The sequence below is a fragment of the Gigantopelta aegis genome, chromosome 10 (assembly GCF_016097555.1).
Source record: "Gigantopelta aegis isolate Gae_Host chromosome 10, Gae_host_genome, whole genome shotgun sequence".
NCBI lineage: Eukaryota > Metazoa > Mollusca > Gastropoda > Neomphalida > Peltospiridae > Gigantopelta > Gigantopelta aegis.
This window is the reverse complement of record NC_054708.1, coordinates 43,728,288-43,800,376: the sequence shown is the minus strand read 5'-3', so window position 1 is coordinate 43,800,376 and position 72,089 is coordinate 43,728,288. Positions and strand designations below refer to the sequence as shown.

Here is a 72,089-nt window from a genome sequence, read left to right as displayed (position 1 = left end):
TTCGTAAATTTCTTACAGAAAATACTATGAGAGTTCATATGGCTTTAAAAATTATTATTATGTCAATAAACGAGTTTTAGCATAATAGTGTATGTAGTTAATAACAAATTCATTGCTTCCCTTTTGCTCCTAACTGACTAAAGCTCTTCTATAACTGGTTTTCGTGTAAACTAATAAAGTCAACAAGAATTTTTATCTAGAGAAAGCTGTATTCTCCAGTTGCGAAGAAGTACGTGAAATGAATCCAAACGCAAATGATGGAGAATACTGGAACTACCCAGCACCGTTTAATGGCAAGAAAGTGAAAATCTACTGTTTCGACATGGCAAACAACGCAAGAGAATATGTGACGCTAAAAGCCTTCAATCGAGGCAGTTATCCAAATTTGAAACTCAAGAACTGTAAGGGTACAGAGAGCAGCGGCCTCAAAAAGAATGAAGGGAGATATGCGTTTGCCAAAGTTCGAGTTAACATCAAGGTATAGTGGTGGATTCACGAACTGGTAACCGTTGGGATTGGCGCAGCATTGTCGTACGCTAATTTTGTTCTGAACGCATGTCATTATTGACAACATTAGACGTTCTTAGCGACATTGGAGGTTGCTTCGACTGCCCTCTAATGACATATCGGTTGTCATTTTAAGTGTATTGTCACTATCACGCCATTAGACGTTTTCGACAATATTGCAAGTTACGCACATTGCTTCCATTATCACTCTGTGTGGGATTGGATGTTGAATGTAGCTTGATCAGCGTATCGTATAGCTAAACCGAAACATACTAGTACATCAGTGCTCAAAACAAATATTGCCGTACATTTATATTGACATATTCCAAAAGTCTATGGCGTTATTGCGAGTGGAATATTATAACTTATATTGAAGATTTAATAAGGTACTTTTTTATTTCAGCGAAAATTAGTTTTAAAGAAATATTTAAAAAAACCCAACAACAAACCAAACAAACAAACACACAGACGCATAAAATCATGCAGTATCTGCTAATTGGGTGATTTTTTAAAATGTTCCAAAATAAACCTATTTTAATTATCACACATTGATTTGAGTAGATTCAGATGTTTAACACAGTAGATTAGATGGCAACAGTAGCAGCCTCTAATGTCGCCCCTAACGTCCAGAGACGACATTAGATGGGTGAGGCCTCATTACAGGTTACTACTCAACATGCTAATGTTCCCTAGTATGATTCTATTCTATCTATAACAGCAAATTCAGTAGAAAAATGTATAATTATATTTTTAATATAAATAAGTATATAATTTTCTTGAGAACATTGATTCCAATTTTCTTAAATTGTCTAAATTTCTATATAATCTAAGAGTATAAACAAAAAGTAGCTTAATTTTATAACGGATGTAACTTGGAGTTTTCAAAATATATTTAAAAATATCCCATAAAGCAACATAACAGGAAATCTGGGAAGTAACATAGTATTTCAAATTTTATTTTATCTTGATAACAAGATGTCATTACATAATTTGCATACCATAAATACTCAATTAAGCAGTTGTGTCCAGATGAACATTAGCTCAGTCTGAAGTTTGTAATAAGGCCTCGAGTTCCTAACCATATATTTCTGTTCTGTACATGTCTCACTAATGTATGATTTGTTTACTAATTGATGCTACATATTATTAACGTACACTTCCAGAATATGGAACTGGTCCAAGATGACTTTACATTTGCAACTACTTATGGCGTTAGAAAGAGCTATGGCACAGCAGCGGACTGCTACACCAATCACAAAAATGGCCGTCGAGCTTCGTGTGGAACAAAAGGCTACTTTATCATCGATACCTCGGGGACAGGCATGATCATCAATGAATCGGTATCTATCTTCTATCTTACCCTATCTATGCATCATATTTCTCTGTATGTCTCTCTCTTTATATATAAACCCGTTCGCTCGAGAAAGTATTCGACCCATATAGGGTAGTTCGACCAAACCATTCAATCAACAATTTGTAAGTGTAATTTGGGACTTTGTTTTTGGTTCCAGCATTGCAGTGTAATCGATTTTTCAAAGTTCGACCCAATGATACGCAATCAAGCGTCCATTACTCAAACTCAACTCTAGAATAGTTTGATATCTTAAAATGAAGCGATGGTTCCTACGGGATTGATATACAAACGACTAATAAAAGACTCAGTCTCTCAAAGTAGTTTTTGATGCCAACATTTAGGTTTTATATATATTGTATTTCCAAAACTCGAAGTGTTTAGATTAATAAAGGTCTTTTCGGATTGCTATATAAACTAGTAATAAAAGACTCGATCTCTCAAAGTAATTTTATTTATGCCAACATGGATGTTTAATATATACTGAACTTCCAAAACTCGAAGTGTGTGGATTGATAAAGCAATCATGGATGGCAGTATTGTAAATAATCAATTGTTCAAGATTTGGTTCTTAATTACAGAATAAAAGATCGCAAACTAGGAGGAATGAACGCCATATATTTGTTGCCATTGTTTGTATACTGTGGCGAGACTCATTACGAAATACATAAGTACCCAATCTGGTTATTGGTGTAGAACAGTAGTAATAATTATTGTTAACGTTTGTTTTTCCTCTCAGATGAGTCAATCGGGTCAAACTATTTTAAACATGAAAAATATATACTTAGTACTAAATCAACATGCAGTGATTTAATTTGTTAGGTACATCCTGCCAAAATTCATTATATGAGTTACATTCGGGTTATTTGTATATGGATGTGCATGTCTTCTGTTTTCATTTGAATTGGCACTTTTCTTTTGTTGTTTACTTACTTTTAAAATATACACAAAAATGATGTACCTTATGCGTCAGACGATGCCAGTAACTAGGGTAGTTTAGGAGAGGTCAGTGTAGCACACGTTTCTTAAAATATCAAACAAAATCATCCATCCACAATTCACCTTTAATTTTGATATCTGCTATGAAATATCGAACTATCTGACACTCAGATTATTTCATTGTCCCACTCAAGTCCCTCAACAAATCGCATTTCCATGAATGGAAAACAGTTCTTCTTACAGCTGTAAACTGAAATAGTGACTCGAGAAGAGTCAAAGACATTGGCTATTAAGTAGTATTCAATACAGGCCAAAACGCTTACCATAGAATATGGATAGACTACCATCTTCCGGAAAAGAACTGTTCTGTATGTATATAATTTTAGTACAGAAGTGTTTGCAGAACGTATTAACATTACTGGTCAATGAAATAACCAGTAATAGCCAGAATATTTATTTGCCAAGGTACATATTTCAAAATTAGGAATTTCTAATTGCCAAATTAGGCATTCAAATTTTATTATACAAACATTTAGTATTTGGCTAACAATATGTTAGTTAAATTTCCCCTTTTTAATACCTTTCAAGCATTTACACTTGATATACAGAAAATTGGTCGAAACTAAATTATTTCCAGTGTGACCCCTGTCAATCCAGGCCTACAAATTGTGGTCACTAGGGATGCTATTAATAGGTATCGAACTTCCAATAAACATTGCTTCTCGACCTTTTATCAAGTAGAGGCAGCCGTTTTTCGCAAAGCAATCATTTTTTTTTTAAATTCTATACTTCCAGAAATGCTATTTATAATTGAATAGTATTCATATCTGTACACGTCATTAGATGATTTATTAAACTTGTGAATTTGATTAATGTCAGTGTTCTCGCTGCTCCGTTTACCTGGGACGGGCTGCCCCACTATTGTGTTTTGCTGACCCCCCCCCCTCCCCCCCCCCATTATTTTTATGGGTCACTCTTTATTTTTCCGCTTCCTACTATATTTTACAGCACCCAGTCCCGCTATTTTAAAATGAATACTTCTTTCCACACTGTTAAAAATCATTTAGCCTGCACACTAGATATAAAGGAAACAAGCATGCGATGTGTACGAAAACGCATATGACGAAAAAACTTCAGTAACTTACGACAGTTGCCATTATGTAATTTAACAGTATTTTAACAGTCTCTATCGTGTGTCATGCACACAAATAGAAGTTATGTATTACTTGAGTAATGAAAACATTTTATTTTTATCGTTTCTGCAAACTCCGACTATAAAAAAATCCTCTAGGGTGGTTTACAGAATTAACAAACTCAGTGGGTACACATATATTCAGGTTTATTCGTAACCATCATATCAAACCTAAAATAAAATACATAACATTTATAAGTATGATTTTCAATGTAACGTTATAGGCTTGTATATATATATATATATATATATATATATATATATATATATATAACAATCATTAACATATTCTAAAACATATGAGTGCAAATGTATAATAAAATCACCAGCAACATCACATATCATTGATTTACTTCAGTTGATGAGGTCGTGTAAGTCTTAGAATTATCACGTAGCACTCAATAAGAAAATGTCTGACCCTCTTAAGATTTCAGAAAAGAGTGAGCAAGGAGGGTTTAGTAAGTGATAAAAAAGTAACAAAAGCATGCATGACCCTGGTCAATCAGGTGTCATTGTCAAGTCAGGTCATGTCACTGTAGTCAATACTTTCCAGTTCAAACCAAACGATAAAATTCAGTTGGAAAGTGAATTAGTTAATTATATATATATATATATATATATATATATATATATACTCTTCAAAAGAAGAAACGCAAAACCACATTGTCGTAACATTTGGAGAATTGATTTAATTATTGAATGGTGAGTCCGATAATTACCAAATGTTGCAGGATTGTTCACAATTCACTCTAGTCCATTGTGAGTAAGTGATAGGACACACCACCAAGGTCAAGGTCATCTGGAGTCAATACCGGGTGTGGCCTCCGCGTGTGTTGACAACTGCCTGGCACCGCCTGCCCATTGAAGCAACCAGAGTACGGATGACGTCCCGGGGGATGGTGGCCCACTCGGCCTGCAAGGCTGCTGCCAGCTCGGGCAGGGTCTGGGGCTGTGGTTGTCGCTGTCGGAGGCGTCGGTCCAACTCGTCCCATAGATGCTCAATTGGGTTCAAATCCGGTGATATCGATGGCCAAGGAAGGACATTAATGTTGTTGTCCTGTAGGAAAGCCGTTGTGAGACGTGCTGTGTGAGGCCTGGCGTTGTCATGTTGGAACACTGCGTTGGCGTTGGCCATAACTGGAACGATGTGTGGCCGGAGGATCTGGTCAATGTAGCCCTGTGCATTCAGGTTGCCCTGCACGTGGACCAGGTCAGTTCTGCCAGTGTGTGAGATGGCTGCCCACACCATGACACTACCCCCGCCGAATCTGTCCACTTCCTGCACGCAGTTTGCCGCATAACGTTCACCACGACGCCTATACACGCGACATCTTCCATCATGACGTCGGAGCAGAAATCGGGACTCGTCACTGAACCACACCTGTCTCCATCGCAGTTGAGGCCATTGTCGATGAATCTGGCACCACTGCAGTCGGAGTCGACGGTGTTGTGGTGTTAAGATGACACCTCGAACTGGACGTCTGGCACGAATTCCTACCTCACGTAGGCGGTTCCGTACGGTCTGGTCGGATATCCTGCGCAAACCTGGTATTGCTGCGGCTGTGGAGGTGGCAGTAGTCAATCGTTCCCGAAGGTGGCGTACCCGGATGTAGCGGTCCTGCCCGGGGGTAGTGACCCGTGATCGACCGGATCTAGGGAGGTCACGTGTTGATCCATGTTGCTGGTAACGGTCCCACAGTCTGGAGATGGTGCTTGGGGACACATGGAATGCCCTGGCAACGGCCGTTCTGGATTCACCTGCGTCTAGTCGGCCGATGGCATTGTTTCTCTGCGGTTCACTGAGACGTGGCATGTCCTGGATTGTCAACTGTCGGCCAGATACAGAGGCCAGGCAAGCGAACACCCTGCACTTTTATACTGTCGGTGTTCATGTTGCACGTGCAGACAACGCACGTGCAGTGGTGACATGGTTTGCACGTGGCTGCGTTTTTGCGAATATTCACATTTTGGAACTTTATTGTACAGTAGCTGCGTTTTATCGAATGTAACCGTGGGAATGTGTTTGGGACATGCAATGACCTTATATTCACAAAGCATGAACCGGTAGGAAACATAAAATCGGAGTTATAACCCATTTGTACCCTTTTGCGTTTCTTTTTTTGAAGAGTATATATATATTCAATATAATAAAAAAATAAGTAATTAATGATTAGTTAGCATATAAATAACACCTGGTTACATATTCCTACCCCCCCCCCCCCCCCCCTTGCTGACATTCCATCAATCAGTATCTATAAAAATATAAATGGGAGTTACATACTGGCATATTTTTGACAAATATTTTATAAACAACATGAGTAGCAATTTCATATCCGTCAATGAAACCACTCCATAACAAAACAATCGATCAATGTTTCTACAAGAAACAATATATAGTCAAAACTAGATATATGTGGTTTTCTGATTTCTGTATTCCACGAGTGTATTTCCTGCCGGAAACCTCGATGCCGCAGGAAGAGGGATTTCCGGCAGGAAATACACTCGTGGAATACAGAAATCAGAAAACCACATATATGTAGTTTTGTATTTACTACATACCCTAAATTGGAATTGTTTGTCCACATAATAATTCAGAAATTGTAACACTGCTAGCTAATGACGGGGATTTCTAAATTTACACAACTAGGTCAGCTGTGTTACTACGCGGACCGAAGAACCACCAATTATTACACATAGGAATATAGTTTTATTTAAACAATAAACAGAAATAAGAAAGAACGAGTGAAAAGTTACCTATAATTTTAATGATATTGTTTGAAATGCCTTTTAAAGACAATGTAATAGCTAACATTCACGAACAATATAATATTTAATTTGCTGGTAATACGTCAGAAAACCTTCAGCGTGCCAGTTTTATCAACGAAGAAAAATGTCAAGAATTGTTCACTCAGTGTCTGAGTCGTCATCGGTGTGTTTTCTTTTATTGATGTTCATGGAATTATTCGTTGCCGAAAAGTTTAAGTTTATATTAAATGTGCCTCCATAAATCATCGCTCCACTGAATAATCCGGTTAACAGTTCATTCAAGTTTTCTACGCCAGGAGACGGCATTGTTGCTAAAGTCGACGACAGTCACTTTTCGCACCCTTGTTTTGGCTTCGTACACAATAAATATAGCATATCTTACCGTAATTTCACTAGATATCCATATTTCGTAAAAGGTGCAATTTTGTAATCACAAGATTTTGTTCAAAGACATCCAGGTGCATTAGTAATGTTAAGAACAAAAAAATCAATAGCATTTTACATTGGAATTTTTCCAAAAAGGAAACGTCATGTACCCAGTTTATGGTTACTGTAAGGAGATGCAAAGTGACGTCATTGGAATACTGACGTCATTTAAATTCAAAATTAACTGTATTATTACAATGCTGCGCCACATTAAAATAAAAACTAGTCTACTAACCTTGACCCCTGTCAAATTCCTATAACAAGCAGACAACGCTGTTTGCAGGTCGGTACTTTTTTGTTTTTCATAATTCTGGACAAAATATTAATTTGAAGTTTTGAAAGATGAAAGAAATAAAGCGTACCTTTTGTCAAATATATCATATCACAAAATTACGGCTGGAGATGTTTTATTTATTGAAAAATAATAAGAATTGTGTACGGTGTTACGAAGCCCAAAAAAAGGATCCAAAAAATTACTGTCGTAGACCTTAACTATCGTGGATTAAAAGCTCGTTGGTTAGTAGTGTTCCCGTCTCAAGTTTTGGTATCGCGCTCATTAAATTGTAAATATTTGTCACCGTTTTCGTCTGTTTTCAGTTCAAATTTTCCACAAAATAACATTTTAAACAAACCGAGCACAAACTTTGTTTACATATCGCGAAGGGCATTCCCAGTGACCATGTACTATAAATAGTAGCGTTGAATACGGTATAGTTCCGGCAGTTGAGTTGAATACGGAAAGTTGTATTCAATTCTTGTATTCAGAGCTGTATTTATATAGTAAGATTTAATGGGTATGTAATAAATTATTATATACATAAATCAGTCAACGTTATTCTCTGTAGAGAATTATATAATCAATATGTGGTTTGCTAGCATACGATCTGTGAAAACCATAAATCATCTAGTAATCATGAGTATATCCAAAGTGAAAATCTAACTGCATCCTGTTTTGCTATAGAAAACTACGATACACTTGTCACCTTATGAAGCAAAACCAAATCGCTATATTTTATACTTCAACAATTTCACCTTAAGTCAAAAACAAAATCATTAGAACACATATGTACACAACTTCAACAACTTCATGTTAAGTCATACAAACACCTCTTCGCTGGAAAGAACCTGTGCACAAATCCACTGGCCAAATCGGTCAGGTGCTTTCCGAGTTCGTTGAGGTCGTCCAACCGGTAGTTCGACAAGTTCCGCAGTCATACCACGAACTTGATCGTTTGAAAGAACAGATCTATCATCAGACACTTATACCCGTGATGCAGAAACAGAACTCGATTCTCCAGATACTGGGTGATCAGTTTCCATCTCAACAGCTGGACTGAGTTCTGCAGGGGTCCTTGAATTGTCTTCACTTGGTCGAAATATAAACGGATCTAATGCCCTCTGTCCTGGGAGTCTGCGCTGTGGAATAACATGCTTTCCACTTGTCTGTGATGAGTCACTTGAATCAGAATATTCCGAGCTGGATGCCGACTCCGCATGAGAACACGACTTGGTTTAACCTTGCGGTTAAGTCCAGTAATAAGTTCCTCACATGGAATAGCATTAAACGGTAGCAGCATGTTGCGATGAAGGGTTCAGATGGGCCCTTTTCCAACTTCCCGCTGCACCCTCTACACTGGAATGTCACTATTTGGTATTTGGATGACCAGATAGGGTTCCTGCTGCCATCTGTCAGCTAATTTATTCTTTCCTGTAAAACCAACCTTCTCACAAGCACTCTATCCCTCACTTCCAGTTTTGTTTCTCTCACTTTTTTGCCATAACGTTCCTTCCGATCAGAGTATTTGTTCGCATGTCCTGCAGCTGCTTTGTAAGCATATTCCATTCTACCCATCAACTTCTGTATATATGACCCATGATCATGTTACCATCATCCTGTGGTTCTGTACCTAAACATATATCAACAGAAAGACGAGGATTCCATACAAACATTAAGTAATGTGGGGAGTAGCCTGTAGCATCATTATCTGTAGACTTGTAAGGCTGTACTAAGGGAGCAACGTGTGATTTCTAGTCCACATTTTTGTCCTCTTCCACTGTGGCAGCATCTTAAGAAGTGTCTGGTTAAATCGTTCAGCTGACCCATTTCCGGAGCTCCTTGATGACCTTGCTTTCAAAGTTTCTTCCTTGGTCGCTGTGCAGCTGCTCAGGAAAACTGTAAAATAAAATGTAACTTTCATACAGCGCCTTGGCTGTGGTATGTGCTGTCTGGTTTTTCAGTGGTATGGCTTGAGCATATTGAGTAAAATGGTCGGTTATCACCAATATATTCTCATTACCACCCTTCGATTTCTCCAAAGTTACAAAATCCATGCACACTCATTCCAAGGGTCTTGTCGTCTCAATTGGAACTAATCCACCTGTTGCTCTCAGTGGAGTTTTCCGTCGAATACGTCCACACTGCTCTATCTTTCTGTCTACATCTTTTGCAAGACCTGGCCAGTAGAATCGCTGCCTGGCCAACCAGAGTGTTTTTGCCTTGCCCCGATGACCAGCATTATCATTAATACCTTTTCAGAGCTGTCGATCTGTGCATTTCTGGCAGCACCAACTGTCGTACTTTCTGACCTTCCTGAACAACACTCCTGTACAAAATAACATATATCAACTCGAGCCGCTTCCGCTCTCTGAGGTATTTCTGGACTGCGGGCATTTCTCTTTGTATATCTTCTCCCCTGAGAAAACGAGAATGATGGACAAGATATATCACCCTGGCTATGGCTTTGCCCTTCCTCTATTCAGCACTCCAATCGATGCAGCTCATTGTATATTTTGGACCTACCAACTCACCGGCCGAATGAGTGATAGTCCGAATTGATACGCTGTCAGCTAACGGAACTGCCGCCACTGCTGCCTGATACACTGCCTTCACTACATCAGCAAATATCTGTCTACTTAAGCCATCTGCGTCCGCATTAAGCTTCCCTGCCCTGTAAGATAGAGTAAAGTTGTAATTCGCCAAAGCTGCTACCCACCGATAACTGGCTGCATTCAACTTTGCTTTTGTCAACACATAAGTTAATGGGTTATTATCAGTGACTACGTGAAAAGTACGTCCATACAGGTGATCATGAAACGTGTCCGTAATTGCCCATTTTAAAGAAAGAAAGTCCAACTTATGTGCTGTGTAGTTTCGCTCACATAGTCCACAACTGGCATATGCAATTACCCGCTCCACACCCTGCTGATTCTGGTACAAGACAGGTCCAAGCCCGGATCCACTAGAATCTGTGTGAAGAACAAATGGCAAAGAGTAATCTGCATACCCTGAAACAGGTGGTTGTGTCAATCTATCTTTGACTGTGTCGAATGCTTCCTGTTGTTCATCATCCCATCTATATACAAAAACTACCTTCTGTTTTAATTGGATTTTTTTCCTTCTTCTTCTTTCTTTCTTCCTTAAACATCTATTCTGATTAGTGTCAATCGAGTTGATGATGCAGAATAATAATTTCATGGGAAGATGTTTCATGCCTTTCTGTTTGATTCTGGATTCTTGCAAACACTCTATGAAGAAACGGGAGGAAATATAAATATTATGGCACGTCAAATATATTTCTTGAATTATAGCACAAGAAAAAACCCCCGATTTTCTTAAAGATCATTTTTATAATACAATTATCAACAATGACCTACATGCAGATACAGTTTAAAGTTGTTTTCCTGTATACTTTATAGTCAGAATAATGCTCTTGAAAGTAAAGAGTTAAATTTCACTGCTCTTGTTACAGAAGCGTTGTAAAGCAATTATCAAATACATGTGCTAAACCATTCAAATTGTTTTTATTATTTACTTATTATTATTATTATTACTATTATAACTATTTGTTTAATTCCAACAAAATAAGATCAAATTTACAACACTCAATTTTTTTTATAATAAATCAAAAAGTAAAAAAATAAAAACATATTTATACGTGATCATAAATTAGTGCTGATTTAGCCATGGAAAATGTTATCATGCTGATTAAGGGCTGTAGGCGTAAATGTAAACATAATTTCTTTGAGATGCTTAGATATTTTTGTTCTTTTCTTCCTTTTTTAAAATTATAAATTCAAACACGATATAAACATATCTATACAATTATTATTTATACCCGATGTTAAAGAGATGTTATCGACTAACAGAGACTTTATAACGATTGTAATTACATATCAAATATGCACAAAATATTAGTGGCTGTATATTAAACGCGTTTCTGATTGTTCTAATATTTGTACTAGGTTAAATTTCATCTCATTTCCTAAAACTTTTTCTTTTCGTACGTACGAAATTATTTGAAGACAAAATCCAGTTTGGGCTTCTTACAAATATTAAGACGACCAGAAACACATTGAATATACAGACACCGATATTCTATACAAGAAAATATATTTATTATGCAAGTTTAATGGTAGAAACAGTTTATTGTTACAATGCAGCAAACTCAGGAATGTCCCTTTAAATTAGTGTGCCGCGGTAGGAAGTGTTTCTTTGTGAGCCATATAAAGCATTGCCTTCGTTCCAACGTTGGGCCAACGTAGAATTTACTTACACAGTTATTATTTGAATGAATGAATGAATGTTTAACGACACCCCAGCACGAAAAATACATCGGCTATTGGGTGTCAAACTATGGTAATGCAAGCAAATAAAGTGATGATCAACATCAATACAAAAAGTCAAGATTTAAATAAAAACACAATGTAAAGAACTGTGCAAAAACACAAATATCACAGACAGATACTGACTTTTATTCAAAATTTCAATGTTGTGCTGTATTGGCCATTCTCAAAGAGAATGTTACACCCCTGCACCACGGTGAGGTTACAGCACACGCAGGGGTGACGTTGAATAATGTCAGTTTTTCGGCTGCGACTGCCTCAAACTTGCATCTGCTCTAGCAACTATAATGATGTCAGCTATGCGTCATAACAGTATTCGATATATTATTAGGAACCATGTCATAAAGATAGCGTGGGAAAATACGTTATGTATGTAACCCTTTATGATATATATACTTCAAAAAAGTAGGGGAACCTGAAAAATTAATGTTAATATCAACACATTACACCGAACATACGTTTTGACCACAGACAGCCTAGTAAAAAACGTTCAGGTCTGTTTATCAACACGCTGAAAAACATTCCATAGTTTGCACGTGCATCACGCAGTTGCCTCGTACACGTGCGTGGGGTGTCATTCTAGATTTTGACAATTTTAAGGAAGGTCGATTAATCACTGTGGAACATTATTTCTGTCAAATCTTTTTCATTCTGTTGATCATACAGTTGTTTTTCTTTTGTGTATAGGGTGTATAGTACCAAATCAAATCCCATAGACGACAATAGTAACATATGTGGCTAAAACTCCTACCTGTAATGTATCAACCGACATAAACGCCTCGGATATAAATACTACCACCCCTCACACTTAAGTGAATCAGAAAAAAGTGGGGTTCAAGCTGCTCGTTTCTGAGATAACGGGTAGCGTCTATGACTACCCTAGTTCCGCACAAAATTAGAGTACTTTTTTTTACAGGTACCCCATACATGTTTCAAGCACAAGGCCACTTGACACATTGGTACTAGATGAAATGAAATTGCATATTTTTTTTACCCAGATGAAACTATTATTTTTTACAACCAACACACTCACATTTATAACCAATCACAGGACTTGTGGTGTTCACTTCTCTATGAAAAGTTGGATGCACCTCGAACTTTGACCCAGCCGGAAGTTATTTGGTTTAGTACTACCTTTAGTCATTTTTATTGTTTGAATTTGCGATGTGACGTACGCAACGCGATGAGCGTCTATGGGATATTGGCATGCTGCAAACGGGCAGAAGTCAGCGTGAAGTGGCCAACACCTTCAACGTTTCGAAGTAAGTGATTAGCAGACTATGGAACAGGTACCAACTAACCCAAAATGTTGACGATCAACCCCGTTCAGGTCGTCCCAGGGCAACGACATGAGAACAGGATCGATTCATCCGTAAACTAAGAAATCGAGCTCAAACGGCAAATCAAATTGTTGGAAACCTTCTTCAGGCTACTGGTGTCCGAGTTACGGGTCAGACGATTAGAAATCGTATTCATGGAGCCCATTCATCGGGTTCTGCCTACCTTGACAAATTATCACATTGTCCAAAGGCGTTCTAGGGAGCGTCAGAACTGGGGTATTCGTCACTGGTCACGTGTCATGTTTTCAGATGAGTCCCTATTCACTTTGGACTTCCTTGACAGGCGTGGTCGGGTCTGGCGACGACGAAATGAACGGCACGCCAGCTTTTCCGGTTGATCTGTTATGGTGTGGGGTGGTATCACTATGACTGGCAGACCAGACCCCCCTCCATATTGTACAACGAAGGGCCACTGGGCAGTACTACCAGGACAACATACTGACACCCTATGTCGTCCTGCTTGCTAGGCGTTTTGTTTTCCAGGACGACAATGCTCGTGTTCACCGTCCACGAATCGTCAATGCTCACCCCCAGCAGCACAACATCGATCGAATGCCATGATCAGCAATGAAGCCAGACCTTTCACCCATTGAACACGTCTGGGACATGATAGGGAGACGTGTGCGTCAACGTCAAAGACCGCCGACCATGTTAGCGGAACTTAGTCAGGCGCTGCAAGAGGAGTGGAACATACTCCCTCAAATGGCTATTGGGAGACTCATACGCGGTACATTTTACCATAGTTTGACACCCAATAGCCGATGTATTTTCCGTGATGGGGTGTCGTTAAACATTCATTCATTCATTCATTCATTCATACGCAGTATGCCTCGTTGACTGAATCAATGCCTGACACATGGTGGCGGTATCACTCGCTACTGATAAAAAACGTCAACTTTAAAATTTCACTTCTGATCCCAATCGTCCTTCTAGATCTTTGGTGGTCATAAAATCTACTGTAATACTGAACTACCGGTTGTAATGTTTCCCCAATTAATTCATTATTATCATATAATCATTCCCCACAGTTAATATACCTTATAATTTTGGCAATTGTAAATTCTTATTAGAGTCCCCCTACGTTTTGTGAAGAGTCAGACTTCGATAAATCGATATTGAATGGGACGAGGAAATAGTTCGAGTTTCAGAGTGTTTCGAGTTGTCGAAATTAATATATACGAGATCAAATTTGAAACAGGAAGTAAATGATATAATGAACGTTGATGTATTTTGCAGATGTTAAATCATGGCGGAATGTACCTAACAAATACAACACTGAATGCCGAATAACACTTAGTGCATTTGTTTTTGATAAAATTATTTTAAATTATTTTAATTATTTTAAATACGAAAAATCATTAAAAAGCACTAACGTAAATCAGGAAGTATCACTTATACAAAAGAAACAGCGTTAACAATAGACAACTATCAGAGACTTTCCGACAGGTTGTGCTCGTGCACTATACACCATTCCGGTTTCTAAATTTGTATTGTCGTACCGCACCGATCGGTATATCCACTCTATTATTCCCGACCTAATTGTGCGCATGTATGTGAGTGAGTATATATATATATATATATATATATATATATATATATATATATATATATATATATATATATATATATATATATATATATATATATATATATATATATATATATATATATATATATATATATATGTATACATGTAATAAAATTATTTAAAAAATCAATAACATATACTAGTATATAATTACAGAAATAAATATTATATTTTCTACATGTAAGTAGAAGTATAACAATGCTTTTTCATGCAAATGTTCATGAAATTAAAAATGATAGTGGTATTGTTTTGCAATATTTATAATTTTTTAATGTAAATAATTTAATTTATGTGTACACAATGACATAATTTAATAGGAATTCTGATTTCACTGAGCCTGTTTTAACATAAATTTATTTGACATACCGGTATCTAAGTATTCTACTTTTCAGTACTTATATTAAGAAAAGTCCACTGTAAATGATCTTAATCATGGTCCATACACTTATTTACCAAGAACATTCATGACTTTCCATGATTTCCACTGATAATTAATTTTAACAGCAATTTTAACAGCAATCTCTTCAGGTCCAGATATCGAAGGGTCGATGGGAATGATCTATAATGGCACACTTTTGGCATTTTGATATAATTGAATTTAAAACTGAACAACCTTGTAGTAAAGCAAACGTGAAATATGATTCCCTAAGCAACCATGCATTTTGCGTTTTGTTTTGTCTAATTATTGAACACATAGAAAATTGTATTGCGTCTTTTCTCTGTTTCCTTTATTCTTTCTTTCTTTCTTTCAATAATGTTTACTTCAGTTCATATTTAAATCGCTGAAGCTCACCAGTTACACTGCTATCTCAACCGTGCCAAATAGCCATGATATCCAAACGTAGTAACCTGATATTCTGTGTATAACAGTGATTCATGGTAACTGTTATGACATTGTAAAAATGTCCCTTTGACTCTCAAGAGATACACATTTTGATTATGATAAAGGTTTTGTATGTGTAACTAATTAAAAATAAAATAGTTTTTTTCAACTACAGACTCAGTGGGAGACGTTCGGTACAAGCGCATTTGCATCTGTGAGCAAATCGGATGATTATTACAAAATACGTTTGAAATGTGGTGGACTCTGTGGTGGATGCCGACCCACAACACCGCTTGTTCTAAAGTACAAAGAACATGTTGAGGAAAAACAATGGGAACGTATGTATTGCATATGGCTTTTCTATAAATTAGCCATTTTAAATATCACCTCTGTGTTTCAAGCTCATATATTAAGAGATTAGCTGACGTTTCACACATATATGCATGCGCACACATACATGCATATTGCAAGTTTAACAACCTAAAAACATATCTATGAAAATTACTTTAGTTTGTAGGCCCGATATAATTCACAATTGAGTGAAATTCTTTGTAATAGTCCTTGATATATTCAGGGATATATCATGCAGTTTACCGTTTTCGAGTAATAACTGCATTGCCTTTATAGTGTCTACAAAACTGTTTCCTTTGATAAATCCATCTTTAATAACTTGCCGGGCATGGTCATGTGCCAAATATGAATGCTCAAGCATAACACACGTACATGCATTCATTTGCTTAACGTGGAAAACAAAACAATTCTTATATAATAATAATAATAATAATAATAATAATAATAATAATAATAATAATATTGTATTGCAGGTGTGAACAAAATAAGGTTGTAGTGAGTCGACTGCTTCACAACTGTAGTCTGCTGTGAACACTGAATCTAGTATACACTCAGCCATAACCGTGATATTACACCTAATGTTCGAATTGAAAAATAAACAATATAAAACATCTGGAACATAGCCCCGTTTACAATGGACATAACTTATGTTTGTCAAGCATAGGTCTCTGAAGATGTCTGTACCTGATAAGATAGCAACGCATCAATTTGCTTTTAAACTGATGGTGCATTATCTTCAAAGTTGTAGGAGCAGAACCTTCTTGTCCCATATCCCGATCCCAATGCCTATTTGTAATCCATTCTTTTGTCTACATGATAGTCAGTTTCTTCAAAATTTTAATCGGGAAAATGAAAAAAAGGTGTGTAAGAGGTCAACATTATATAATCTCCCAAAAAAGAAACGCATACTAGAAATTTTCTTATACTCCTTCTTTAATTTACAACCATTTCATCAACTTAGTAACACCTTTATGAACTATAAATTCCATATGGTGACTGTAATAGGTATGATGCGTAGATTTACCACAAAAAAACGACAACAAAAAATCAACATTACTTAACTATAACGTTACTGGGTATCTGTTATGACTGCCACGGGCATGCATATCGGTATTTGGACCTGTGGTATTATTATCCTTTCATCTTGCAATGCCCACTGAAGCTGCTGAAGCGTTTGAGGTGGTGGTTGACATTGTTGCACTCGTCGATCAAGGAGATCCCAAAGATTGGGTTTAAATGTGGCGATCTGGATAGCCATGGTAGCACATTAATGTTTTGGTTCCGTAGAAAATCCATGGTCACACATGCTGTATGAGGCCCGGTTGGAACATTTCTCTCTGAACATCAATAACGGGAAGAAGGTGACGCTGGAGGATTTTATCTCCGTAGTGTATGGCGGTAAGATTTCCCTGGATGTGCACCAATACTTTTCTACGGGTATAGGATATTGCTGCCCACACCATGACGCTGCCCCCACCAAATCTGTTTCCATCCAGAACGCAACAAGGGGCGAATCGCTCATTTCCACGCCTATAAATACGCATTCATCCGTCTCTTCTGCGCAACAAAAAACGTGACTCATCGCTATACCAGATCATCTGCCAATTTCTCAAATTCCAGGTCTGGCAATTTAAACACGACTGAACACGTAAACGTCGATGTTGACATGTCCATACAGCACCATTATATGGCCTTCTTGTTCGTAGTCCAAATTCACGAAGTCGGTTGCATATTGTTTGCACCAATATCCAGGCACATTGGCAGCAGTTTCTGTTTCTGTGACAGTCCGATGACGTAGATGGAAAATTCGGATTTACCTATCCTGACCTGCAATAGTGATACGTGGTCTACCAGACCGTGGTCGATCTCAGTTCGATCCTAGTTTTTGATATCCTTCCCATAGACGAGAAATTGTACTGTGGTGGAGGGCAAAATGACGCGCAACTGCTTACTGAGACTCGCCAGCCTCCAAATGTCCGATAGCAATGTATCGAGATTCTTGGACTAGTATTGGCATATCGAAATCTGCTCAGATAGCAACACACTGTAAGTGTTTCACCAAACGATTATCACTGTTTTATACCCAACTACATTTCTGCATGCAATTTGCAACCATTTTATGAAACTCAATGTGCTGAACCAAACCAAATAACAGTAACATTTTAGAGATTAAATACTATTTCAACAAGTAACTTCAAAATAATCAATATTCCTAAAAACAATATCACCTATGCGTTTCTTTTTTGGAAGAGTATACATAATATCAAACATAGAAGTCTGTTGGTAATATGTCATATGAAATATTTTGAAATCATTCAAAAGAGCATGGCGTTGTTTGGGTTTAAAATGTTTGTTTTTTATTACTAGTATTATTTTATTTTGTTTACATCAATAAGAGCCGAACACGAAAGAAGTTAAGTTTTACATGAAGCATAGAAAAACACAACTGTAGTTAGGTGTTTACAAGATAAACAAAAGAACACAATTAAACTTAGGATTTTACATGATGATCACAAGAACCCGGCTGAAGTTAGGTTTTTACATGACAGAGTACTATGACCATATACAAGTACTGCCGTTGTTAACATTGCCAAGAGAACTTAGATTTAATTATGATTCTATGATCAGTTACTAGTATACTAATTAGAAACATGATATGTAGGTGCTGATGTGGTGATGTATTGTGAAGCTCCATTTATCCATTCGAAAATGTTAACTATAACTGTTCCTACTGTTTGAATGATGGGACTGGTGTAAATATGCTGCGGCGTCATTTTTTGAATATGTATTTTTAAAAATCAAACATATTGAACAGGTATTAAATGTAACATTAGCGATGTGTACAGGGTTTTGCTTTCGATCAGCACAACAGGTGCATTGTCCTAATAATCCAAATCCTTATATTCATATAATTCTAACTGATTGTGTAATCAACAGTGTATCAATCAACGCAAACTGATTACATGTGACGATCGATGATGATATACTAACCGATTCCCAACACTGCTTTGATTAACCTTCAAGTTTGCAAAAACAATTAGATTCACTTCATATCGTTTTACTTGTATAAATTGGGATCTGAAATCAAAAGTGGTATGACTATTCCTTACCACTTTAGAAAGCGGTCCTTCGTATAATTATAGTATCACCCATTACTATTGTTGTTTAAGAATTGCATTATCCAACTTGTTTTTATCGGTAGGCTTACCATCAACTTGTGCTGATCACCAGAATAATGGAAAGACAACTGTTGGAGAGTATCTGGTTTACCCACCAGTCCTCAATGGTGTTAAAGTCAGGGTTTATTGTCATGGCATGAAAACTGAAACCCCAAAGGAATACATAACTCTGAAACACCCAAATATGGGAGAACACCCGGACAAATCTGACAGAGACTGCACGGGACATACGACTCGTTCGAGATTTGGGAAGAACACAGGGAAAATTGTATATACCAAAGTGAGAATACACATAATGGTAAGTAAAAGTAAGGAAAGGGATATTTGTTTCACGTTTGTTTGGTGTCGAATACTGTAATACTCAATAACACAAGCAGAAGAAAGTATAATTATTATATAAAAGCATTTCTACACAATGTTGTACCGTATCATAATAGAACACCTCTGAGCGCTTAGTCCTCACTTCAGCATATATTACACATCAATGGTGTCGGAATGGTGTTGATGACATCACTGGTTCACGGTTCGGCACGTCGTAGTGGGGCAGCTACCACCCGATATTTCAGTGAATTGTGCACTTCTGTTTAAAAACATGAAACTTGACATGCAGATACCTTGACCCAATACAAACATTCTCAGATATGGTCCCAAGTCATCAGCTGCTCCTGGTGGCTAGCTAAGATCTCAAAATGTCTAGCGCCACCTTTTAGTGGGGGTGGGTAACCATAACTTGTGCAATTGTGGTTAAAACATGGACATTGGCACATGTATACCTTTACCCATTCCACACTATTTCAGATATGGACTCTATTTAGCAGTGTCACCCGTTGTTGAGGTAGAATCTACAAATGCCCTCCACTCCCTTTTCTATGTTGGGATTTCTTAATAACATGCACGTATGTGGATTAAAATACATAGTTCTCACCCTGTGTTAATACAACGTCAATTGTGACTGTAATATTCAATATCTAAGATGCACGCAGGGAGATATTCGGGGATACAAGGGTGAGGAATATTTCAGTGGGACACGAAATATAGATAACATTTTAGGTATTACTATTTGGTACGACAGTAAAATATGTATATATTAAAAAACGCTTGCATGGGACACGTTTTATACTCCTCCCCCTTTCCATAGCGTGAAAGATGTATCTTTATCATGGTTTCAAGCACTGAATCCTGGCGACTATCAAATTCTTACATATGATTCCTTATACTGATTCTAATGATTGTCTTTGTTGCGGAAACGCTGCAACATTTATTTTGTTATGTATGACAGGGTCCGTAATTTATGAAAAGAAGGAAGGAAATGCTTTATTTAACGACGCACTAAACACATTTTAATTACGGCTATATGGCGTCGGACATATTGTTAAGGACCATACAGATATAGAGAGAGAGGAAACCCGCTGTCGTCACTTCATGGGCTACTCTTTTCGATTAGCATCAAGGGATATTTCATATGCACCATCCCACAGACAGGATGACACATACCACGACCTTTGATAGACCAGTCGTGGTGCACTGGCTGGAGAGAGAAATAGCCCAATGGGCCCACTGACGGGGATCGATTCCAAACCGACCACGCATCAAGCGAATGCTTTACCACTGTGCTATGTCCCGCCTCTTATGAAAAGAAGTAAAGTCATGGAAACAGTCCATAAAACAGGATAAAAAATCAATTTCAGCAAATATATAGCTTTACTACCCTTCTGGTGAAGATATAGCGGTGTCGTACAAATTTCGTACGGACCACCAAGTGTGTATTACAAACTGCAGTTTGATTTGTCAACAGGGAAAAGAGTCCATTTTGATTGGTTGAACAACGACCTTATTACGGGAAATGTCAAAGTCAGTAACATCCCACAACTTTTACTACAAATGTCATTCAGTGATTCAGCAATGTCATCCATTAATAGCTGATGTAAACCTGACCGCGCGAGAAACAATTTTAAATAGAAAATAAAAATATAATAATGAACAGAACAATAATTAAACTTCTTTTTTTTCACAAAACGAAAGATTAATATATGCTTTAAAAGAAAATACATACCAAATGCATTTTTTTATTACCGTGACAACATAATATCATCTGCTACAGGTTCGCTATCAACAATATGGCTACATAGATTAATGTCAATAGTTTAGTAAAAAAATGTTGGAAAGATTAAGGGCAGAGTTATTTATATTGTGAAACTACTTTGAACCTATCGCATGTTTAACATAACAACTGACTTTAGTGACGTGAGGCAAGTATCTTATTACTAGTTGAACCTTGTGCTGGAGACTGTTTCGTCTGTCCATCCATTTGAGACAGGACATGATATCCATGACATTGTCTATGAATAACTATTTAAGGATAAAAATGTTTTCGACGAACCAGCTGATAATTCGGCTGATCAGTTCAATGATACATCAGATATCGACAGTTACATCCAAACAAATAAAAACCAAAACGCATGGCATAAAACCCAGTATCATGTTAAAATACTGCAGAAATTTGTGATCGAGAGCGGTGAAAGTAGGCCTATCGAATCGATACCCCCAAGTGAGCTTTGTAATATTCTGTGTCGAGTCTTTATATCCATTAAACAATCAAATGGTGAAGATTATGAACCGTCTTCCCTGACCAAACTGTCTGGCTTTGATAGGTACCTCACTTCCCTTCATTACGAAAAATTATTACTGCGAGATGGAGAATTTTGCAAGCTAAACGAAATGATATGGACGAACCAAAAAGTACTGAAAATGGAAGATTTGGGCAACCTACCTTACCGTTCCGAAAGTCTGTCAGGTGACAACATTCAAACACTGGGATTCCGGTGTCCTGGGGCGGAATAACCCCAAATCAATTTTGAACACTTTGTGGTGGAATAACACCAGGCATTTTTGGACTTCGAAGTGTCACACCACATCATACAATGAAATGGGGCGATGTCATCCTTAAAGTGGATTCAAATGGCAAAGAGTTTATGAAATATAATGAATGCCAAACAAAAACACACACTGGAGTAGACCTACGGAATGTCCGTGACGTGGCACCTCTTGCATGGGCTATCTCCGGTGATTCACAATGTCCAGTTTCTCTTTACAAACTCTATGCTCGTTTACGCCCAGCTGAGTTTTGTTCTTCTAATACCCCGTTTTATTTAGCCGCACATGCAAAAACGGCACCTCTAAACAACCTCCTTGGTTCAAACGAGGTCCGGTCGGAAAAAACAACTTGGCTCCATAATGAGACGAATGGCGAATTCAGTTGGTTTCACAGGCAAACAGCTAACACACCAATCGGCTACATACACGATGATCCAAACACTCAGAAAACAATAATGTCACACCAACTGCAATAATACAAATGTCTGGCCATGGAAACGTGCAAAGTATAAATAACTACAGCAATATATCCACAGTACAAAATCAACAACTGAGTAAGTAATTTCCTCCTCCACTGGCTCCAGTTACAGTGTCCCTCACATGGCCGTCCTTTTCGCTCAGTCGAAACCAGTTGTTAATTTAACAACAACAGAGTCCAAAGAAAACCGCTGTGATTTTGTCGGTTCCATTTTCGCTGCACCTATTTATGGATCCACCATCAACATAAACATATTCAATCAAAGTTCCCCGCCCGCTAAACGTCAAAAAGTTGAAGTTCAAATTTACTAAAGTTGTAACTTTAGTTTTTCCGTGAACTGAGCTGCTTTTGCCAGGTACACGTTTTTAACTGCAAAAACACTTGCTATTCTCTTATTGGTTGGAATTTTTGTCAACAAATTGTTATTGTCAGTTGTGATTTGTGAATTCATCATTATTAGCATAACCAGTGGCGTAACGGGAACATTTGTTTTTTTGGAGGCGTTTTGTTAAAATATGGAATTATGCATTAGTTTTACCCTTTTTTCACCCCATATGAACATAAACATCACTATATATGCATGCACCTTACAGCTTTGTTTAAATTAAAAAAACAGAAACCTGATGAAATTTAAGGGAAGTACGTCTATGCCACTCCCCTGACAACGTCACTGAGAAGTAGGGGAAATATAATGAACTATTTCTCAATGCGGTGGTGGCACGTAGTTGTGCACTGGCTAGTTATGCAAATCGACATCTGGTCTTGAAATGAAAAAAAATCCCCCATAATTTAGGCATTTAACGGGGGGTGGGGGGGGGTGGGGTGGGTGGGGGGGGGTGGGGTGGGTGGGTGGGGGTTAATAAATAAAATACCCACATTCGTTTTCGCTAGATGTAAATTTCATGAAACTCTTGAACTTCCCAAACGTATCTGACATCATTCGTTTCGCAAAAATTATATCTAGCGAAAACTGTATTTAGAAATCAGTTAACTACACATATCAAGTATTATATATTTAGTATGAATATACGGAATCATTTTAAAAATATAAACAGCAAACATACTTAATTATCTTACACAATATCCCCTTATCTTGTTGTTTCTCTTTCTTTTTATCTTCCATACACAAAATGTTTCTTACCTTTACAAGCACTCTATCGTCTTTCCACCATTTTCCCCCTCTTTTCTTTTAATTTTAAGTTAAATTATATCTTATACATTATCTATATATGCGTACAATAATGATAAAGTAGTAGCAATAGTAATGATAATGATGGTAGAGGTAATGATGATACCGTAATGTCACGTGCATAGTCCGCGGGCTATACGTTTTAAAACATTGAAAATTGCCCCCTGCGGCTTGTCTGCTGCTGCGGGTTATACGATCTTGTGTTTACTCAATAGCCATATATTGTCAACAGCGGCTTATCCGGTGTTGAGAAAAAAAAGAAAAAGAAGCATGGTATGTCAACATATAATTGAACTGTTTATATTGACGAACACGTAAACTGCACCGCACACACATTAATCCCACCCACTAAAGTCAGAGCTTTCTGAGGAACTTCGGAATAGATGTAGCTGTTCTTCTTCTAAACGTTCCGCTAGTGTACATAGCGGGACGTCATCATCGCTATCAGTGTTATCACCTACGAGGGACATGAAATTCAATTATGCCCGCCTTCCTAACCGCCTTTACGATGAATGAATGAATGAATGAATGAATGTTTAACGACACCCCAGCACGAAAAATACATCGGCTATTGGGTGTCAAACTATGGTAATGGAAACAAACAAGGTGTTGATCAACAAAAAAATTCAAGATATAAATAAAATCAGTGTTAAGAACTGTGCAAAAATACAAATACAAATATCACAGATAAGATACTGACTTTTACTCTAAACTTCAATTTGTGCTGTATTAGACATTCTCAAAGAGAATGTTACACCCCTGCACCACGGTGAGGTTACAGCACGCGCAGGGGCCTTTACGATGATACGGTAGTCTAACAGTAAAGTCAAGTGGCTGGAGGTTTTTTTTTGTAAGCCCACCAGGGATAATGGCGATGTCAGTGTTCAGAGCTTTTAGATAATTTTTAACGCTATCCTGTTTGTGTACCATCATGCTATCCATAATGAGTAGGGACTGGGCTTTATTGAAACAATTACCCGGGCCGTTTTTTCCATACATACACACTCAATCCAAACAGACATTCCATCTTCATTCATTCAACCTTTTTATTACATTGAACAACATCGCGGGGATATGTATCCATTGGAACTGTCAACCGTTTAAATATAACCATTGGCCAATTTCTTTTTACCATCAGCCATACAAGACAAGACAACAGTAATGTTTTTTCCATGACCCGTTATTATAATATCCACCGTCTGACTACAGACTGTATCTACAGTTCTATTAGGAGGGATATCAAAAGACATTGGTATTTCATCCATATTTCCAATCAAATTTGGAGTCAGCTTGTTATTTGCTTTCAAACGGCAAATAAAATCGTGAAAATGGAAATGTTCTCCTCCAAATTGTCTGGGTAGAGCCTGGCCGACAGTTGTACGATTTCTAACAGAGAGTGTATTACGTTTCATGAATCTGTACACCCAGGATGGCCCACCCTTAAAATTATCAATGTTCATTTGCGCCCATATGGTTTGGGCTTTTAGTCTTATAAGGACAGTTGATACAGACCTCCCATTTTCACGTAGACTTTGAACCCATTTCAATAACACTTCTTCGAATTTAGGCCATTGCGTAGTACCAAACCTCGCTCATTTTGCTCTGGGTTGCTCGGATAATAGGCTACAGGTTTGTTTTATTCGCCACTGTCTTACACACTTTTCATTCATTTCAAAAACACGCCCAGCCTCTTTATTCCCATGGTCCTCAGTATAATTAACAACTTTAAGTTTAAAATCTGCTTTATAACATTTTTGTTTTCGTTTCTTTCCACTCATCAGATTTGATGGAAAGGCTGTATCCATATATAACCTAATCGATCAGAAATGTTACTAATTCAGTCATAGCATTTCAAAAGTGAAAACAACTCACTAATTTGCCAATGTAAACTAGCATTCGGAGCAAAATAACAATGCAAGCTACACGCGCATGTCAGTAATTAAGATCATTGGCTGACAATGGCTGGTGTTTTCATCATCGGGCATTGACCACTCAAGCTAATCCTGTCCCGAAGCGGGCTATCTGATTATTTCTTTTACTCAATAACCATTTATTATCTAATGCGGCTTATCCGATGCAGCGGGCTATACGCTGGTGTGATATGCCCTTAAGCAGTTTAATAAAGATAACACTACAGATAATCATATAAATCTACGAGTGAAGAAGAAAATGTACAAGCTACTGGAGCGTAAACGCCGAAGGAATTATATTCGTACAGAAGGGGATATGCTAGACTTGTTGAGACGCAACAATCCCAAACAATTCTATGCCAAATTTTCAAAACGGAAAAAGTCAAATAGTGTTATACCATTGAACATTTTCTTTGAACATTTTAAATCAATAGCCTGTGCTGAAGAGCGGGAAAATGTTAATAATACTGAAACTTTTAAGACCAATGATGATTGTATTTTTGAAGAATTAGATAAAAATATTTCTATAACAGAAATTGAAACAGCCATAGAGAATCTGAAACGTGATAAAGCTCATGGACCGGATCGAATTCTCAACGGATATTTCATTGAATGTAAAATATATTTTCTACCCATGTTATATAAACATTTTAATTGTATTTTAAGTACTGGGTATTTCCCAGAAGGCTGGTCTAAAGCTATAATTATTCCTATTTTTAAGAAAGGAGATCAATCCGACCCTAATAATTATCGTGGAATCAGCCTTTTGAGTTGCCTAGGGAAATTGTTTACAAATATATTAAATCAAAGACTGCTTGTGTGGTCTCCACTTATAATATTATCAGTGATGCACAGTTTGGTTTTCAGCCAGGACGTAGTACAGTAGACGCCATTTTCGCGCTACATTCCATTATTACACAATCTTTGTCTGCAAGAAAATATTATACTGTGCATTTATTGATTAAAAAGAAAAAAACATTCGATTTTATCGACCGCCAGAAATTATGGTTCAAACTGTCACACGTTGGTATTAAGGGACAACTGCTATCAGTTATCTATTCCCTGTATTTTAATGTTCAGAGTTGTATTCGTATTGATGGCTTCCGTTCAGAATATTTTATTAACAACTTAGGTTTAATGCAAGGCGAAGTATTATCTTCCATCCTGTTTGCATTATATGTTAATGCTTTTGAAATGAATTTTATTGAGAAGGGATGTGTGCCATTTGAATGTAAAAATAGTCTTTTTCTGTTGATGTATGCCGATGATTTGGTGCTTTTGTTGGAGTCAGTGTAAGGTCTGCAGCATGTGTTAGACAGTTTATTTGATTATTCAGATGAATGGGGAATGGAAGTTAATATTACTCAAACTAAGATCATGATTTTCAGGAATGGTGGGATAATTAGTAGCTCAGAGAAATTGATTTATAACGGTAAAATATTAGAATGAATGAATGAATGAATGTTTAACGACACCCCAGCACGAAAAATACATCGGCTATTGGGTGTCAAACTATGGTAATGCAAATAAATAAAGTAATGATCAACATCAATATAAAAATTCAAGACAAACAAAAAGAGTGTAAAGAACTGTGCAAAAAACAAATATCACAGAATTTTACGGATACTGAATTTTACTCAAAACTTCAATTTTGTGCTGTATTGGCCATTCTCAAAGAGAATGTTACACTCCTGCACCACGGTGAGGTTACAGCACACTTAGAGGTAAAATATTAGAATTGTTGATAGTTTTTCGTATTTAGGATTTATTTTGCATAATAATAATAAATTCACAGTTGCAGTGAAACACTTAGCAGACCAAGGCAGAAAAGCTTCATTTGCCAGAAGTCAGAAGTGTGGGGATCTCATAAAGGAGATATTATTGAAAGAGTACATCTTAATCTTTGTAAAAAACTGCTTAGGGTTAAACGATCTACTAATAATATTATGGTGTATGCTGAACTCGGCCGCTTCCCATTACGCACTAAAATAGTATTTAACATAATAAAGTACTGGTCTAAGTTTCTGAACACAGATACCTGCATTCTCAGAAATTGTTATTTATATTTGTACGATTGTGCTGAAAATACAAATAAAAACAACTGGGCATATCAAATAAAACACAAACTAAATATGTTAGGATTTGGACCCACCAACAGCTAGACCCAATACATTTAACACTCATTAAACAGAGAATAATAGACCAATCCCAACAAGCCATTAGAACTCAAATCTCAGATTCCACTAAATGCACACTCTACTTACATTATATAGATATTTATGCTTTGCAATATTACTTGTCTAAATACATCCCAGAGCGATTTAGGAAAGCCATAACAAGATACCGTCTATCATCACACAATCTAGCTATTGAAACTGGCAGATACAATAATACTGACAGAGCAAATAGATTATGTTTAATTTGTGATAAAGATATTGAAGATGAATTTCATTCTGTTCACAAATTTATTCAACTATTTTCTATTATTAACTTTAAGCAGTTACGCAATTTAGGAAATTATCTGTATCAAGCTACCCATTTAAGAAACAACACTATGTAGTTATCTCATTTACTTATTTACTTAATTATAAAAAGTATTATTTATTTATTTATTTATTGCTTACTTACTTTCCATTGAACATTATTTCATTGTGTGTCACCATTGTTCACCTGTGTATTTGGGTATTTATATATTTATATATTTTCTTCTTGTAACTGATGAGCTTTTAGCTCAAAGTCAATAAAGAATGAATGTACGTTTATCTATATTGTGCTCAAGACTTCAATTCAATTCAATTCTTTATTTAACTTTGGGCTGTTACAGCTCATCAGTTGCACAAATAAAATACAACATACATGTACATGTCAAGTGGAAGGTGTAACAACAGTATTCCAACAGCGGAGAATGTAACAAATACAAAAATATATTCACAAAATACATTATTAAAGGACTCGCCCCTATGTGCCATTTATAACTGCATCACGTTTTTAAAAAATACTTTACAAAAATATTTCCCCAAATTACATAATTCTTTATTATTATTGCTGTTTAGCAGCTGTAGTAATTTTACCATATTTGGGTGAACCCTATAATATATTTTGTTTATATACAAAGCTCTTAAATCATTAGAGAAGGGGCAGCATAAAATAAAATGAAACTCGTCTTCAGACCTATCGGTCTTGTAATAGCGTCCAACCTCAATTGAAAAGGCAGCTTCAGCTGCCAAGTCTGCTTTGGATTTGCCTCATACCAGGTTTGGTGTGCCTTATACTGATTTTAAAAATAATATCAACAAATTTATCTTTTCGACTTGGCAACATGATTGGGACGGTGCGGTTGCGAACAAGCTTCATTCTATCAAGCCAGTCTTGGGAGAGTGGCAGTCCTCCTATATACAGTGCAGGAAGGATGAAATTGTCTTGTGTCGTGCTCGCATCGGTCATACCTACTTGACCCATTCATCTTAAAAAAAGTTCCCCCATCTCAGTGTGAACACTGACAGTGTCTTCTGACTGTACGACACATTTTGGTGGAGTGTAAGCATTTCTCAGCAACTCGAAAAGATTTATTTGGACAAAGAAATGTGATGGAATCATTTCGATTCCATCCAGAAATTATTTTACAATTTTTACGTGATACTGAATTTTATTCTAAATTTTAATTATATCTATCTGTGATATTTGTATTTTTACAGTCCTTTACACTGTGTTTTTGTTTACTTGTTGAATTTTTATATTGATGTTGATCATCACTTTGTTTTTCCATTGCCATGGTTTGACACCCAATAGCCGATGCATTTTTCGTGCTGGGGTGTCGTTAAACATTCATTCATTCATTCCAACCTGAATTGCTAAACTATGTGAAGATAGCCTAAGCTTTGTTATATAATTTTTTTTATATACAACTGGGAATGGCTTCATCAGATATGTCTGTAAATATATCTCCTCTACTAGGTATTTATAGAGATATGAACATGTAGTAGATGTCTGTAGTATACTTGTAAGATCTTGTTTACCGTGATCAAAACGTATCTGCCTTATTATCGATAAATAAAAATCCATATGTGTTATTGAATCCTGGTATAACCATACCTCATACAACCCTAAAGAAGATGACAATTGTTTAATATTAGTTGCCCAGTTATTTTGTTTTCCACACATGGACCTTAGTTCATTGTAAGCATTATACAATATACACTTTTTTGTATTCAATAATTTGAACCAGTATTTTACCATACGGAATTTACGTACCAATGAAAGCGGGCATCTTCCTAGTTTGAAATATATCATAATATTATTTGTTGATCTTTTAACTTTCAAAATATCCTTGCAATACTCGAGATGTAATTTTTTCTACAGAGTCCGCTTTATTAAAACCCCATATTTCACAACAATAATGCAAAACGCTAGCAACATATGTATCAGATAAAGAAAGAGATGTGCTTAAATTCAACATCTTACACCATCGTAGATACAAATGTTCCACGCTTCCAAATACTGTACTGCTTCACAGATGAGCGATCCGAAACATGCTGACAAAGCAAGGGAGGTGTTATCTTGCCAGAAGGAGAAAATAATAGAAACCACCCACCTATGATGCTTTACTGCAACTGTATTCATGTGCAGTGGTACAGGAAATCAGCAAAACATCTTGACTGATATATTTAACTTTATATTGTAATTCGTAATTGGGTTAATCTATACTGTGACTAACTAAACTATATCCAATGCACATTTGCCTTGTCTATAACAGAATGATAACAAACGAAAAAACCCCACCTGGTAATACTAACACTAAATGCTGCAGCAATATTTTTGTGCATAATATCTTGTCTCCTTAAGTTGTTCATTTTATAAATATTCATCTTTTAATATTTGTTAATAATATAATTGCATTATTGCCAGGCTACGTGGTACTGGTACTGATATATTGGTACTAGTGCTTTTTTGCTACTTCAATGAATCTTGGAAAGTGTTTTTTATTAAACAAATTTAAAGCTAAGTCAATGGGCAGCACGTGGAAAAAATATGGTGTATTTTGTCCACAATTTTAATATTATTCTAAAATCTGGACCTTAGCTCCATGACTATTATGCTTAATTATCTTCAGAAACAGATAAAATGATTCATTTTATAGTAACCCAAAATACAAAAATACAAAGACTCCACACAACTAATGTCCCATACGTACCCCCCCCCCCCCCCAAAAAAAAAAAAAAGAAGAAAGAAAAAAGAAGAAGAAGAAACAAACAAATAAAACAACAAACACCAAAAAAACCAAACACAGCAAACAACAGTAACATGGGCGTACATAGGGGGGGGGGGGGGGGGGACGGGGGGTTCGACCGACCCCCCCCCCCCCCCCCCATGAAATCGCTTTTTTTATAATTTAATATATCTGACATTGATATCTGCCATTATTATATTTACTCAACATAGAAATATATGCCCAATATCTCTGCAATCTATTTTGGAATCCCCCTTTTCAAAATCCCTGACATTATTATATTTACTCAACATAGAAATATCTGCCCAATATCTCTGCAATCTATTTTGGAACCCCCCCCCCCTCCCTCCCCCCTTTTTCAAAATCCTATGTACGCCCATGAGTAAGAACAACAATTGGTCTTCCATCTTAACTATCCAGTTATATAGATTGTTGTAGCCGTAAAACTCACTGAAAAAAAGAGGCTTTTGAACACAAGAAATATATGTAAACTATTACAAGTAATAACGCTTCACGAGGTGCATCAGTGAATATCCCTACAATTCTGATCATATGCACTCATTATTAAAAGTCCTTTGTTTCCTATCACAATTTTCATAAAATTATAAGCCCTAGCGATAATCAATAAGCAGACATCAGTTCATGCTTCGGGTAGGTGGGAGGCATAATTATCTTGATACATTTCAAACTGCAGATGTTCTTTCGTGTATTGTAATCGATTTTAAATGTTCTCTTCTATTATTTTAATAATGCAAAAATAATAGTGTATAATAGCTATATCCTAACAAAGACGCCACCCGCCCACTACTAGCAACAGGTTATTTCTTGTTCAAAGTAGATAATTATTAAGTGTGATACATTTTGTATTGGACTTCCAAGTAGACGTCATAATGTGAAATGAAAAGGGACACAGCTCTTGTAGGTTTTTTTTTTTTTCATACCAACGTTTGTCTGACCCTCATCCACGCCTACGGTGGCACACCCACCTCGCCCCACCCCGATTTCCAGAATTTTAAAACATTGCCTAATTTGTGTTTCGTTTCTTTATTGCATTCCGTTTCCAACAATGTTGTTAAATAATAAATTGTGTAGGTTTATATTACAGACGATGGTAGCTGGCGAATATGATTACAGGTTTGCGAAAATGTATGGAAAACTAAAACAATATAAGAATCCAATACCTTTTGGACACGCAAGGGACGGATATGCAAAGCACTACAAACGCAAGAAATCGAAATGTGGACCAACAGGCACGTTTGACATCGATATGCGCGGAACGGGACTAAAGGTTGACGACAGTGTAAGTATGAAACGTTTTAAGGGTTGATTTTAAGTCTTTTTCAGCATTAGGGGACATTTAGCCCCCCATGTACCTCGTGAAAGTTACAGCTAACTCCACAAGAGGATCAAATACATGATGGCCGCCGGCAGCCCTATTAAAATTCAGCAATCATCATATTTTACTTAATACATGAATTACCACCGGTAGAATCAGTGATAAGGTTTCTGTTTCTGCTACACACAGGGCACCTAATATTCTGGTGGGGTATTTGTGTAATTGTAAAAGTCATTCACACTGAAGTTCAAGATGGCCATTGTTCACTATACTGATTATTAAAAAACACTGCAGCTCTTGAAATAGTTGGGCTAAATCATAAGTTATGTGTTTCTTTGCACTGAAAAAAACTGTCGGTGAAGTTGTTTTAAATTTGTGATCATCGTGGTCATCAAAACCAAGATGGTCACTGTTCACCATATTGAAAATTAGAACGTGCTTAATCCCTTGAATTAATTGATAGCATAAACGATAACTGAAGTGTCATTTTTCTCTAAATATGGCACTCAAATTGTTTTATGATTTGATGCCATTTGGAGATATAATGTCGAAGGTGTGGCAGCTGTATTGAAACAACGGAAATGCAATACATTTCAAAATGAGTTTATGTCCACCGGAACTGTAATGCACGGAGATTATAACTAATACCTAGTCTATCTAAAACAAATGAAAATATCAAATACTGATACAGAACTGATAACATATGTTGCCTCTGTGTACTGAATTTCCTGTGAAGTGATAACAAGTATAACGAACAGCAAGCCATTTAAACATGTTTCCATTGGCAAAGCTCCAGTCAGGATCAACACAAGAGGGGTGAGAAGAGTTAGATGAAAGCGAAATAACTGGTGCTTATTCCGTTTTGCAGGGGGGGGGGGGGGGGGGAATAATAAAGTTGCCTGATGGGTGCTACACTTTTTGTTTATCCCACGTTTCTGTAAGATTTGGGCTCTTCATGCCACCATTACACAAATGTGATGACAAAAGTCTGAAGGGAATTCATGGTGTCAATGGTGCTGCAGGAAAGATCCATTTTTTTTCGTAGGACATTTCTCATATATAGCCCTTACACCATGACCAGTGATACACCAGTTGCTATCAGATCCAGCTGTGACGTGTACTATAACTATTATGGAAAATGACATCATTATTTTGTGATAAAATTAATTTGGATATATATTTTAACCTTTCCTCTAGATGCAGAACACGCATTAATGACATGTGACATACCATTCAATATCGTTGGGACCCACGGCTACTGGCACTAGTGGTGCAGGGTTGAGTATATAGGGATTAGAATGTATTTACTTTAGCGGAATGACACATTACAGTGATGCGACACAAAGGGCAGGTTTGAATAGTTATGCCTCAAAAACTGCTGAAGTTTGAAACCTCTAGGCCGAGAGAAAGACAGCCATTCTATTCATCAAAGGACAACATGACTGAATGCAATATTGACCCTGGTCTAGCTGGTCGTGGTAAAACATATATATTTGAGAAATGTAGTGTGGTTATCGCAGTTCAAACCACTTTTGATGATCATTTCCTATCTCTACTAAACTAGTTATTACCCTTAAAACATTGTCCTTGACGTTTATGTATGGTAACATATACAACTAAAACATTGCGGAAGGCCAGGCTAAAATATGGCATCAACAGAATATCACTGCATGCACGTCAGATACCTCACATTCATTCATATCTGCTATCCCACTGTTATACAACCCATTTAAAAAAAAATATTGAATTAGAATTTCGATTTCCAGCATGGCTCTATTATAATAGCTATAATAATGTACACTCATCATTATTATATGCTGTCCCAAGAACCCTACCACTTTCAGAATCGGCGCAAATCCTATTATGGATTGTCTTTCAATTTCAATTTTGGGAAACAAAAATAATACCGTGCGAGATCAGTTGATGACGGAGAGTTTAGCATCGCACTTCTTTCAAGTACACAAAATAATAATTTCTCTTGACCACTGCTTAATTCTTTATATTAAAAAAAAAAAAAAAATATTTTGCAACTTTTAGATCTACTGTGTGGTCAACAAACGCTACTCTCAAGTGCTAACACCAGCTAGTTCATCTTAGTTTATTCTCGTTCTTTTATCCGTTTAAGGATCAAACGCCTTTTATAAAGCGATTTTAGTGCTAAGATCACCTAATTCTATAAGGTAGCTTGAGGTAATCTTTGCATTAAGATTGTTTTGCAAAACGGGGTCCAACACAGCAACTATGTTAACAGTCTGTCCAGGATAAGGGGTTAATGGTTAGCTGAGTGATAGAGAAGACCATGCAGTTGTTTTGTATCTTCCCATTCAGGCAATGTGATTTGTTCTAGGTTGGAACTGGTACAACAGTACGAACCTATTACCAGTCGTAATGCCGATAGATTAGCCTTAATAACTGCCCAAATGTGGCAAACACATCTAGTTAACAGCTCACAAAACACGTGGTAGATCGCTGAAAGACGGACTGAGCTGTCAGAAAGTGGAATATATAGGACGTAGCTCAAGGCTGTCGCACACAAAGGCACAGTTAAGCAGGGCATCCATTCGTACGTGGTCTGTGTCCATGTCCGCGTTCATACCAGGTTCAGTGAAAAATCGTATATATATATAACTGTATATGTATATGTATATGTATATATATGTATATATATATATATATATATATATAGAGAGAGAGAGAGAGAGAGAGAGAGAGAGAGAGAGAGAGAGAGAGAGAGAGAGAGAGAGAGAGAGAGAGAGAGAGAGAGAGAGAGAGTAGAGACGCATCCGTCGATCAGATCCACGTTAGTGTCCATGTGTTACACGGACAAGTACCATGGACCACGTATGAATGGATGTCCTGCTTAACACACATAATAGCCAGTTTAAAATAAGAAGGGTGTCATGAAACAAACTATTGCTTTCATTTCCTTTCGTCAACATACAGTACAATCACAAATATAAACAGCAGTGATGGGACTGTAAATTATTAATATAATATGCATACACAAACCAATATTGATATATAATATAGCAACACGTATTTACTGGTTTGTATTTTTATCTGCAGCTTACTTGGATTACTCTAGGACTTTACCCATATGGAGAATGGTCCAGAGGACATGCAAATGCTACAGTGCATCTTCGATGCGGTGGATATTTCGGCTGGTGTTTACCGATGGAGCTGATGACGTTTGTGCCAAATGCAAATGACGTATATTAAAATCTGAAAACCGTAAGCAATGTACAATATGTTTTTATCTGAAATCAATTACAGAAGTATTTATCAAAGAATTTAAATGGACAGCGGGGAGAACAAAATATGATTTTGAACCAAATTTATTATATAAAACCCTCCTCCTTGGCCATGGTGTCCCCTCATTTGTCATGGTACCCTCTCGTTTATTTAAAAAAAATTAAATACAAAATTAACACAGAACATTTAAAAGTGTGTCTTAACTTATTGTTTTGATCGAATAGTTTTGCAGGCTTTCTCCCAGAAAATAACAAACATAAAACAGATTATAAGTACCCTTATTATGTGATTATGGTTTTGGACATATTTTCAAATTGAGCATTGAATTTCAAGTACATTCACAAGCTTTAAATAGCAGATCTTTTTTTATAACTTTTATGGTATCGTCCGTTGCCCTGTTTTGGTTAGAGTCTTGTTTCAGTTGCTGCGTCGTATGTGCGCAGCAGTACGTACATTTGAATATGGTTTAAGAATTTTACTTTTGCATAGGGAAAGTAAAAAAAATTCTGTCATGTTCACAGAAAAGATCGTTAACAAAGTTAAAATGAGCAAAGAAAGCAAGATTGACCTTTACCCACTCATAAACACGGCACCTTTCTTAATACCTTTTTTCAATGATTTTCAAAGACTGTAGTTTGAACAATGCATAAATGGGCACACAAACCAGCAAGGAGATGATGAATCATATTGTGAATAAATTATCAAAGATTACAAAATAATATAATATGCATACGTGTGAAACAACACTTACATGCAGATGATTGCTGTCTTTAAACTGACTATAGGTCAAAATAGATCGTAATGTCAATCCAAATATACCGTATTAACACTGTACCATGTGGCATACATTGTTAGCGTTTACTGTGTAGACATTCTACAATAACCTTATGATCATCGCGCAGATGACTACTTTTGTTTTTATCAGTGGTAAAGTTTGTGCTAGATTGTATTAACAGATTTCCCCGAGTAAAGTGTAGCATAGTATGCTGATGATACTAGAGCATGAATAATGATGTATTCATCCAGCTGTAGCGGTGGTACACTTATTAGTCATGACAGCAAGAAAGATAATTTGATTTTGTTTTGAAGTTGTGATACAGCAATAGAAAATGAGAAGAAAAGCATTGCATTTTCCTTACTGACGTTATCGCGTGTGAAACTATAATTGTCCGATAGAAAATGCCACTTTGTGGCATGTATTTTGCCAAACTTGTCAACCTCATTATAATATGACATATTACCTATCACTTTGATTTGATGGAGAGAGATTGGGTTGATCTTGTGTATACCAGGCAGCTTTCCTTAATCAACAACGAACACTAGCATTATCACAAATATCCTTTATATACTAGTGTATTCCATTAATTGTGTCTGTATGTGTACCTTCAATGTTCCTTGTTGAACATCAAATACAGGCTTAAGCATTATAAGCAATTAAAAATTTTGGTGTTTATGATACCAAGTACGTGAAATTGCCAACGCACGCACGCACACACACACACTTTTTGTGAATTGCTATGTGTTACTTTTTTATTATAATATTCAAATATTGGTACAACAATATATAACAAGTGACGATTTATTACATTTCAGTTTTAAACCACAGAGCAGTGCAAGAAGATATTATCTACTATAAAGAACTATTACGAATGTTATGACCAAACATACCCACAAAACCCCACATACAGACACAAAAGGAAAATACTAAAACATGTATGATGAGACTATAATCCAGTCATTCATTAGTGGTTATACCATATGTCGTGTGCACAATGTATGATTTATGGAATAAAAAAATCATTGTCCAAACAAATATGTGTTTTGGGTTATTATTATTTCACTTGATGAATGATAAAACTACTGAGAATTATTTTGCTGACGAATGGCTCCGAAATGTTGTGAATGGATGACAATAAATATGGAAGACAAAGATAATGTAAAATTCAATTATTTATTTAAAAGAAACGAGTAAATAATTTGCAACAATCACTCAGAAAAGATTCTCATACATCAGTCTCTCTCTCTCTCTCTCTCTCTCTCTCTCTCTCTCTCTCTCTCTCTCTCTCTCTCTCTATATATATATATATATATATATATATATATATATATATATATATATATTATACTGTCCATATTATATACTGATTTTATTAATACATATGACACTTTTACACATAACATGTACAAATCAATAATGCAATGCCATTGCAGTGATTCAAACACACTGCGTTCCTTTGTTACAGTCGACAAAGCGCAGCCACCATAACACAGAACACATCCTACCTGCAAAATGTACCCTTACTCATGAATTCTTGCCCGAGTACTCTGACGGTAAGAGAGCTAAACAGACATTTAAACATTTGTTAACACTCTTTTTACAGTCAGGAAGGAAATGTTTCATTTAACGACGTACTCTTTTTACAGTCAGATACCAACCTAAGCAAGGCTTTCCCAATCGCTACCAACTAAACGATAGTCAACGATTCCCGCTCTAATGCAACAACAATCCTGTGTTTGACATCAACGTCGATCCTTGTCGAGTTCCGTGATTAAAAGTACTCAAATAGTAATCACTAATACACACACTACACAAAGACACCAGGCAACACCTACATTCAGCTAAGCACATTCAACTTTTTCATGTAAGCTTCGGCAAACTTCGCCAGCAATATTCCAAGCTCGCTGAACTATATCGTGACGTGGCGTCACATGATCCTCTATCGCGGCCCACTCTGTCATTCCGCCTTTCAGGGGTTATTTTATACGACTCACGGCTACTACATGGATCAGTTTCGCTTTGTGTTTCTGCGATGAAATGCGCGTGTTGCAAAGCAACATTTCAAGCATAAAATAGAGGGGGGTGATAAACTATTCTTTTTGAAATTCAATACGAAACCATTGTCACCATGAATATCTTTCCAAAGACCCCTCCCAAGGTCAAATGTAAGTTTAGAACAGTTCGTAATTTGAAAATGCGTCATAAATGTGTTAACATTTTGTTGTAAAATATTTGTTATTACTTAAATACGCTTTAATGAGTAACCAAAATGTATATTATTAGTTTTTTCCCACGACTGGTTTAGACAAATGTCATGGTATGTGTTGTCCTGTTTGTGGGAAAGTGCATATAAAAAGATCTTGCTACTAATGGAAAAAGTAGCAGCTTCCTTCTGAAGACGTGCTAGAATTACCAAACATTTGTCATCAATGTGTTTTCGTGGTGTAAACAAAACAAAAGTGTTTTTCTTGTTTTGTATCTGCATACTATTTAATATAATAATAGTCCGTAAGTCAGTATGTTTTGTAAAGAATTCAAGCATAACTGCAGAATCCGAATCACTTCTCGGGTTTTTTTAGCAAAACCTTTAGAACAACATACACCATTTCACGCTAGTCTTATCGACAACTTTAGTACAAATCAGTTAACAAAAGTTATTTGTAATAGCTGCAGACTTTATACACACATTTTGTTTTCAAGAACACGAGCACGATTAGGCACGATTAGGCGTCAGTGACTCGGTGCACCCTTTGTTCAACAATGCTCAAATCGAGTTTTTATTTTAGGACTGGATGTAATGAACATTTAAACATAATATACATGTGATATAGCTACAAGGAAATATTTCTAAAATATTTACTTGGGTAAAACTAATGCGTCATATTCCTTTATAATAAGTTGTGAAAACAATTGATTATGCCATCTAATGATCAATTATATCTAAAATGAGTAATGACAGTAGACTTAATCATACACTGCGCCTCTTTACTTTCAACCTTCTCATAACAGTGTTCAGAGCTGCTCTATGTGCATATTTTGAACATTATTTGATGATGAGCTGCTAAATACCCACATTTTGCATTCAAAGAGGATTTTCGTTTTTTGAAAAGCCACACCGAATTAATGCATGATTGCAGAGGTGACGCCCAAACGAAAGTGTTTTGCAATAATTGCAATGAACAAGGGAGCAACGTCAAAGAAACATGAACAGACTGCATCTCAGTTGATGACATTTAAGGCTATGATATAATAGTTTGCAACAGTAATGGTCATGCAATCCTGCCTGACTAAACTCCAGGAAGGCTACATAATTTGTTTTCGAAAACAGAATACAAAAATGTGATTTGAGCAATTTATTAAATGCTACAACTTTATAAATGTAGCCTCAGATTGAGCATTTAATAAATGTCATACATAATACATATGGTAAAGTTAAAGTCAAACACATATGAATAGAAACAACTGAGGTACTGATACTATAATTAGAAATAAAATATGGTCATTTACTGTTATTAAGTTATAAAGAGCGATGGTGGGGCCTAAAAAACGCCACTATTGAAATTTATTGTAGACAAGAAATATTGGAAGGTGGAGGGGCGGATGTAGAAATTCAAATTTCAGTTTACATTTTTAGTACTCACGCCTGAGACAAAAAAGGGGAACAACACCACAGTGCTCCAGAAGTATATGAAAAACAAAACAAAAGGTCGCACACCTCCACAATATTTACATTTACAATAGAAACCATACAAAATATTTAGAGCTCATCAATTTATTTATGTGCCATAAAACCAATTATCACATCTTAAAGGGACATTTCTGAGTTTGCTGCATTGTAAAATGTTTCAGACTAATGAAAGATTTGTTCAATTAAACTTACATATTTATTTATTTTTAATTTAGAATATTAGTGTCTGTATATGCATTGTGTTTCTGGTCGTCTTAATATTTGTAAGAAGCACAAACTGAAATTTAACCTAGTACAAATATTAGAACGATCAGAAACATGTTTAATATACAGCCACTAACATTTTATGCAGACAAAATATATTTGATATGTAATTACAGTCGTTAAAAAGCCTCAGTTAGTGGATAACATCTTAAAAATGGCAGCAAACTCAGGAATGTCCCTTTAAATGAAAATAAGTACAAATTAACCCGAGGCATACTTTTGCTATGTTCGCTCCCAGTCCTTAAAAACAGAAGTAAACAAAAATGTGACTTGAGCAATTTATTAAATGTCACAAGTTGATAAATATAGCTGCCGTAGTTTGATTGATCCTTGTCTTTAAAACCACTGGTGTTGAACGAGTAGCTCTCCTTTTACCTGGTCGTGCATCTCCTGGCTTAAGTTTTGACATTGTCCAAGTTTGCTAAAAGTACCAAATACAAATAATTATCCATAATTATGAACGAGCATATCTAGATTAGTTTTTATAGCTGTACCAACGGCCAGGGAAATACTTCCTTTTATAAACATATGTAACCATAATGAGCTAAGTATAGACAAATAGTAAAACCACCTATAAGAAATGTGTATTTAAAACACATACACAAACAGTCCAATATAAAGCACACCACGTAGGGTATTGCATAATGTAAAACATACCCAACAATCGCGGGTATAGCATGTCACTGAGCGTAAAGCATAATTTGAAACAAGCCCAACAATGTAGAGTTCAACACACCACCTAGGGTAATGCCTGATTTGCACACACACACCCAACAATCTAGGGCAGAGCACGCCACCTAGGGTAATGCCCAAATTACACACATGCCCAACACTCTAGGGCAGAGCATACGACCTAGGGTAATGCCCAATTTACACACACGCCCAATGATATAGAGTATAGAACACCATCTAGGGTAATTCCCAATTTACACACACGTCCAACGATTTAGGGCAGAACACACCACCTAGGGTAATGCCCAATTTACACACGTTCCCAACAAGTAATCGGGTCTAGAGTAATACATCTCATTTACAACCCGAACAACCATATAGAGCTCCTCGTACATGTATATAAATTTCAAACAATCAGTCCAGCACCCTAAAACCGAATGACCACTTAGGGTTCTGTACAATTCATTCTGTTAACTCAAACTTGACCAAATTAGACTAGTACATATAGTTGAAATACCATAAAACCAAAGTCTAGGGCATTGTAAACACTATAAGAAAACTGGAACCTACAATTTCAAATATATCTCCTAGCATACCCAATTCCACGCCTTTCTAAAAGACACTATTGCTGCCCTAATACTTCGGTAATACTTTGGGGAACCAATCTCGTTATTCAAATGTACCCCATCATCAGTATAAACCTGTTTCTGATTTTCTTCAGACCAAAACCCAGAATGTTTCCAAAATTGGACACTTCCATCCTATCCTCCTTGAAATAATGGAACAGCAACCTATTCAATTCATGACACCTGCCATTGAACCAAACAGTATCAACCTCATACCGTATTTTCCGAGTGGAGGGAATTCGGTGCAATACCTGACATACCACCACATTTTGTACCATGTACTTAAATCTTAATTCCAAAATAAGCTGGATTAATTATTTCTCAGTATCACGCACCGATTTGTTTACTGTACACAAATCATTAGAATCCACCTTTTCCTAAAAAAATTAAAGATTATTTCCAGAATAAGGTTGACATCACCTAGTTCAGACATTCTTGCTGCACAAAACAAGGACTGGCTATCATCACTACATGTGTGATTCAATGGAACTAATCTTTTTGTATGTTTTTTTTAAAATTATGTTAATATGGTGGAAAGTGTGTTATCATTTACTTCCCTGCTACTTACACGTGTAGTACTCACGCCTGAGACAAAAAGGGGGAATAACTCCACAGTACTCTAGAAGTATAAGAAAACCCCCAAAAAGGTTGCACACCTCCACAATATTTACATTTACAACAGAAAACATACAAAATATTTAGAGCTCATAAATGTATATATATATACTACTCAAAAGAATTTAAGGGTCAAAAATGTATAACCAAATAAGTTTCAGAGTGTATTAGATTGATGATGTAAACTACACCAATTTTTTTATTTATTGTTCCATATTTACAAAAAAACACAAATAAACGTCACTGTATACAAGAAAGTCACATGACATGCTGTCAAAGTTGAAGGTTGTCAAACATAGATTTTACACATTAGAACATTCGTTTAATAGTGTGTGAATCCACCCTGGCGCGAATACACTCGACACATCGTTGCCTCGTGCTGTTGATCAGACGTCTGAAGAACTCTTGGGGAATGGCCTGCCACTCTGCCATAAGAAGTTGACCCAGATCATGAAGGTTGGCCGGAGGGGCATGGCTATCCCGAACTCTCCTGCCTAATTCGTACCAGGCGTGCTCTATTGGGGCCAAGTCAGGCGAATATGCTGGCCAATCCATCCTGGACCTTGTTGTCTGAGAAAGTCCGTTACCACCCTGACGGGGTGGGGTCTGGCATTGTCATCCTGCAGAACTGCCCCGCCGCCAATCTGCTGAAGGCCTGGGAGAACCAACGGCCGGATAATCTCATTCAGATAGCGGATTCCATTCAGATTGCCATCCACCACATAGAGGGGGGTCCTATGGTGGATAGAGATGCCGCCCCACACCATGACGCTGCCACCACCGAACCGGTGACGTTGTCTAACGTTAACGTCAGCGAAGCGCTCCCCAGGACGTCTGTAGACACGAACCCGACCGTCGTTGAACTGGAGACTAAACCTGGACTCATCAGTGAACATCACTCGACCCCACTGAACACGTTGCCACCGCAGATGAAGCGTGCACCAGTGACGTCTGGCCGTTCTGTGACGTGGTAGGAGTGGTGGTCGAACAGCCTGGCTACGGCAGCGTAGATTATTGGCTCTCAGACAATTGCGTATGGTTTGATCAGACACTCGAGTTCCAGTCGCAGTCCGCAGATTGTCACGTAATCGGCTGGCAGTGGTTGTGCGTTGACGTAGAGCCATATTGGTGATGTAGCGGTCCTCTCTATTTGTAGTGCTTCGGGGTCTTCCTGAACGTGGACGATTTCAAACAGAATTCGTTGCTTGGTACCGTTGCCACAGTCGGCCAACGACACTCTGACTGACACCAAGTCTCAGAGCAACATTTCTTTGCGTATTGCCATCCTGAAGCCAAGCAATAGCCCTTCCTCGATCTTCGATAGTCAGTTGAAGTCGTACCATTGTCGAATTTGGAGTGTGCACCGTACACGAACGCAAGCTCCAATTATACGGAAATTCAGCATTGGGAACATGGAATACACGTGCAAAGCGTGCAAATGAAGCGCTTTGTGAAAAAGCAAGTTATGGGCACTTAGCAGACCTTTCGCTTTCGTCCTAATTTACGTACAAATGTAAGCATGTTTTCGCCATTAGAACTAGTCGACAGTGTCAATGACAGTGGATTTTAATTCATTTATGGGTTGCTTAGACCCATTTTCGTCAAAATGGAACAATACCATGCGTGACATTATGGTCTAGCTAATATAATTGACATTCAGAAAATAATGTCGAAAATATCGTCTGACCCTTAAATTCTTTTGAGTAGTAATATATATATATTTATGTACCATAAAACCAAGTATTACATCGTTGTTGAGACAAACTGATATGGTCAATGAACTGCAGTGACGAAGTAGAAATATCCATTATCATTTGACAGAAAATGTGAAAACTCTACCACAAAAACAATCGTTGGTTGCGGCTTGCTGATTTAAGACAACACGGATGGAATTACATACTTGGGCGATATGAAGCAACCTTACTTTTAGATAATTCCAGATAGACAGCATACTGACAGCTATTTTATTAAAGTATCGCCTAATGTACACAATAATAAAACAACAATTTAAAATACATTATAAAAATACATAAGCCATTCCTTACAGGAACTATGGGAGACTATCATTTATTTTTATTTTATATATATAAAACGAGTGTACACATACATACATAAGACACGTAAAACAAATATATTACATAAACGTTTTAAAGTGTTATCATCAAAATTATATTATAAATATATTAAAGCGGCATTCACTGGAATATTTTTATTATTTAAGCATATCCCCTGCGCGTGCTGTAACCTCACCGTGGTGCAGGGGTGTAACATTCTCTTTGAGAATGGCCAATACAGCACAAATTGAAGTTTAGAGTAAAATTCGGTGTCCGTAAAATTCTGTGATATTTGTATTTGTATTTTTGCACAGTTCTTTACACTGTTTTTGTTTAAACCTTGAATTTTTATATTGATGTTGATCATCACTTTATTTATTTGCATTACCATATTTTGACACCCAATAGCCGATGTATTTTTCGTGCTGGGGTGTCGTTAAACATTCATTCATTCATTCATTCATTTATTTAAGCATATAGAACAACAAATCCAACTACGCCGCAGTCCACATTGGTTTCACTACGCTGGCTTATCTAGGTCAAAAACAAAGCCAGTATTTCGAAAGTGGGACACTTTTGACGGGCTCCTACCGATATCGGTTTGCATTGGTTATCACAAGTGTGGAATTCCCCACGTGAGATTTCGCAATTTTGGAACGCGATCAATGGCAACACCAAAGAGAAGTGTCGACAAAATAATTAACGGCATTGTCAGGGAAAAAACGCAAACAACGAAATATTGCCCGAGTGAGCCTAGGAACAGAGTGCAGTCGCTAAAAAGCTAGCATTGCAGGCAGACGACACGAAGATGTTGCATGCCACCAGTCGTTTCTTTACATTTGGCTATGGCAAGACCCAGGGCCCTACTGGCTGAGAATGTGACTGCTGCTGTTGTGAGGCTGAAATTTAGGTGTTCGTCTAGAACTAATCTGTCAACTACACCCAGCACACAATTTCCACATTTGAAAACAATTATGGCTATGTTCACAGACGGGTTCCGGAAATGAATAATATTGGCTTTGCAAACATTAATCACAAGTTTGGTTTTCTTACACCACATATTAAGACAAGCCAGCATAACTTGCAAGTCTAGCTCAGTTTCCGCCAATAATACCAGATAATAGGCATATAGCAACACACAAGCAGTTTCATATTCTGAGGACACATCCTTTCCGAGTGCATTACGAGTAGTGGCTAGATCGTTAATATACATGTTAAAAAGAATAGGCGACAGCAAACAACCGTGTTTACACCACAGTTAACGGTAAACCACTCCGTCTTAAAGCCATTTAGTCTTACACGGCTCAACACATTCGAGTACAAAACGTACAACGCCTGCACCATATTTCCAATCACGCCTATGTCGTCTATTTGTTTTTACAGTATGGACCGATCAACAGTCATATGCTTTCTTAAAATCACTAAACGCTGTAAAAGTTGGTAGATTTTTCTTCTTTCTGATTTCAATGATGGAAGTGAGTATTGTAAGGTGATCAATAGTACCCGAAAGTAGATTGATGCACCAATTTGCATTGACAGCGGGCAGGTGGTTTAAGTATTTTTATTTTAGATGGTGCGTCAAATAACTTTGCTTCTTCTAGATATTTTTTAATAACTGATTTGATTGCTTTTTAAAAGAAAAAAAGATTAGGCACAGGTTATGCAACTTACTAGGCCTTCTTCATGACACGTATATGTCACAACAGATATAAATATTATTAGCAAAGAGAAAGAAAGACATAATAAAAGATTTAAGAAAGACTTTATGTGTTCGAAAATTAGACAGCAGGTTTGCTAAAATAATTATATTTTAATGGCTTGGACACCCTCAAAACTTAGCAGTTAGTTTTAAAATGATTGCTGTGGGTTATTCGTATAACCTGGACATTTCTTTGTTATGACAGCTATTTTTGTAGCCATCTTGGAATCAGGCAGTGATAAACAAATCTGATATTAGAAAGCGAAAACAAGAACTAAATTCCTTTCCGCAAAAAAAACCCTATATTTGAAGTAAAGGTTATTGTTTTGCGTAATAGAATGTAAAATATGGTGACGTCTTATACGTGGCACCCGTTCCCATAGCTATCTTGGATACAGATTACGATGCAATACGTCCGTTAACAAGAGATTGTAATAAATGCATTTCTTGACTCATAAAACCCAATCAATAACATCACAAGGTTGTTAGTTTATGGAAAATGTGTTACATTATAATTTCTAGTTTCTGATTACCTTTGTGGCGGCCATCTTGAATTAAAATGAGGAGCAATGTTTTGATTAGCTCGTGATAGTTCAAAATTAATTCCTAAACCCCCCCAAAACATCACTATAGACAGCAACAGTTTCGCCATAGCTATGTGGTTTGCAGTCATCGTGGACGCCGGATCCTGGAAATATTTGGAGGGAGGGCTTAGGGAATAAGAGCGCATGGACCAACATGTAAAAGCGCAAACCTGATGATTTCTGTTTTAAACCCGAAGAAAGTGGCACATGCATATATTTAAGGGGAACGGGTCGCCTGACCCCCCCCCCCCCCCCCCCCTCGAACCTCTAGTCTGGACCTAACTAAATCCACTCTTAATTTATGCGGATTGGAATCTTAAGCACAAGCAGAAACATGTACACTATATTTGTCGGCTAGGCAGTTTTTTGGGGGTGGAAATGTTAACAGGTGTGGGATTTGGACAGTAGAGTAAGATATTAATTTTTTCTTTTATATAAGATGAGAAGACTTCTTTAACGCCACCAAACTGAATTACATTACATTAGTGTTACCCCATACCCATTAAGAAATTATTGACATCCGTGCCTGGTTGGTGTACTTTGGAATACTATAAGTGTTATGTGTTTAAGGTTTGCCCCCAAATCTATATATTGAAGTCTTATTATTATTCAACTGAATTTACAGCTACGATTGTTCGTTTGATGTTTCCAAACATACAAATATTTGATACAATATATACTCTTTGACATATTTCGATTCATATCATTCGTACTCTGTATAAGCTGCAGAAGCTATGTCGATTCAAAATAATTTATCAAAGGGACATTCATGAGTTTGCTGCAATGTTTAAGATGTTATCGACTAAGAGAGACTTTTTAATGATTGTAATTAAATATCAAATATATTTTTCTGCACAAAATATTAGTGATTGTATATTAAACATGTTTCTGATCGTTCTAATATTTGTACTGGGTTAAATTTCGTTTTATTTCCTAAAAAAAAAAATTTCGTACGTACGAAATTATTTGAAGACGAAATCCAGTTTGGGCTTCTTACAAATATTAAGACGACCAGAAACACATTAAATATATAGACACTGACATTCTAAACAAGAAAATATATTTAATATGTAAGTTTAATCGTAGAAATATTGTATTAGTCGGAAACATCTTACAATGCAGCAAACTCAGGAATGCCCCTTTAAGTAAACACTATAAGAAGAGATCATTGTACCACTTTAGTCACGAATGGTATAATCGTAAACTGTTACACAATTTTGCGATAAGAACATACATTATTTCCAACACGCAAGAAAACCCTATGATGCTGCATCCAATTCTCTCGTAATTGACATTGTTTGACACCATCGCTTTGGGTCCAAGCCATTGCTTGTGAGTTTACCCCCAGTAGTTGAACCAGTAAACTTTCGGTAGGTGGAAAATTCTGTGACTCAAACGATTCTTTGTTTGATGATACTGTCTCCACGGATTTAGCATATCATAAACTGTTCATATCATCTGTCATGTATAATCAGATACTAGATTTACCTTCAGGTTCTCGACATCGACATCTTTAGATAATTCTGCTCGGGTGTTCGTTATCTTTAGTTGACATACCAGCTCATATCCACAATAATCAAGGCAACTATGTCGACTGTCTGTTGTATTTGTTTTCTTCGCCCATGCACTAAAAGCTTCTCAACAACCAATTTGCTAATTTAGGACTATATTTATTCAAATAGACTCCTGAATGAAGACTTTTGTTATTTATTTCGTTTCTTTCTGAACACAGCGGCAAATTTGTGTGCATAATATAGTTGTGTTTTAGCGTGCATTACGTTTAGTAATATTATAGCAGAACCTGTGCTTTATCCATCAAATGTGCTGTGTCCCCACTATGAACGGATTGTAATATTATAACAGGCCTAATAAATTTTAAAATTATACAAATTATATTATTCCGTCGATTTATCTGTGCATGTCAATCTGATGATGTATAATAATCAGTTTTAAGGACTCGGTTTTGCAATCGTTAGAATAGTTTAAGGATTCAGATACATGCAACATACCTTGGTAATACAAAGGGAAACTACTTAGGCCTTCTTGACCAGAAATAAGGAGTGGACGCTTGGACCCCTACCTAAATCCACGTCTGGAAGCATATGCGAATGTTTGAAAAAATATTTAGTCGATAAATGTAAGTGTCATTTCAAACGTTGTTGTCAGTTTGTAGAATACATGAACATGTATTATTAATTTGCAGCTTTATAAACTATTTTTATTACGGTTTTGCTGTACCGTGACATTTTACGACACGCTAATATTCTGTGACGTACTTAGATACATAATTTTCAACATTTGTACAGAGTACACTTTTGATCACCCCCTCCCCCCTACTAAAACTGTATATCCCCCAAATGAAAAATGTTGATCGACATATTTAATTTCCAATAAAAGTGTACGCTGGCCCCTTACCCCCCCCCCCCCCACCCGTACTGTTTGTACGCCCGTGAAAATGTTGAAAATTAAGGACGGCCCCTTAGTTACCATTGCATTTTGAATCGCCGCGCACTGGTTACATGACGTCACACGTAACGTCACTTGGGATATTTTTGTTTATATTTTCTAAAATTTGTAATGGTACGAAAATCATTTCTATACCATGTTGTCCCGGGTTCGACCACTTTATCGCCTTCAACGACCAGACTAAACCCGACATTCCTTGAGCTATAGGTTGTATTACTGGACAATGTATGTGCGTCCTATCTGTATATTGTAGTTTTAAAGACCATATATTGCTTTACATGTATGTGAAAATCACGTTCTTTAAGTTATTGTCAACCTTGGATATCATGATTTTACTATTTTGTAATATATACGAGTGAGATAAAACAAACTATCGAGTATTACTTTATGCTGATTAGTAGTCATATCTTTCCCAAACACGAACTGTTAATTGATATATTCATTATATGCAGATAAATACTTTACAACCTTGCTGATAACGGTTTTGATTCTAGACTGCATAAACGCTTAACGACACCCCAGCAATGTACAATAGGCGTGCAGACTGAAGCTCTTTTTTCTTCTTTTTTATGACCTTTTGTTTTTAGTGTGTGTGTGTGCGTGCGTGCTGACAATTACCGTATTACTAGCTTCGTTTAATATATATATATATATATATATATATATATATATATATATATATATATATATATATATATATATACCCTTACACCTTTTGTAACAACTTAAAGTTTCACGCTATGAGCGATGATCAGGTAACGTGTAACTGCCCTGTCGTTACGTCATGAAGCAGTGACATCACAACAGGTGCAGTGGGTACGGGCTATTCCTTTTCAGCTTAGCTTAGGTGGCTGTGTTAATCCATGTGGGTGGGTGTCGGCATTTCGATACAAGTTCATTTCTCTTGTTCAGCGAGTTGGTCCCTATAGCTTTCAGTACTTCCAGCTTTTCCTCAATGCATAGATTGCACTGCCCCGTGCTTCTCTTGAAGGTGTTCACTTTCCTTATTACGCGCCACGTTATTGTGTACTCAGCATTTTTTCTTTTTAGTTCTCAAATGCATTTGGACAGGTCTATTTCCTTTCCGTACTTGCTGTGCATGAATGAATGAATGAATGAATGTTTAACGACACCCCAGCACGAAAAATACATCGGCTATTGGGTGTCAAACTATGGTAATGGAAACAAACAAGGTGATGATCAACATCAACAGAAAAATTCAAGATATAAATAAAAGCAGTGTAAAGAACTGTGCAAAAATACAAATATCACAGATAAGATACCGACTTTTACTCTAAGGGACGGTCCATAAATATCGATGTACTTCACAATCCGAACAATGTTCGGAAGGGGGGGAGGGGGTAAAAGCCATGTTCGGATTGCTTTTCAGGTAAAACATCGGTCCATCGAAGGTCAATGTTTCGTACACATTATATCAATGTTTTTATGTTAGGATTGGGGAGGGGGGAGGGGGTCAAACCCAATCCTAACATTGTTCGGATTGTGAAGCACATCGATATTTATGGACCGTCCCTAAACTTCAATTTGTGCTGTATTGGCCATTCTCATAGAGAATGTTACACCACTGTGAGGTTACAGCACGCGCAGGGGTGCTGTGCATGAAAGACTGCTTGTGGTTGGCATACCTTTCTTTCTATATATATATATATATATATAGTGAACTAGGGCGCTTTCCGATGCAAATAGTGAGACCATTATACATTTTTAAAGTTTTGATGAAGTTATGTAACACAAATAAAATAATTGTATTTTACCGACATTGTATGTAGAACTGCAGCTGGTTAATGAATGTCAAACAGGAACTCGGCAGAATATATGGAATTTAGAAAGTTAGATGTCGACTCTTTTATCATAATAAAAGGAAGATTACGGGATGTATCCATGCAGGATTGTTGTAGCAGAATACAAATTACATCAAAAGGAAGCCTTTATCAATATTTATTGAAAAAAACCCCTATAACAACGTTTTATTTAAAAGAATTAGCAAAGATTAGAATATGTGCTCATAGGTTAAATATAGAATTTGGTAGATATAAAGTGAAAAGTGCAAAGACTATGTACAGTTTGTAATTCCAATGAAATCGAAGATGAATTCCATTTTATACTGCAATGTCACCGATAAAATGACCTAAGAAATTTAAAACGTATTATTACAGAGAATTAGACGGAATTTGTTTCCCCTTGATTTGCGAGTAGCATCCACAGGTGGCGCTTTGGTATGGTTAATGCTGCACGTGCAATTCAGCCTAGCAGACCCGACAAGGCAAGTAGTGTGTTTGTGTTGTCGAACGTTATGACGGACCTGCTACGATTCAATGTTACTCCAGATATTATTAATACACTTGAACAGTTGTTACTGGAAATAAGAGGACACGAAGAGGAATTGAAATCCTTCAAGGGAGAAGTTCGGTCCGAAGTTCATAGTAATTCTGTTTTTGTTGCTTCGGAAGTGAAAAAGATCAAAACTGAATCCGATGTTATCTGGCGTTACGAAGGTAATAAAATTCATGGGCTTTAGAGTACAAAAAATTCGATTGTTTTACTGAAACTTTGAAAGATTGCAGTGATAACATTAAGGAACGTAATAAACTCATCCGTATTGCCGATACGTTAGAAGGCGGTTGAGAGACTGTTCGTTAATATCAAGTCAACCAGTGATTTAGATGACGAGTCACGTATCGTTAGAGCGGAATATCGTGCTTTACGGAAGAAGAAAGCCAAGCGAAGTAAATCAGGGAATGGTCAAACGTCCGCTAATTTTAGCAGTGGCGGTGGTGTTCTGGTTTCTTCATGGGGCGGTCCCAGTATGCTCAGTTCTGGGAATAGTATGCTGCAACAACAGTCTTCAAGAGGTTGGCCCTTTCGAGGTCAGTTCGTCCCTTTGGGTTTTAGCCAAGGGGCGAGATTTGTCGATGTCTTTTTCTCGTGCTGAGAATTCACACATTTCCGGAAAGACTGTCCCTACACAAGCAGAGGCCAAGCCGGTCAGCCCAGTAGTATTGGGAGCAAGTGAGACGGCGGAGAAAAAAGGAATTAACTGATAACTATTCCTATTTATGTTGTCATAATGATTTGACGCATGATTGTTTTTAATATTAAGGTCAAAAAGATATTATTGATACAGGTCGTTTAATGTAGATTTTTGGAGAGAGATTGGTAAGTATGATTTTATTTTGGATGTGATTCAAAGTGGATATAAAATACAATTTTATTCAAAACCTGATACTAGTTTTTCACGGAATAATGTTTCTGCATTAAATGAGAAAATGTTTGTTATAGAAGCTATTAACAAATGATTAGCAGTGTGCTTATGTACTTTATGCTGTTAATGCTTTGAGAGTTTCTGTTCAAAATAGTGGGAAAAGCAGACTCATTTTATTAAAATGAGAAAATGTTTGTTATAGAGACCATTAATGAGTTACTTAACAAATGATTAATAGTGCAGTGTGATTATGTACCTTATGCTGTTAATGCTTTGAGTGTTTCTGTTCAAAATAATGAGAAAAAGGAGACTCATTTTAGATTAGGTTAGTTAACATGAATTTGTGGAAACAATCTGTGAAATTGGAGGATTTAAGAGTAGTTTTTTAAATGTTTGGATTTTTAAATGTTATATTAATTGATCATGCCATTTTATTGATATATGTTTGCCCCATACAGAATATGTGTGGTTTTCATGGGTGAATGGTGATTGCCGTTTGGTTTATGTTATATATATATATATGTCGTGACTTTAGAATTGCTGAACTGTATTCATGTGCTGAATTATTTATTTTTGTATTTAGAAAAAAACCTTCTATGTATATGTAATAGAGGTGCTTATGTTAATTTCTCTTTTTACATTTGTTTTGTTCAGAGCTTTGCAGAACAAATAGAGAAGCTACCAGAAATCTTGGCGGGCAAGGTGGATTTACTCCCGGAGTTACTTTAGTGCTCAGTCGGTCCGGCCAAGTGTGTTTACAATAAATCAGTTGATATTTATTAGTGTTTTATGGTCAGAGTTTATAGTTGGAAGATTTATTTAGTTGAACGTGTGGAAATTACTTGGAGTGGACATTGTATGTGCGTGTGTGTGTGTGTGTGTACACCAATTACTTATAGTTTATTCCAAATCCATTCAGTATTAGGATAAATATGCTTATCGGGATACGAATTGCGGTTATTTAGAGCAGTTTATTGCGTGACATTTTGTGGCCTTTTTAGAGTCAGATATGACAGTGACTTTACGATATTCCAAAACTGACCAAACAGATAAGACCGTGCATCTTCCATAATTAGCGAGAAGCGTGGTTTGTCCTGTCCAAAATGTGACGGAAGTTTTGTTAGTTCGACCAACCTTAACTGTTTACGTATTTATTCATGCCGATGGGGCGCCTCTCACAAGATACCAATTTAATGCAGTCTTGAAGAAAGTAATAATTTTGTTGGGGTTACCGCATGCTTCCTACAAGTCCCATTCGTTCCGAACAGGGTCTGCAACTAGTATTGGTGTATCATGCGAAAACATTCAACATTTCTAATGTTGAAAATCTAACAGATTTAATAAATATTTTCCAGTTGGAATATTAATCTTGATTTGCATAGACTTGTAAACAGTTGCTTTGCTGCTGAATAAGATATTTTTGAAATTTGCAGACATTCATTTAGTAGGCTCATGGGCTCATCACTAGTTTGTATTGGGCAGCCATTACTGGTCATATTTAAAAAACCCATTGCATAGTCTTTTTTCAGTATAAGTTTCATGAACACGTTGTACCAAAAACACACACACACACACACACACACACACACACACACACACACACACACACACACACACACACACACACACACACACATATATATATATATATATATATATATATATATACTTCTGTAAGGAATGACAGTCATGGCTCTTAAAGGGGCATTCCTGACCTCACAGACGTTTAAACATGACCCATGCTAACAAGGATTTTAATGAATAAAACTGGATATTAATTGTATTTTCTTGTTTATAATATTAATTTTGTGCACCATGTATTTCTGGAAGTCCTAATGTTTATAATAGCTTAAACAGGATTTGATTTTACATGTACAAAATTATTGCAGGCAAAGTCCAGATTGAAGTTGTGGGCTTGGTGTCGACCACTTTTGAAATAAGCCCCACACAACTCAACAGAAATGTGAGGCTGGATCAACTGGGTGATAAGAGTTAATGGATAGAATTACGAGGACTGAAGTGGAATTGTTGCTTCAGTACTATTAGTCGTCAGTCAGCGAAATTGCCGTCACCGAACTGCAGCTGCATGTGGGTGCCAACGATCTGACTCAAGATGTTATTATCAATATACAAAATAATAAACTAGCTTTAAATACGTTGCGCTACGAATCTATTTGCTATCCCCTGTGCATGCAAATACACATCAAACGTTATCTTGATACTGAAATGACAGAAAATAGCTTGAAATATTTGTGTTTCAAGTAAAGCATAACAAATGTTATTGAAAAGTGCTTTTCTCGATGTCGTGATATCCTGATCTGACGGGTATGGTACAATAATGCCACGACAGACCTTGAACAGTGATATGAAACGAGTGAATTTCGATCAAAGCGACCTGATAGCACTTTCTATTTTATCTGATGGAAGACACGAAGACATTTGATAAAAACTGGCTGGACGTGTGTTGATCTTCAGACACAAGTGGCCGAGTGGGACTAATCTGGTAAATGCAGCGTTAATTTATTAGTTTGTTATTTGTGAAACTATTATGGGTCCGAGGACCATGGAAAGGATATTCACTATGATGCTAGTTATCATAGTGTGTCCACTAACTACAGCTGACAGCAACGACATGAACTTTAAATCCCAAAGCACTGATGGTTCAAACTTCTATTTTAATAATTTTGAGGACATGGTATTGGATGTTTCCAGTATAAATACTGTTAATGATGGCGCCGGCATGAACAATGTTGATCTCGACATGTTGGATGCTCAAATTAAGAGTTTTGCAGGGGATGACTTGGATTCTCTGTTAGAAGAGTTGAAAGGATATCATGGCATGACAGCTGATGGTGAGTGATCGTTGCTTATAACATATAGTCTGTCCATTCCTCTTACATATTTGTTTAATAAATAAGTTCTGTTTGGTTTGATGTTAGAAGAAAAGTAAAAGTGTTTTGGAAATTGAAAGCAAAATTGGTGTGCAATCAATCTGCTCACAAACAAATAACTTGTAGTAAATTCCATAGTTTGAAACAATGCTTCCCTGTGTGAAGGACTATAGGCGTTTCTCAGACAGACAATCAGGTGTAGAATTAGGCGGTAAAGGCCGCTGCACACATACACGGCACGTCATAGAAACAGCCACGCAACAGCAAAGTGATAATATTGGGTCACACCTCTATAGTCCGAAAGTTCAATAGTCCGAAGGTTCAATGGTCCGAAGGTTCAATAGTCCGAAGGTTCGGTAGTCCGAAGGTTTATAGATTTAACTATAATCACGGAAAATGGCAAAAGAACCGTGTCAAATGCACTAAACAAATGCAAATACTTTACAGTATTCACTAGGCATACCTCTGTGTAAAATGTTTTAGGCAACTATGTTATTTTATCAATTTCTATTGTCAGATGACGTACAAATCAATGGTGTATATTACGTAACACGAGCGACGTATATAACTTGGTTCAAAGTACGTTTTAATTGCTCTTTAAACTGTATGTTAAATATAAAGACATGTACGAAACATAATTCTACACCCGTGTCTCCAGTTCTCGTGACAGTTAGATATCAATTATCTTCCAATTTATTTTAAATTGTATTCTCTTCACGTCCGTTCCCATTGGTGGGGACCACAATACATGGAGGGTCGACCACATTGTTTTTGAAACTGTTAATATGGAAAGAAGGAACTATGGTGAAGAACCACACCGATATTGAGACAGGAAACCTGCTGCCGCCACGTCATGGACTACTATTTACGATTAAATTTTGTTTTGTTACACCAGTTGTGGAGCACTGGCTGGAATGAAAATTAGCCCACCGACGGGGATCGATCGTGCACCAGGCGAGCGCTGTACCACTGAGCTACGACCCGGCCCCATGTTAATAGGACGACAGACAAACATAATAATGTGGTTGGGGGGAAATTGTTTGCTTGGGGAGAGCATAGTCCTCCTTCCCCCTCCCTAAGCAACGCCAATCTTGGCCCCTTAGGTTTGAAGCAACCCGGAAGATAAAAGGTATGTACCGATCGTCCATATTCTCTGTTTATTCAAGAACATTCTAAAGTGATCACGATTTAAAGGCTTTGTGATGCTATTAATCTATAATTACATAAATAATATAACAACAATAATGCCCCTTTTAAGAGTGGATATTTGAAAACATAAGCCACACCTGGATATACCAATAGTATAGTATAATACACGAGTTAACAAACACAAAATGTTGGTTTTTAATTAAAATAACTTTATTGAAATACAAAACAGTTAAAGCTCCTATAGCTGGGTTTCCATGTTATAATGTCAAATACTAATGCCAAATAAAAGCACGGCTGCACCTATATTACATATCGTCAAAAACCTATTACTCAATTCGCAAGACGTAAAAGTGCAGTTATGCGTGGATTTTGATTTAGTAGTCGATGTTATATACAACATGGCAGCCGGATATAGCAGCTTTAACAAGTACTACAACACATAAAACGTCCGGCACAATCCACACTGTTCAATAGTTAATAATGTTTTTAGCCCAAAAAGACTTCCCCAATAGCTTCAAACATATGCTCGAACAGGTAACTGCTGTCCAATAGTCTTCCAACGTACGCTTCCCATTATTGTAGGACTGTTTGAGGCGAGTTATCCTATCTTCGGGTGTGCGCCACCTTTTCCTTCGAGGGTTTGGGGGATTTCCTCTGTGTGCTGCTGCCGCTGAAACCTCCAAAAGTTGCTGCTCGTCTTTCAGCTTCTGGATGAACATCCACAGAGACGGATGGCATCTTTCTACAGCAGAATTTCACTTCTAGTGAAAACCTGAAATAATAACAGTAATATTATTAGCAAACCATATACATTAATGGCTGTTATTTGTAGTTTTTTTGTTTTCAAAGGTACTGTTTTTGCTAATATATTGAGGTGCCGTTATAGCCAAATCGCTTCCATTTTAGCTAAAGTGAGACGCGATTTACATTCATTCTGTGATGCAATGCGTTAAGCTGTTGGTTGTCAGATACACACACACACACACACACACACACACACACACACACACACACACACACACACACACACACACACACACACACACATACATACATACATATATATATATATATATATATATACTCTCTGTCAACAAAAACGCATAGGCGGAATATTCATGGAATTATCTCTTTAATACAAAGTGGCATAACTTCATTATTGATGATCGAATCACAGTCAAATTTGACATGAGTATGTCATAATGTTCTTGCTATGGACTGACGGCAGTGGACGCGTTTTCGTCCCCAAACATCGTTGCACGAGGGCGCTGAAATCAGTACCTTGTGTGACCACCAGCAGCAGCAATTACTGTGCGACATCTCCTTGGCCTAGACTGAATGAGTCTATGGATCCGGACACGTGGAATCCTAGCCCATTCTTCCTGCAGTGCGTGCGACAGTTGCGGAAGCGTCCGAGGCTCCGGGTCACGCTGGCATACACGCCTGTCCAGTTCGTCCCATAGATGTTCAGTGGGGTTGAGATCTGGCGACCTTGATGTCCATGGCAGCACATTAATGTTCTCATTCTGTAAGAAATCCATTGTTACACGCGCAATATGCGGCCTAGCATTGTCCTGCTGAAAGAGTTCTCTTTGTCGATCCAAAATGGGAAGCATGTGACGGCAAATAATTTCATTTCGGTAGCGTACAGCTGTCAGGTTGCCTTGTACGAACACAAGTTCACTTCTGCCGGTATATGAGATGGCTCCTACATCAGGACACTCCCTCCACCGAATCTGTCAATTTGGGCAAAGTTGTAAAGTTGTTGGCAAAACGTTCATTGCGGCGTCTGTAAACACGTTGTTGTCCATCACGTCGCTGTAGAAGGAAACGTGACTCGTCGCTGAACCATACTCGCCGCCAGTTTCCCCAAGTTCCACCCCTGTACATTCGTGCACTAGCGAACACGTAAATGTCGATGTTGACGTCGCAGGACGGGGCCAGCATATGGTATGCGTCCAGCAGTATTCGTTGCTGTGGCAGTTCGATGACGCAAGTACAGAACCCGGATGTAGCGATATTGTGCAGCACTTGTTATGCGAGGTCTTCCACTTCTGGGCTGGTGTTCAGCTGATTGAAATTGCTGGTACCTGTCACAGAGACGTGAAATGGTGCTCTGATGGACGTTCATGTGGCGTGCGACTGCTGACTGCTGCGATTCACCTAACTGGAGGCGGCCTATTGCAGTGTTTCGACTCGGCAGGCTTAGTTTTGGCATCTTGTAACTCGTCTATGTCGAAATGGAAATGAGGCATCATTGCGAGCATTGCAGCTTTAAATACCCATCACTACCCCAATCTCCCCCCCCCCCCCCCCCCCGAGTTTCACGTGCATTCGCCAAGATCTGACCATTTCACGCCGATTTTCTCCAATTGTCGCACAACGTGCCACAATGTGCGTTAAATTTGATTTAGGGTGCATTTGGGCATGCCGTCCCATTCAAGGAACATTAACAAACATGGTCATTCTTCTTTCCCTATCACCTATGCGTTTCTTTTTTGACAGAGTATATATATATATATATATATATATATATATATATATATATATATATATATATATATAAACATTGTTAGTATTATTAAATTCTACTAGTAAATGACATTATTTGGTTGTACCTTTATAATCGCGTGAAATTAGAGAAGTAACTTTACAAAAAACTACGTTCTCCGGGATGTTGCCAATCGCTGAAAGTTTTGTCATACAAGCGGTATCAGAAGGTACCCAATTGCGAGGAATTTCCGTACACGTTCTGAGGTGTCGGCAGCGTGCATAAGAAAGTACCAGCCCAAGTTCTTGGATCCTACGCCAAAGACGTTGACAAAAATAGAAATGGCAACCCCATATTTGCGCTTGTGGAATTTCAGTTTTGACAGCAGTAATGATGGCCTGTTCAAAATCCGAAAGAACATGCTGTGGTCGAAATCTATGACCAGTGCATGCTCTTACTTTGCCTTTCACATGTTACAACAACTGTCATTACTGTCCTATTTGTTTATCTGTAGTAAGGCACACAACAAATGGAAGAACTCGTCCATGGTACATACCATGTATCGTGACAAATTGTGTATATGGTACTGGACATGTTTTAAACGTCCCGTCTATGTAAATCGGTTTACAAGTTTGGAGCATCTGAACATTTCTGCCTGTTCCAAACATGAGTATGCCCCAGTCATTTTTCTTGGTGATTTAGAAGTTGGCGTCCCCTCCAGGTGCGTTTTCATTCGCCATCTATTTCAACGTCCTCGACATCATGAGGCACTGGCGGCTGTAGTTCTGCCCGACTGCACTGTAGTCTGGAGCGTAACGTGTGTGCGAGTGTGCGAATATGTTTTGCATGCTCCTATACCTGTCTCTGGATAGCCAGTGACTTGATCTGGACAGAAAACAAATTAAGGGGACAATTTCGAAATTTACATCCAAAAATTAAATAGTGGGCCTTTAACATTTTGATGCGCATCTCTAATTAATATAATTAATAAAGAAAATTCTACTCATTAAAGTGATTTTATCTGAGTATTGAGCTTATAATTAGTGAGTACTTACGGTTTAGCTGATTATCGTGATTCTTTCGGCCTGTCCGGATTACGGTTCAGTCGCAAGAGAGTGGGCTTGGCCTTCCAGAATCATCTGCCTGCTTTTTGTGCCCACGTGACGTTCCTTGTCCAATGGGTGGGCTGCTTTTTCCCGCCAAGCTCTACATGGTGAGGCACCAGTAGACTTTCCGTCTCCAGGGGTGTCAGGCGGCGGACCAGTTCCAACTTCGACATCCGGTCGTCGACTGGTCGCGAGTCACCACACTCTCCCCCGCTTTATAGAAGAGAAGATCACCTCCCGAATTTCCAGGGAACATCAAACACTTCACGAGCAGGTTACTGGCTCGGATTCATCCGGGCCAGGATTCGACGACCATCCATGAATAAACAGGTTCTTTGGAAACATCCAGGTTTTCCTTTTGTTATAGGTTAAGACTACCCCGCAAAAGAAACAGTCATATCATATTTGTAAAAAGATACTGACTTATCTGGCGGTGGCATCCAGAAAAGCCATTAAAGTTATTATATTCACGAGTCTTATCCATTGCATAGTTAAAGTCACATCCATGAATATTAAAATTATGCATTGAGCACAGTTCAAGTCACACCCAGGAATATTATTAATGAAACACCAAGAACTACTCCTTGAATAACACTTAAAGTTGAACACTTAAAGGTAAAACACTTAAAAATTAAACACTTAAAAGTTAACAGTTAAATAAATTCCAACTCAGCCTTTTGTGCAAATGTCAGTCAAGGCAACTATATTACATTATATTACAGAAACCTAACAAAAAACTGGTCCATCATATTTTGCCCTATTCAAATAATTATCCCTCAACTTAGCAATAGTTAATTGAGAATTAACTATTATTCCCCCACAAAATAATTTGGGACCCTCTCCCTAAGGAACACAAGATAAAACAAAAGGATGGAAAAGGTCCGCATCAGCCAGGAAAAATATAATTTTATGTCCTGTTTTATCTTCTCAGTATTACATACTTACCTGAGAAGAGACCCCTTAAAAATAAGGTCTATTCCCAGTTACCCAAAATCCAACCCCCCTTCCTGGGACATCTTCTATTATTACTTACCCACAGGCCTCCCATACCCAATTAACTGTTCCCCATGTGGATGCTGAACACCAACCATTCACCTGAAATGCATTTAACTGGATAATATTGTTAGACCTGAGATAAAACATTAAAATTATATATATAATACGATTATTTAAGTTTAACCCTAATTCTCTGGTCTACAAACCATCATTAAAATATACCACCAGTAAAAATCCCCCACCATAATGAAATGATAATTTTCAATATTTGAAATTCAGTACATATCGCCTGACTAAGATATGTAGTTGTGACTGATATGGAGGGGTGTTCCCAGCTAATGCCGGGTACCAACCCGTTCCGTACAGACTTAACCCATAGAACCGCCGGGCGTTGAAAACAATGCTCTGCAGTACTGCCTCCAGGGATGTTTTGCGAACCCTGGCCACCTCGGCTGCCACCTCGCCGAGGTAACTCGGGCCGCTAGGACCTTGGCCCCTCAGTCCGACATGAGGGGCATTTGTCTCCAGGAGAAGACGATCGACGGGGATAAGCGCCACTGCCTGGCGTTGTTCCCCGTCCATTGCAAACACCTTCCCGGAGACCCCAAAATAGGCCTCCGGGAACAGCCAGCAGGCATCCTTAACCGCCTGGCACTCCCCGTCGAAGGAGGTTAAGTGTATTTTTTGGGTTGGGGGGCACCTCTCCTGGAGAAGAAGGAGACCGGCCGCTAGAGGGCCACGACTCAAACTCCCCGCCCCCTTCCCCCCCTCCCCCCACCCAAAAAAAAACAAAAAAACTCGCCACTACAGGTGGGGACGGCTTGCTGGCCTCCAGGAGTGCTTTCATCAACAACTCCTGGGCCCTCCACGTCCCCCCACGTCGGTTGAAAAGTCTAAACCAACGAAGACGGCCACCCCATTCTTAGTGGCCATCTTCTCCACCCATCCCCTATCCACGTCTTGGACCGTGGTTGCGAACCGGGGATGAATCCCTACTACCACTTTCCAGGCCGGGTAACATTCCACTGACTGGCTGACCTGAACAAGCCAACCTATAATAATTAATAATTAGAGTGTCCTCTGTCGGGAACCTCTCTGTGCACCTCATCTCCCAACACCAGCAAGGACAACACTATTGAACCAATAAACAGAAAATTAGCAAATACATACTTTAATTAGCAAATCATGCAAGATTACCTAAAAAAAATTTTTTTACATACTCACCAACCAGTCCTTTAGGTATATATTAGCACTACTTAATTTCAAGAAATCAACCATAATTAATAAAAAGTAAGAAATAACAATAGAGATAATTCAGCACCATATCAACAAGCACACCAAACACAACAATCAAGCACAGTAAAGCGTGGTTAATCAGTGCATAGAGACAACAACCAAGGAGAACGGAACTACAAAAGAAGGGCGACTATGAAGTGAAAATGCAACTAGTCCTAAGAAGCACAACATGGAACACACCGTACTCACCACCCCTTTGACGGTACTCACTGTGGCGAGTCTGCTCCACACACGGGACAAATGTACAAGTCCATCATTCTACCTTCCTCCGGGGTTACCTCCACACACAAACCATGAGACCACTCTTTACACCGGCCACACTGTATCATGAACTCACCCGTGTAAGGCCCCAGACAAAAACAATAAGTCATTTGGCTCTTGTTTTCCCCCTGTCTTGGCCCTAGTTTGTCTCCCTTGTTCTGGTGCTTCCTTTTTCTGGCCCAGTAACTCTCCGTTTGCCCGATCTAACCATGGTTGTACTCTCCGATCGTTACACAATTTTAATTGATCATGGTTGATCACTGACACCCCTTTTCGGAGCTGCACCTTATACAGGTACGGGGAAATACATTCTCTTATCAGCCCAGGACCTTTCCATGGTGGGCTGATTTTTTTGTTTTCCCCTTTTAGAACAGCTGTGTCTAACACATACACACAGTCCCCTTTGAAATACCTATGTTCTGCTGTTCTCAGGTCATAGTACCTTTTCATTCTTTTCTGGGACTCGCCCAACTTATCCCTAGCCAATTCATGTACACCCCTGATGGATTCTTCAAGCTGGGCCACATACTCATCAACATGTGCCCCTACAGGAGGCCTGAACATGAGATCTGCAGGTTGATTGACCTCCCTACCCAGCATAAGGTGATTAGGAGTGTAACCTGTGTGGCGGTTTACCGCAGAGCGTAAAGCCCCTGCCAACTGAGCCAGGTTATCATCCCACTGGGTTTGAGATTTGTCAATATAGCATCGAACGGTATCCATGAGTGTACGGTTGTACCGTTTGACCTGACCGTTGACAAATAGGCGGTAGGGTGTGGTTCGGGCCTTATGAATATAGAGCAATTTACACACGTCATGAAATAGCTCCGACTCAAAATTTCTCCCCTGATCAGTAAATATCTCAAAAGGGTAGCCAAATCTCGAGAAAAACTCATTGATAGCTGCCCTTGCTGTCACCTCAGCGGTCTGGTATGGCAACGGTATGCACTCTACCCACTTGGTAAACTTGTCTACCATCATGAGTACATACTCATTACCATTTTCAGTCTTGGGTAATGGTCCCAGGAAATCAAGATGTACTCTCTCCATAGGGACCCCCGCATGAAACTGTTTCATGGGACATCTCGCCTTCCTATTACCCTTCTTACAACGGTTGCACTCTACACAGGTAAACACAAAGTTTTTTTTACAGCCCTAGACATACTGTACCAATAATACCTGGCACGCATCCTACATTTGGTACGTTCCACACCCTGGTGTCCTGATGCTGGAATATCGTGATTTACTCTGAGCCACTCCCGTCGCAAGGAATGGGGTACAACTAGCAGTTCTCTGCTCTCAGAATCATCCTCAATCCGTTTGTACTGGACTCCACGTTCATCTAAATGAAACGTGTCCTGGTTAATCCAATAGCACTTGGATTCACGGTCGCCCAGAAACAATTCTGCCTCACTGGGTACTACCTGCGTTTCCAACCATTGGATAACCTGTCTCAAATCCCGATCCTCATGCTGCTTTTCCTTCATCTGGTCAGCCGAGTACCCCACAAAGGAGTTATCACCCGAACTGTCCTCAGTAGTAGTTACTGACAGCACTTTGTTAGGGACAACACCCACATCTATGTGTGTACACAATGGTCCCGTACTCTGGGGCTGGGGGTCGAACTCAATTCCCCCAGTGAGCCACTGCTGGAACTCAGTACTCTGCTCTGCTGATGCATTCTCATTCACAGCGGAAACCACCTGCCGTACCAGTGAGCCACTGCTGGAACTCAGTACTCTGCACTACTGATGCACTCTCATTCACAGCGGAAACCACCTGCCATACCAGTGGCGGGTGATCCATTCTGGTGGCTAAAGGTACTGCGTCATCCACGTTGTCAAAAAACGACCCCCATTGTCATTGGCTCGTACACAATACTTGCAGCCCCCACAAGAGGCATGGTTGTGATACAGGCAGTATTGTCAAGGCATCAGCGTTCATGTGCTGCTTACCAGGTTGGTGTTGAATCTGCATATTATATTGACCCAGTTCCTCTAACCATCGGGCTAACTGACCTTGTGGTTGCTTAAAGTTTAACAACCAGGTTAAACTGTTGTGATCAGTTCTCACTAAGAACCTCCTACCCAGCAGATAGTGGCGGAACTGACGGGTAAACTTCACCACCGCCAAAAGTTCTTTCCGGGTAGTACAGTACTTTTTCTGTTCCGAGGTGAGGCTACAGCTGGCATAAGCCACCGTTCTCTCAGTGCCATTCTGCAGCTGAGACAAATCTGCCCCTATTGCCTTGTCCGACGCATCCATATCAAGAATGAATGGGTGGTCTGTTTTGGACAACGTTAGCACCGGAGTGGATACCAGTGCCTCTTTTAGCTTAACACAAGCAGCCCCCTGAGTAGGTCCCCACATAAATGTTTTTTTACCCGTGATTTCGTACAAGCAGACTGCACTTTCAGCAAAGTTAGCTATGAAATTGTGATGGTAGTTGGCAAAGCCCAAACAACTTTCTACCTCCCTTGTACACAGGGGGATGGGCCACTCCCGAACACTGTTGACATATCCAGTGCCCATCTCTACCCCATTGGGACCTATCACTCTACCCAGAAATTCTACCTTTGTTTGAAACAATTCACACTTTTTGGGTTTGAACTTCAGACCATATTCACGAAATCTGTTAAAGACTGACCGCAAATTAGTCAAATGATCCCCCTGGTCCTTACCCATAACCAAAATGTCATCTAAGAATGCCAATGCCACATTCCACGTTAACCCTTTCAAAACCAAGTTCATGGCTCAGGAAAAATGTTGCCAGAGCATTGCACAGCCCAAAACCTATGCGTACAAACTTTTTACCGGTCCTCTGCTTTAACACCAATCTGGTAATATGCTGAATTAGCATCCAGTTTAGAAAACCGGATATTTCCAGACACGGTGTCTAAACACTCATCTATCAGTGGTAACGGGTACACGTCTTTGACAGTGACCTCTTTCAACTTTCGATAGTCAATGCACCACCGCACCCCTCGATCCCGTTTACGGATCAGAACGGGAGCAGAAGCCCACTCAGACGCAGATGGCTGAATTATTCCTGCATCTAACATTTTCTGTAAATGAGCTTCCTCCTCATTGACAAAACATTGGGGTGTTGGCCTCATTCTTTCCTTGACAGGCCGGGCATTACCCGTATCTATCTCGTGCTCTATCGTGGTAAATGAGCCAAAGTCAAAATCACTCTGGGAAAACACATCCTGGTACTCAACCAGTAAAGTGGTCAAGATTTTCCGCCTGCTCAGAGTTCAACTCCTTACAGGAATTGTCGTACATGTCCTTCAAAAATTCAGGTAGAAGTTGTTTTTCACCCTGAGTTTGTTTCAGCCTCTTTACCGTAACAGATAGCGGCAATTGTCTTTTTCCACAGGTGCTGCTTCCATAGCATGCCCCACTACCTGTTGTGCCTGGAGTGTTACTGGTCTATCACCCAAATTCACCAGACACACCCTAGCTTTGTCGCCTGCTGCCTGGAACGTATATGGCATCATTGCTAATGTTGACACACATTCCATGCTCGGCTCCACCACAAATGTGGGCATACGTCGGCTCACACTACAGTCGAAATGTTTCGCCGAATTTGGTGGTACCACCACCTTTCCTAGCACCTTAACGTTCGACATCACTGGCAACTGACCAACCAATCCAAAAACCATAGAAATTAGTTTTCCCCCAACAGTCAGTGTGCCTGCCTATAAATCCAACTTTGCATTACAGGCCCTCAAAAGGTCTAAACCCAACAACATAGCATCCTCGATTGGGGCTACATACATTTTGGACTGAAAAATGGGTATTCTCCCAGTGTCAATCGCACGAGACCGACAACAATCCCTTCCATTTTCATTTCTCGGTCCTGGGGTATTCAGGGTTACAGCCCGAATAACCTTAGGCTTAGTAACCATGCTATCATAGACCCGGTCAGCAATGATATTAACCTCAGCCCCGGTGTCTACTGTTGCATTTACAGAACACACATTCACAATGACGGATACAGAGAACATAGGCCCATCGCTTACAGGTTTAAGTCTGATGACTGGCATTGCCTCCCCTTTCTCTGTCCCTGCCGCCTCCCCCGTTATCTGCCCTTACCTTGGACAGCTCTCTGGAGGTACGGTTTCCTTCTACTACCAATGTGTTCATATTCGGAACATCACCCACCCCTGGGCTGTCCCTGCTCGTAATCACTATGTTTGAAACATCACTGCCCTATGAGCAATCTCTGATAATTTCACTCACTGTATCATCACCAGCTATTACGATGCTACGAACACCCCCTTATTTGGGCGGTCCCTAACATCGTGAACTACACCACCAGAATGTGCCTTCACCCCCTGGTTCACTACCTCGACCACCACTGTCGAAAATGACCCCTCTTTTTCAGCCACCATTCCCGTCGCCTCAACTGCCACGTCCATGGTCCCTGCAGCCTCCCCCGTTTCAGGTGCTACCGCCACTACTCAACAGTCCCTACGACTACATTCTGCTCTTGGTTACCCCCTATCGTAACTCTCGGCTATTCTCCAAGGTCACCCCATCTTCGACAGTCTGATCTACATGTGACCCGTTCGATGCTAGCCCTTCCTGTTCAGCCATCTCACCTGTTGCCCCCACTGTCACGCCCGTATTTTCTACAGCCACCCCTTTCTAGGTGCTTCCTCTGCGACGTCGACAGTCTTTGCAACCACCTCTCAGCGGGCCAAACTCGCCTCATGGTCACACCCTGTAACTCTATCCTTGCTACTGTCTCCCAAGGCTACATCAACTTTCATGTTTTGACACATATCCCCTCCCCCAGGGGTCTGGTCTTCGGGCATGATAATGATACAATGATCACTCTGTAAAGTTGGCTTCTGGGTGGACGCCGAATACTGGCGTGTACATATCTCTACACACCCCCAACTTACAGATTTCTTCCCTACAGAACTGCCAGCCACCCACTTGGTGCCGATAGCCCTACACCCGGTACCCGACGGTACCATACCTGCTAGAGGCCGTCTAACACTACTCTCTTGGACTGGGTTAAGACCTACGGACCCAGCCCCTTCCAATTTAACGACTTAGTCCCTCTATACTGTGGACACTCCCTTCGAAAGTGTCCCACCTCATTGCAAAGATAACACCTAGGAGGCACTCTTTCCCTTCCCTGTGGTGAAGGGGACCCCTCCCTTCTACCCACTGAAGGTGACCTATCCCTAGGTTGGAACTGCCCCCTGTTGTTGTTACCAAAACGTGACCTGTCCCCACCCCCAGGGCTATTCGCTCTCCACCCCTTTAACTCTGCTACTTCCGTCATCAGATGTTCCACCATTTTTTCCAGTCTCTCCATAGCAGAGTAGGGGGCGTTAGGCGTCTCCCGCCCAAGGCTATCAGTGTTTTTACTAACACTCGTTTGAGCGACCCGCTGTCCACCGATTGATAGTTCATCCACCCGACTAGAAAAGAAATCCAATCTATCTCTTAAACTGTCTCCCACCGGATTAAACTCCTGATTAATTGTACTCCTATCAATGTGTCGCCATCCGTCAACACAGGATACCCTAGCCTCTAACGGTGTACTACACGGTACTCTAACAGTAGATCGAGCATTCAGCGCCGCATTGGTGCACTGCCACCGTAAAAACGTATCCATAACATCGTCAAGAGTCCGGGGATTTGCATTGCTCAAATGATGTGCCGCCGCTACATCTTCACAACCCTGACAAAATCTGGTCGTTACCTGAGAAGACATAAAGTCGTCGGGCAGACCCTGAAACGCTCTATTTGCTAGAACTACCACCCGGTCCGCCCAATCTCTGATATCCTCCCCTGGTTTTTGTTTAGCCGTGAAAAACTCCATCTGAGCTGAACTCGACATATCATACGACCCAAATCGTTTCGCCAGCTTGTGCATAATCTCTGTATACCGGAGGTTTTGGGGGGCCAATATAAGGGCATAATATTCACTAGCCTTACCCTGTAATGAAAAACAAAGTTCCTCTTTACACCGCTGTGGGGGCCAGTTCGAACACTCGGCCATGTATTGAAATTTGGTTTCAAAAGCCTTCCAACTACTTTTGCCGTCATATTCCACTTTCTTGTTGAAATGAAATAACCTTTCCTCCGGCGCACCCCCCCCCCCCCTCCCGTACTGGGAACCTCCCCTCCGGATGAAAATTAAATCCATCCCTGTCTACATCACCCCCTCCTTGGCGATATGGGACACGACCCTGATACATCGACCTCCCCTGTGGGTGAATGGTAGAACCACCCCTTTGGGGGTTAAATCCCTCCTGATAAGAAACGGGACTACTCCTGTGCCAAGTACCCCCCTCTGGGTATGACAGTGGACCACTCCTGTGTGGGTAACCACCCTCCGATGACGGACCGAAATCGCCCCCGTTCGGGTTATCCCCCTCCGGGTGTGAAACGATACCACCCCTGTTCGGGTAACTACCCTCTGGGTAAGAATCATGACTACCCCTGGCCGGTTTACCCCCCTCTGGGCATGTACCACCTCCTTTCGGGTAACTCCCCTCAGGATAGGAAGTAACGTCACCCCTGGATGGGTTACCCCCCTCTGAGATAAAAACCAAACTCCCCCTTTTGGCATTTGTCCCTTCCCCCGGATGAATACCAAGACCACCCGTCAATGGTGTCCCCCCTTCTACGGTACCGGACCCCGTATTTACTGAACGGTGATACCTAGAATTCCTGTCTACGTACCCAGAACTAGGGGATGTTAGAAGGGAAATGTGGTCGACTTCCTGCGGGCTAACCTGCAAATCCGGGGAATGACTTTCCCCCATAGCCCCATCATTGTCACGAAATGATATGCCGGGAACTGTTCCCAGAAAAACACAATAAATAAACACAAAGTATTTCGGACTTTCAAAAAATACTTTATTTCTCTGCACTAGAGCTGAACCGTAAATTTGAAATCCTCCCCCACACAAACAAAATTATTACGTCATTTAGTCAGAAAAATTTCAAGAATGCAAGTATACTACAAAAATATCAATAAAAACACTGTGAAAAACTTCCGATTACTTTGACAAAATTAATTTGCGAAAAAATCCAATGTGGCGGCCAATTAAAAAATTTCCCTTTTTCCTGAAAACAATTAAACCCAAAGACAAAAGACAATTAATTAAAAAAAAAAAAATTGTAATTAATACATTAGCAGATGCGTGCACAAGCTCGCAGCGCCATTAAAGTGACTTTATTCGAGTATTGAGCTTATAATTAGTGAGTACTTACGGTTTAGCTGATTATCGTGATTCTTTCGGCCTGTCCGGATTACGGTTCAGTCGCAAGAGAGCGGGCTTGGCCTTCCAGAATCGTCTGCCTTTTTGTGCCCACGTGACGTTCCTTGTCCAATGGGTGGGCTGCTTTTTCCCGCCAAGCTCTACATGGTGAGGCACTAGTAGACTTTCCGTCTCCAGGGGTGTCAGGCGGCGGACCAGTTCCAACTTCGACATCCGGACGTCGACTGATCGCGAGTCACCACATCATTAAATTTGGTCGCTAGATTAGATCGGGCGGTCAAACAGAAATTAGATAGATAGATATCTAGTTTAACGTGTTAGTATACCACCAGGGCCCCGAACACGCCCATCCCGAGTGCGACCTCCGATAAGATTAATGGCCTGACTTGGGATGTAAATGGACATAATTTTGAAATTAGCAATTAGTAAAAGAAATTAGTATGATTAAAACAAAAAAGTTACAAGCGAAAAATGAAATGAATTGACTGCTCGGCCGAATATTTATATAATTTGGAGCATTTTAGAAGGATGGTCCAAAAATAAATAAGACAAAAACGAGAGGATCAGACTATTTACTTTTTTTTTTTATAATATTATTAATTTCAACATAAAATTTTATATGGAGGTCTAAAAGATTAAAGTCCGATCTATCTGGTCTGGGCCAGGGGGGAGGGTAAGTTGGAGGTGGGCGGAATTTGGAATACGAATTTAGTAGTTAGGTCAAAGACCGAAAACCAAAGTAAACTACAAACATTTTAAGTCCAAACAATAAAATTAGAGTGCTCGACCGAAAAGGTTTTTAGGTGATTTGAGCAATTTAGACGGGCTGCCAAAATAAACTGCGTTGGACTGTTTACAAAAGATAAACATAAACATTTTGAAATGTGGCCAAAAAGTTTTAAGTCCAACTAAGCCCCGAAAAGAAGGTTGCTGTCCTAGGTTGCGCAGCGAGACTCGTGGTGAGTTTATGGGCTGTTCGAAGTTGAAGTTCGGGAGGTTTTTTTTGTAGATTCCAGTAGCAGGACTTCATAACTTTCTGGTAATCTCCGTGTAAGATCATCTTGAGAACGCGGTGTAGTGATGCATTGTCCACGGTCGGATTAAGAAGTCCCTGTCGGAACAGCCCGTCCCGCTCCGCCGTTACATACAACTGGGCCGAGTGCTTGGCTCCTTGGATCTGGTACTTCCCTTGGCGAGATGAAAGTTGGCGCCACGATGAATCGCTCCATGGCGCGTTGATCTGACTTCTCGATAAAATCGCCCTGGATAGCTCCACGGTATTTCGCCGGCAGCTTGTCACACACGATCGTCCAAGGGGAGTGATCGGTGGCCGTAGACACTTACCTCCTCTTGTGTTCACGGTGGACATCTGCCGTGGCAACAGCAACAACTGGAGGCACTGGTGGACAGTCTGGTGGATCAATAATGATCATATGACCGGTCTTCATCTGCGTGGTTGCTGGAACAGAAGGGACCGCCACTGTCGGTGGAGCTGACAGCTTTGGTCCTCCCTGGGCCGCTCCTGTCGAGTGGCTGATGGGGGCGACGACGCACAAGAGACCACCCCCCAGTGGTTTAGCCACCGGTTTTAGTCCCTCCTTCTTCTTGGGAGCAGGTGGGACCGCCCCTGGCGGTTGAGTCGCCGGGTTTGGTCTCCCCTGTGTAGCCTTGGGTCGCCTCCTCCTTCCTCTACTTGGTGCACGCTGAGGTTTGTCACTCCCATAAATGAGTGACAACTGCTGAGCTCCCGTCGTGTTGAATGCGATACTTGGAGAGAACTTCTAAAGAAAGATCGACAGATGCAGTTATTTATAAGCAACATTTCATGCAAATCCAAGAGAGGTATTGTGATGACATTCCTGTTTACACAGACGGATCAAGGGATAGGAATTCTGTGGCTTGTGCTAGTTTTTCCATCAGACGCAATAATTTCCATGAGATTGCCCGATTCAGCATCAATCTTTACTGCTGAAATTTGGGCAATCATTAAAGCCCTGGAACAGATTAAGGATTCATGTGCATCCAAATATATTATATCTTATGTGCCGCTGGCTGAATGGCTTTAATTAATATCTCGGATACGTACAGTAACATATCCAGCAATGACCAACAGACCATGACAATTTTTATACAACAGGAAGTCTCCCGTTTTTTATTATTCCTCCCATTTCCGGTGTTCCCCAGTAGTATACAATTACTATCTCAATACATCTTCCCCCTTTTAAAAACCTAAAACAAACTTAAGTCATTGTACTTCAATAGTTCATTACTCGAAATGTCATATTCGTAAAAACAAACTAACTACTTGAACTAATATAACAGAATTGAAATTGTTAATCCCATGAACTGTTCAAAACACTTAAATGGTAAACACTACTGAAATCTAGACGGTTTCAGAACAATTCGACCACTGCGGGTGCGACAGGCAACTGTTGATGGCTCTGACGACTGGACGTCTGGAGGTTTCACTGGTGGCTAAGGTGAAGATGGCGGTTGAGGTTGTGATTCAAGGAGAGGTTCCACTGAGGTAGAAGGCATCTTATCTGAAGTAATGTTGTTGCTGTCAGTCATCAGCTTGCTCTCTGCAGGTGGATTATTTACTGTTGTATTCAAACGTAAATGTTTT

The 72,089-nt window shown here is 38.7% G+C and overlaps 1 protein-coding gene and 1 long non-coding RNA gene across 2 annotated transcripts in view; one reads left to right on the top strand and one right to left on the bottom strand.

Moving 5' to 3' along the window:
• Positions 1 to 31,897: 31,897 nt before the first annotated feature.
• LOC121384487 lies at positions 31,898 to 37,047 on the top strand. The gene is made up of 3 exons (XR_005959395.1): positions 31,898 to 32,063; positions 35,166 to 35,330; positions 36,945 to 37,047. It is a non-coding gene; the product is annotated as an uncharacterized LOC121384487 (long non-coding RNA).
• A 34,891-nt stretch (positions 37,048 to 71,938) lies between these two features.
• Positions 71,939 to 72,089, bottom strand: part of LOC121383642 (uncharacterized protein K02A2.6-like) — a 1,320-nt gene continuing 1,169 nt past the window's right edge. The window contains exon 1 of the mRNA XM_041513736.1: positions 71,939 to 72,089. This exon is cut by the window's right edge and continues 1,169 nt beyond it. Coding sequence (XP_041369670.1) covers positions 71,939 to 72,089 — 151 coding nt within the window.